This window comes from Falco cherrug, chromosome 5, assembly GCF_023634085.1.
Source record: "Falco cherrug isolate bFalChe1 chromosome 5, bFalChe1.pri, whole genome shotgun sequence".
Classification (NCBI taxonomy): Eukaryota; Metazoa; Chordata; class Aves; order Falconiformes; family Falconidae; genus Falco; species Falco cherrug.
This window is the reverse complement of record NC_073701.1, coordinates 79,820,970-79,893,058: the sequence shown is the minus strand read 5'-3', so window position 1 is coordinate 79,893,058 and position 72,089 is coordinate 79,820,970. Positions and strand designations below refer to the sequence as shown.

The 72,089-nt window shown below is 37.9% G+C and overlaps 1 protein-coding gene across 2 annotated transcripts; it reads left to right on the top strand.

Annotated features, from left to right (window-relative positions):
• The first annotated feature begins 24,681 nt into the window (after nucleotides 1-24,681).
• TFEC (transcription factor EC) lies at nucleotides 24,682-64,331 on the top strand. Of its 2 annotated transcripts, none has more exons than XM_014282042.3 (7): nucleotides 24,682-24,814; nucleotides 27,080-27,175; nucleotides 45,147-45,261; nucleotides 46,136-46,189; nucleotides 50,569-50,644; nucleotides 58,983-59,130; nucleotides 60,014-64,331. In XM_014282042.3, the coding sequence occupies exons 1-7, from the start codon at nucleotides 24,734-24,736 to the stop codon at nucleotides 60,392-60,394; spliced, it is 951 nt and encodes a 316-aa protein (XP_014137517.3). In that variant the 5' UTR covers nucleotides 24,682-24,733; the 3' UTR covers nucleotides 60,395-64,331. The 2 variants fall into 2 exon arrangements, with proteins under 2 accessions (XP_014137517.3, XP_014137515.2); XM_014282040.3 differs by having other exon boundaries at nucleotides 46,133-46,189.
• The last annotated feature ends 7,758 nt before the right edge of the window (nucleotides 64,332-72,089 follow it).

The following is a 72,089-nucleotide window of genomic DNA, read 5'->3' as shown; positions in this document are numbered from 1 at the left end:
CTCTTAAAAGAATCCTTGAGAAAAAAGCAGAACCTAAAAAAGCAGACTGGCTGTCTCCCCTGAGGAGTAAATCATTCTGGAAGTGCTAGTGGCTTCTACAGGTAAAGGGAGCAAATGTGTTACCTTAGTGCCTACAGATGTTTGATCAGGTCTGCAGCTTCTTGTGCTTCATAGTGAAGTCCTTGAAAAAAGGTCTGACCAAGTATAAACACCAACAGGAATTTTAGTTTACCTTTATCAAAATACTCCTAATTTGTAATGAAACTGAATTAAGCAAATTCATCTTTTTCTTTGATGTGCATGACTTCTGTTCATTCAGCAAAATGCTCAAAGGGTTAAATTAGAGCTGAAATAGAACACAGTAACATGCAGGAGAGCTTCCCCCTCCTTCAAATCATATTTAAATGATAAAAAGTGTTTCTAAAAGCTTAGATCCAAACTGTAGATTTCCTGTAACATTTAATAATGTAACCTCATACATAATGATAAAACTTAATTCTTGTAAATTCAATTTTTAAAATTACTGTAATTATTTGTCAGAAAATAATTGAAACAATTTATTTTCTGTTTGTTTGAATATTGTTTAAAGTTGCCTACTCCTATGCACAAACATTTTTCTATCTTTTTTTCCCCCAGGATTTTAATTTTGAAGATCTTCTTTCATGATAATTCTATTGAGTTCATTATTTTTCTCCACATTGCTATTTCTTAATTCCTACCATTGCAATTAGATTTTATTTTAAATTTTAGCTGGGGAGAAATTATATTAAATTTGTATGTTAGGGAGCTGTGCCAAGAGTGTGTGACAATGAGGACAATAATGATTTTATATTTGGAAAATGTCAACAACTTTATTAAATGAAATTAAATAAGATGGCTTCAAAGACATAGCAGCTAGTGAAAGTCTGGGAGTACTGTTGCTTTTTTACTCCTTTTTGTCAAGCAGGTGCAAGGAAAACTATCCAGGCAATCAAAAATATAATATAAATGTTGTTATTTAAGATTTTTGAACATAGCTTTATATGCCTGTGGAATTCATCACTACACATGTGCAGACTTTGTGCAAGTAAGCAACATTCATAACTGAATGTTATGGAATATTAAAGTAAAACATCTTCAGAGAGCTTCTATTTAGAAATCCCTATTTCACCATCACTGATTTTCATCTGAAAGTTGCCAGTCACTAACTTTCAGCTCAGTGAAACCCATTATTATTTGGATTGGTTGTTACAGTTGTTCTTATGATCTTATAATTTCCCCTTCTTTTTCCTGAATATCTGAAAATGAACACCGTTTGAGACAAGTAGATTAGTTAGACTGCGTTTTCTCATTGTTACATTAGCTTAAGCTGCCTAAACTAAGCCAAATTTGTCCAAAAACTGTAGGAACTCAAGGTTGAGTGACCAAACCAATCTCTGATTATATATATATGTACACACACACATATACACACACATATACATATACATATACATATACATATACACACATATACATGTATCTATCTATCTATATATATTATATACAGCCGGGGCATGAAATAGAACTCTTGTGTTCTGACGCTGGGGCGTGACAAACACACTGCTCTTCAAATTACGATAGTGCCTCTAGGAAACATAATTACAATTGGTGGCGGTGACATTTCAACTGCTCCTACAAAGACCAGAATAATATAATGTGATAAGAACTAATAAATTGCCAGACTATTGCAATCCTCATGAAATCTAACAGTGGGATTGAGAGTATGCACAAGATCTCAGCACAGTCGAGTAGTCACAGTACGTAGTATCTAAAGGGTTTCTCATCAGTCTGCATCAAGCAGTCATGTTTATCTTTGTGTGGTAAATATCAACACCCCAATCTTTTTTCTGCTGTGTCTCACATTTCCTTAAAGTACTTGTGTCTGTACAGAACACAAAGCTTCTACTTGCATTCAGGACAAAAGAGATTCAGAAATTGATCCTAACTTTGTTCTCCTATAATGGCCTTTGTCATGTTTTGCCATTTTTTTTAAATTGTGCATATTTTCAGGTTTAGCAGGATTCAAGCAACCCAAAATCTAAAGAACGCTACCATGCAATTCATGTTATGGGTCACTTGAATCTATGAGAGTTAGTATGCTAATTAATTTGACTAAGAAATTCAAAGCACACTTACTGCCAGGTCTATGAACAGATGTCTAGGGTAGCAGTAGCATGTATTTAATCCTAGCTTTGTGTGCCATGTTTGCACATGGTCTTTAAAGTCTGAGCTAAGATTGCCTTATATCCAGGCTTCCACCTCTCAGTACACATTTAGAAACCTAGATAGAAGTGTTCCTGGAAGTGGCCACTGTGTACAGGTATTTGTACCCCGTAGAGCTTCCCATGGTGGAGGTTTTCCGTACTTGTAAGCAGCCGTTCATTTGCACTGAATGTGCTAAAGAAAAAGTAAATCTTAACTCTCAAAGAACATGCGTTTGAGTATTTTGCTTCATCACATGTCAAGTGCATTGACCCACAACTTCAGAAGTGGATGAAAAGGTGGACATGAGCCAGCAACGTGTGCTTGCAGCCCACAAAGCCGACTGTATCCTAGACTGCATCAAAAGAAGTGGGAGGTGATTCTGCTCCTCTACTCTGCTCTCTTCAGACCCTACCTAAACTAATGTGTTCAGCTCTGGAGTCCTTGGTACAGGAAAGTCATGGACGTGTTGAAGCAGGTCCAGAGGAGGGTCACAAAAACAATCAGAGGGACAGAACATGTCTCCTAGTAAGAACGGCTGAGAGACCTGGGGTTGTTCATCCTGGAGAAGAGACGGCTCCAGGGAGACCTTATTGTGACTTTTCAATATTTAAAGGGGGCTTACAAGATAAATGAGGATGGATTTTTTTTTTTAGTAGGGCCTGTAGCAATAGGACAAGGAGTGATGGTTTTAAACTATCAGATTAGATTCAGGTTAGATATAAGGAAGAATTTTTTTATGATGAGGGTGGTGAAACACTGGAAGAGGTTGCCCAGAGATGTTGTGGATACTTCATGCTTGGAAATGTTCAGGGTCAGTTTGGACGGGGCTCTGAGCAACTTGATCGAGTTGAAGATGTCCCTGCTCATTGGAGTGGGGGTTGGACTGTATGGCCTTTACAGGCCCCTTCCAATCCAAACCATTCCGTGATTCTATGAAGTGATGTCAGGACTGTTATTTCCATGTGTCCTGCCCTGTGTATAACACACGCTGAAGAACAGGGTGCTTGTATCCTGTGAAATTCCACAATGGAGAAGAAAATCTCATTCCCTCTGGGATCTGTTCAGGCTGTTCATTGGGGTTGTCAAAGTAGCCCTTGACGTTTTTGTGTCTTGTTTTCACTGGTAAGAATTTAAATAGTGTTTGACTTGCCTCAAAATTTTGACTGCATGAGGAGTTAGCAGCTCTATGTACTTCAAGTATTTGGGTGTGGTTTATTTAGATATGCCTTACGCTCATTAAAGCTGGTTTTGCAGTTTTCTTAGTTGTGATCATGGACTGATTAATAGAGCTGACTCTTCCTGCCCCACTCTGAGAGAACTTTTGTTGTCCACAGAGTCCTACTGATGAAAAACTGGTGCAAATGATAGGGAACCAAGCTCATAACTTGAAACACAAAAAGAAGGCAGACTTCTGCCTCAGTTTGAGGGGAAAACTAATTTAGAAATATCAGTAATCATAATAGACCTCACTTTTTCATTTCAGGATATAAAAAATACATGTTGAAGGCAGCAGATTAATTAATATAATAACATAAGAACCTCAAATGCATGGAAAGTTTCGAGATAAATGCACTCTCTGTGTGTTTATCCATCTATATATAGCAAGGCATATATGAGAAACAGAGAGAAATCCGTATATATGTATTTGTATATTTTTTTGTATATATATATATATCTGGGCTATTATAAATTACCATTTAAGGGTATAATTTCAGTTACTTATTGTTAACTGAACAGAAAGATGGGAAGATTTTCTTTTACAGTTGAGTAAAGGCCAACTGTGTTGATCTGCCCTGCCACTTGGTCATCTCCCGCTGGGGGATGTCACCAGTACCATGGTGCAGCTGGAACGGAAAAGAGGGCCTGTACAGGAAGAATATTTGTGGAAAAGGTCAGAACAAGAGACAAACCCACCAATAATAATAGACACTTGGATTTATAGAGAATTGTTTGTTGTATTTTTTTAGTATAAATAGAATATTACATAATTATGTAATTGAAATTTAATTCAGTTCACTCAGTCATGAGGAGGAATTGAGGTAATTGTGGAAGATCTAATAAAAAAATTAAATTAATCTTCTGAATGCTCTAAACATCTGCCTGCCTTTGCTTTGTGCTCAGGGACAGAGCTCTCATTTGGAAGAGGGCATGGAGGGGGAAAGGAGTAACAGATGTCTTCAAGTTAGGCACTGCCTGCTCAGCTGTAATGTTATCTATACCCCTTTATATATCTGGTTTCAGAATTCCCTCATCTAAAAATGAAAACCACACTTTGCAGGGCAAGTAAGACTACCAGAGACGGCCTTTTTCGTAACAGCAACTTATGCGCTCTGGTTTCTCTAGAACAGGAGCCATGCTTAAGTAGGAGTCACTGTGCCTTTGTATGTTTACAATACCTTTTAGATACATTTAGAAACCATATCCCTCTTGATATACTGGTGGTAGGAATGTAAACCTTTATATAACATTTTGCATCTAAACTAGCCCATAAATAGACACTTTTTTGGGTCTCAGTCTTACCGAGTGCCATTTTTAACAGAATCCCTACATTGAAAGATGCCGATCTACAAATGTGCTATAGTTCTGAAAAACTGTCTACATATATTAACTAGTCCTTAGCCATGTAGTTGTATTGTGTGCTTGAGTAAATGGTGTTCCAGGTGGAGCCTTAGGTGGGATGCGAGTGTTTATGGTGTCTGCCTGCCTTCTCCCTACATCTGTCTCACGTTCATGAGCAAAACAATTTGCACACTATTTTTTTCTGTTAGAAAAGTGGAACAGTTGGTGCCAGCCTACATAATGGCTGGCTATTGTAATGCCTTCTTTTTATTAACAAAAGCACTCTGAATATTCGTAAAAAAGTTGACATTATTTCATTAGCTGTTGCAGGTGTATGAGTAAGCTTACTGAAAAGAGTATCATGCTCCCTGCTGGAAATCTCCATGAATGTTTCTCAAATCTGACTTCCCACAAGCACGGAGGACCATGTAGCAAGGCAATTAATTGGCACTGAATGTGTATCCCCAGTCTCTTGTTCTTGCTCTTTTTTATTAGTCCAGAGCTGTATTTATTTTACTTTTTTCATAAATCTCTGAGATTCTAATCAAGCGCTCCGATAGATAGACATAAATAGGTGTTTGTAAAATTTCTCAGCCCTTTTGACTTCCTCAGTTTTAACAAAAAGAGCTTTTATAGATTGGATTTTTGCCAGTGTTACAGAAACAAGACTTTCAGAGTGTATTTCAAAATTAGAGCTGCACTCCAGGAGCTCAGAAATTTCCAGTCATGTTCAAAACGCAGGAAATCTGCCGCGTTGTAAAGCTGGTGGTTAAAATTATCAGCTGATTGTGCCTCCTGAGCAACCTGCAACACGGGGCAGAGCCTGAAATTTTGTTCTGAGATTGTGAAATGTGTAGCGTGAGGAATTTCTGGTGTATCACAGGCTCTTAGGAGTGTTGTGGCCACTGGGCGTGCAGTGCAGCTACATGGATTAAATTGGTTGGAGGTGCTGGGCTGCCAAGGTGGCAGGAGGTAGATAAAAGTGGTGATGATGGGTCTGGAACCCCATTTCATTCCTTGCTTGAGCTCTACCACCACTTTTTCTGTACTGCTATAATGTAATTAATAAATAATAATAATGTTTAATGGACAGCTTTGGCCTGCTGACATTTCGAAGTAGTATAAATGGGTGGAGAGCTTGTGATGAGAGCTAGGATGTGCACAAATCATCTTGTATTGGGCTCACAGAAGAGCTATTAGAAAGAAAGATCCATAAATCTCTACTGTAGTGAGCATTAATCAGTCTGGGGACCTGATGCATATAAGCAAATGTCCTGGTTTTCCCATGAGCTTCAGAGTTATGCTTTCAAGAATAATAACTACTTTCTGAATTTTGGCCTCCTGCCCTAAGAGTCTTCCCCTCTTTAGCAATACAGGCATTGCTGCCAGCCTCAGATACACCCTGACTCTGTCACATTGTGTGCTGAAAAAGAGAGCGCCCATATTCAAAAGCAAGTAAAAATGACACAGTAAAGACAAATAATTAGATTTTTTCCCCTAAATTCTGTGCTTTGCAATAAAACCCCAGCAGCTGAGGTTTGTGATTCTGTCCATTACTTCCAAGTCTCTAATTTTTGTCCTTTGCTTTTCACCTCTACAGTGGATTAGCAGCTGCCTGTGAACTTACAGCCTGCAGATCCACAGAACATGTAAGAGCTGCAAATCGATAGAAAGCAGCTGCTTAGCATCCCTACATCACCCTACACAGAGCAACACACTCATGGCACATCACTGGGGGATGAAGCAGACATTCAGAGGGAGTATAGTGATGCTGAACATTTGTTATCTCTTCCTTATCCTTCTTGACCAGGGCTCAGTGTTTCCAGAAAACACAACTGCTGTAATAATGATCCAGCAAGAATAATTTGCAAGAATTAGACCCGGAACATTTTTTACATGTACTCTTTTCATGAACTATATGGCCAGATCTCTTTTTATGGAAATTAATTATTCCCAAGCCTCCCTGTACCTTGTCTTGCTGCTATGAAGGGCAGTCTTACTTCTAAATTCTCAGTATGACACTGTGGCTGAGACCAGGATATTTATATATATATATATATGTACACACACACAGAGAGGTAAAACAGAACTAGGTTTTAATCCCTGCTCTATATGAACTCCCAGTTATTTCAGTTGTAAAACTGGTGAATAATTATTATCCCCCAATGTATGAAGCCTTTTTCCATATTAATGGAAGTGAGCATTAGTGAAATATTAGGAGCAGTCGGTGGACTTGCTGAGACCACAAGTCGTGGTGCCTGCATCTGGGGCTACTGCTGCAGGGTCTGGGAGAGGAGCCGTGCCTTCCTGGGGTAGATTCGTAATCTGTATTTTTTTTTCCTGTGGCAGGCTGCAAAAGCCATAAATTTGAATGGGCAGCTGTGCTCCACACAGGGGTTGGGGTTGGGGTTGAGGTGAAACTGTGTGTAATTCATTCAGTTGTGTTTTTCGCATGGCGGTGGTTTGGCTAGTTGTATAAACAAAACTTTTTAAATGCAAGTTTTAGGGTTAAATAGGAAACAGTGAATAATATTTTCCTAATAAGTGAAGCCAGCTTAAAGATTCTTGAAATACTTTTGGAAGCCAGGTTGACAGAAAGATGTTTTGTGGACATACTCTGCCATTTGGTAAGAGATGACTTCTGAGCTACTAGAACTACCTACACTTCTTATTCATTAGGCCAGATCCCAGTACTCTGTTCCTCAGCTCTCATATAGGTACAAACGTGGTGAGGAATAAAAAGCCCCAAATGTATATTTTTTCTGTGTTGAAGACACTGACTTTAAAAAATATAAAAGTGTAACTTGTCGTCAGGTGTAAGTGGGCTTGGCTGCCTTCGACTCCACTGCAGCTGCATGCAGCTACACTGATTGACACAACCTAAAGACCTAAGTTTAATTTTTTTTTAATATATATTTCTCTCATAGTTTTGAAAGCAAACCCAGTGTTTGAGTCTTTCTTTTAAAACAAAAAATGCATGTAAGAACGTGTCCTTTATGTTCATTAGACATATTGGTGAATTTGATAGTCCTGTAATTTGTAAGCTACATATATTGTTGCTTTAATGCATTCCCTTACTACTTTGATAAAAGCCTTAAGATGTTGCCACTAGTCCTTTGATGTTTCCTTCTGATGTTACAATACCTCTTTTTTTTCTTCTTTTTCAAAAAATCTGGTTTGCATAAACATGAGCAGGCAAGATATTTCTAGTTAAGAACAGAAATATCGAGTTCTATCAATAAAAGGACAAAACAAGAAGGTATATCCAGACTTTTATATACTCTTGTCAAGCCCTTATAGATCAAAAAATACTCTGCATGAGTGTTTACATTTTAAACATTTTAGAGCAAATATATTTCACTAGTCTTTTTTTTTTTTTTAAAAGCAATGTAGGCTGCAGTGAATTTTCTTGTGATACAGCAATCACTTTTCTAACAAGCTGTTACGGGAACTCTGGGAGAGTAAATGTTATACTGGTAAGAAAATACTTGCATGTCTAGTCTTGTCCATAAATTACTAGTCTACTAACAAGGATTAATTGGTTATCATACAAGAAAAAAGACTGAATTTTTATGTTTAGCTTCTAAGCCGTATGTCTTTTCTTGAAAATAAAATTGCATAGTTGTATAGTCTGTTTTTTTACTGGTACTAAGTAAGGGATGCTGATGCTGATGCTGATGATGAGTATTATTATTATAGGAAGAGATGTTTCAGCTAAAGGTCCCATTGACGAGGTGGTGCCATTGTTCCAATGGGACTGAAATAACCCTTGCAAAATAGATTTTCCAAAATTAAAAAGATGTAATAATAGTGATAAATAAATCTTATTATTCACATTTATCAAGGAAAATAGATTAATTGTGTTGCCTAAGGCCATATAGGGAAAATGTAGCAAGGGCAGGGACTGAATACACTCTACTCCTGAGTGTCAATCCACTGTAATTTAAATTACTGGCAAGTGTTATAGAAAGAGTGATTTTCCTATGAATGGCATGACTGTTTTCCTGTATTCAGGAAGAATCCAGTGTAGTGGAGCCACAACATGGTCTGGTGATTAAAGAATGTTAACTTAAGCCAAGAAATACCAGCTTGCATCTTGCTTCTTCTAAGGCATGTCCTTTGGCTAGTCAAAATGTCATGATCAATTCTCAGTAATGTAAATAGGCATAATATATGACTTTTGTTGCACAACCAGTGTGGTACACTTCTTATGGACTTTTTTCATAGCTCACTAATGCAGGATGCCCTTGACAATTACTGCTTAAAGCTTCAGTCCTACAAGCAATTGTCCATGTGAGTATTTCCCTGGAATCAGTGAAAGCCCTTCGTAAGATAAAATGGGAAAAATGTAGGCAGTTGCAGGATCAGGGCCTAGAAAGGTATTAACAAGGATAAAGACATTCTTGTACCAATAAGAAGCGATTAAACAAACAAACAATCCCCCCGCTTTTACCTCCTCCCCCCCCTCCCGAGATGGAAGTAAGTAGAGACAAAGTAAGCTCCTACTTAGCTAAGGGGAAATTTTGAAATTGGAAATAAGTAGGTTAAATGAAAACCACTTAACTAGAATCAAAAACTGTGCAACTAGAAACAGTTCTAGAGGAACAGAAAAATGAAAGGAGCCAAGTGATTCTTGAGAATTAAAAGTCATTAAGTACATCTGTTTCTTCACCTTACCTCAAATCAACTACTGCTTTTGTGTCCACCTTTTGTCCGCACTGTGTTGTTAAAGCTACTGAGTTTGGATGTGGGACAATGGAGACATGTTCTTCAGCTTCCATTTATTACTAGTACATAAGGTCACAACTCTGAAAGGTCCTCCCCCTTTTTTTTTCTAATCTGCAATATTCTATAGTCTCTATTTTAATACTGATTGATTTTACTGTACAGCTGTAAAACAGATTCTGGAATTCATGTCATTGATCAGAGTGTGAATTGTCTCTATGTAGACTTTTATTTCCTACTGCTGTGCAGGCCAGTTGCTGCAATCCTGTTTTCACCTTCCTACCAGCTTTCTCTTTTGCTTACCCTCCACACATTTTCTTCAGTCAGTGTCCAGATCTGAAGCCTACAGTCAAAAGTCAGAATTTTACTGTACAGCAGTCACTGGTGCCGTGAACCATTTCAACTTGTCTTACTTCTATGCAAAGACTTTTTTTCTGTATCTGTCACATCAAGGGAATCCCAGAGTGTCTTATGTCAGACCCCCTAGAGGGTGGGCTGTGAAGGTAGGTTTAGGAATCTGATATCTATGTTCACCTCTCTTGTAACACACACTTATTATTGAAGTCTAAATCCTAGGACTACTAGGAAGTCTAAATCCTGGACACCCTGTACACTGAAAGTGAGATCTTTATGCTGGCATTGAGAGAAGAAATGTTTACTATGGAGTTTTTTGTGGCTTTTACTGAATCCTCAGCCAAAAAAATGTCCCAGGACCCTCAGTTCCCAGTATCTGAAGTATGGTTAATAACCAAATTACCTGTTGCCCAGAGCTGTTGCTCTTCCATGAGACACCTTTCCCCTGCCATCCATGGCAGTTTTTACACATGCATATTTGTGTTAATGAACCAATGAAAGCTTTAAATTATTTGTCTGCCTATTCACTACCTGGTTCAACATTTGCCACCTTGAAGAAAACCATAGCAACAAAACAAACAGATCTACTTTGGATCCATAAGATGATCAAAAACCCTGCTGGGAGTATCGCTTTCTTGTTTTTTGGCAGTTTTTGTATGACCCCTAGCCCTGCTGGCAAAGGGCGTTCTGGCTGATGTACTCCTGTGGTCTCCAGCTTCGGGTCTAACATCAAGACTCTGCTCTGTGCAAATACAGAAAGCGAGCTAATCAGGATTTTCTGCATCCAAGCTTGCTTTTATGTTGAACATGTTCTATTTCTTTGGGGTTTTTAATAGTTAAACAGTTCTTCTACATAACCACCCAGGACATCTTGTACCAAACTGGGAACTCCAATCCTTTATGTTTATTATGGCAGCACTGCTTTGGGCTGCTTACTGCCAGGGCCAGTTTCAGACTTGGCACCTAAGTAAGTTATCCATTTGAAAACTGGCGTAGGGTCTACATTTCTTATCACTATGTTCCAGCATTCTCTGGTTTTTATTGTTTTCTTTAATTCCCAGCTTGTGTAATTGCCTCATCTTGGTTTTCCTTTTCTTCTTTTAAGGTTGTTTAGTTTTTATTATGATGACAGACTCATCTGTCTTTTCCTTCACAGTTTTATTCTGCCTATTTTCTTTGTGAAGGGCTTTAGTTTTGCTTTCAAGTATTCTGGCTAGGAATAGGTGGATACTCAAACTACCTTCTAAGTAAAAACAACTTAATGTTCTTTCCATTGCTTAGTCTTCTGACAGTTTTTTATCGAGCCCTGATTTTTTCTACTTACATTATCGGTCTAATCTAGCCAGTGGGTCTAACTTTTCTAATTTTTTCTTAGTCATAGTGTTTTCCTCTTTCATAACCACATTAAACCCAGTTCTTCTTTTGCATCTATTCATTCTAAGTCAGCATTTCCTCCTCTTCCCACTACTCTGAACATTGCCTCAAAGCTTTCCAGCAAATATGAGGATAATGCCACCTTGCAGATCTCCGGTGATTTGAGTGTTCTCCATTGATACTGTTACGCTTAGTTTCTCATTCAAGGTTTATGGAGACCTTCGTGCAGGAGAAAAGGGGGCTGGTGATATAACTGAAAGGACCTTTTCACTTACATTGTCAAATGTAAATTTCAACTCAACTGTACTATAAATGTTTTTGAAGAGAGAAGATCTATTGTAAAGTGTACCTTTGGAAGTGAAAAATGAAACTTTAAGTAGTCGACATGAAAATCTTGCTTCAGGAACTGAAAATGTGGGTTAAGTTTAGGTGAGCTGGAGACTCATGGATTAATGTGACTAGCTAAATTCTTCTGCTGGAGATCCAGTCATGGGGAGGGACAGTATGAATTCTGTACTTCAAATAGTGGGATTTTGTAATCTTTAGGGAAGGATGCTCTTGCCCGTTATAGAGGCCATCATGACTGTAACAGTGAGGTGTGCACTCATGCAGCTGTGGTCAAAGAAGGAGGGACAAGGCAAACAAAACAGCTCAGAGACCAGCACCGCTACAGTCTAAGGCCACATTTACCTATGCTGTCCTTTCCGCCAGTTTTCTGCAAGAAAGCCTTCCCCACTCCAGCAAGCATTTATGCATCTGTTAATTCAGTGGGACAGTCCTGAGGGTCACCATCATAAGGATAAAACCTGGACTTGACTGAGGAAAATAAGGGTGTTACCAAAATGTAACCATCTTACATATATGCTCTGCGTACATCTAAGAAAAAGGTGATGAGCACAAACAAATCTCAGTGAGTTGTGTTGTTAAACTTTGAAACAGTGCCGAGTAAACTGGGACTGTGACCTGGCTTGACAATAACCCTAGTATTTGATGTTGAAGATTATTAGCTCATTCTAGATTATAATAATAAAAGACTGTAATAGGAAATGTTCTGCCTCTGTGTTTAGGTTTTGTGGCCTTTTGAACGGTTGCAGTGATGACAGACTGACAAAAGAATTGAAAGAAACCGCTAACATGGCCATACTATTATGCCATTGATTTTTTTCACATAAATTCTTCAGTTAATAATGCATTTAAGACGTAGGTAGGAAGTTTCTTTCCTTAAAAGTGCTGTATCATTTCTTCTTCTTTAACTGAAATTCCAACCAGAGTTAAGGAAATACCCTTATGAACCACTTCTCGTTTCTCTCCCTCCAACCAACTGGATATGCACAAACAGTGACATGACTTAGTCATGGAGAGATTTGCACTAGTCTTTTCTTGTTTGCCCTGCTGTGTTCGGGTACCTGGGCTCTGGGGCAACGCTGTTGTGTAGAGGTGACAAAACTGATAGAAATCCAGCCACTGCCGGTAGGTAACTACGGTGGCAAACCAATGTTTCTTCACTTTAACTGTGGGGTGAAAATCAGGCTAATTGGGTCTTGCTTTATTTTGTACGTGTGACGGAATCCGTTTATCTGCCATCTTCTCTAAGGCAGACCAAAGAGAGTATTGTTTACCTTCTTCCCATAATTTGGCCTACTAATTTTGTTGCTAAATGCTAATTAACCCACTTGATAATTACATAAATGTGTTAATACTAATAAATTCACTTACTAAATCCTAGTGTTAACATTTGTAACATGCCACGTTGTTGCTGTACAAATACTTTGACATGTTTTCCTGCTGAAAGTTCTGTGGCAACATACTGAAGACTCTTTAAAATACTTTTCTCATTATTAAATGTTGTTACTTTAAACTAAGAATAATGATCTTGGGGCATAAAGATTTGACACATATAGCTATGACTATTTTTTCTAGGTAATTCTAACTTAACTTATTTTTAACTTGTACATTCCTTTCCACATTAGGACCATTGCATTTGAAAGACTTGTTCTCTGCAATGCAACTTATAATTAATGCTCTTAATAATGACTTACCAGTAGTAATCTTTAATTCCGTGTTCACAGAACTCTCATTTAAACTAAGTGCGAGTTTCTCTTGATTAATCCCAGTAAAATCAATCATCTTTTGTTAATTAATATGTTTTTATTTAGTGGATACTGGCTGCAAACTGTCGAGCAGTTTGAGTTTACCCTAATATTACTCCTCCAGCTCCTCCTCTGTAGTGTGTACCAAGTGCACAAATGTTTGTTGTGCTTAAAATGGGAATGCTGTAAATTCCAACTCTAACACCGAAGGACACATACTTGTTTCTGCTAGGCTACCTTTTCATTCTATTTATGGTGGTTTGGAGCAGTTCTTGTTCTAAAGGTTTTTAAAGGTTGATTTCAGAATTTAAATAATTATAAAAGGAACTGAATTTTGATCTGTTGTACATTAGAAATAGTATTAATATCTTCTCTCTTTTTTGGCTAATTGAATTACTGCTAAATGGAACATGTTGTGAACTAAGATTATTTTAAATACACATCAAAAGGCAAGACTGCTTGTTCAGTTCAGTACTGAAAGTACCAATTAGGCTATTTTTGAGAGATTTCCATTCAGCTGTGGAGTACAGCAAAATATAAGTGTTTGGAGCCTTGCACTCTCTAAGTGTTCTCTGAATGAAGTCTCAGCTCCCCTTCATACCAAATATTTGTCAGTGCTAGGCTGGAAAGTATCTTTTCAAAGTCAAACATACAAAACTATAGTTCAGAAAAGACTTCTCAAAATAAATTACACAATTTTAAGTAAAAATTTGTATTCATTATAATTTAGGTGTTTTCTCACTAACAGCTAGGCTCTTTATTTTACTCATTTCTAAGAATAGTGACAAATAGAAATCCTATGAATTTATTAAAATATTTCTAGCACCACACAATTACTGCACTGTAAATCCACTCTTACTACTCTTAGAACATAAGTGGAAGTGTATTGCCCAAAGAATATACTGATTTGTAGCTGGTGTTCAAGTACTGAAGGTAACATTTGTTAACCCCATGAACAGCATGCCAACAGCATCCTGAAGCATAAACATGGTCAGACTCATTGCCACTTACAGCCATAAAACATATTGGTATACAAAAGGGACTAGGTGGATTTTTAAAAAAAAAAAAAAATAAAGAAAAAAAAAAAGAAAAAAGCTCTTAACAACTGATATGAAATATTTTTTGTTACTTTTTTCTCATATAGCTATCCTTGATGTGCCATTCCTGTTTTTGACAGAAATATCGCCTACTGCTGTCAACTAATCCAATTTGCTCCCCTTGTATGAAAACACACTTTGTGGCCAGATCCTAAGCTGAGTCAAAATGATGTTGCCTTGATTTCAGAAAAACTGTTTTCTGAAGCTGAACCTAAGATGTCTACTTTGAAAGCTTCCCCCCTTGCCCTCCTTATCATTCTGAGTCTGAGGGAAGCAACAGAAAGTACATTTCTTAGGCTGAAGCTGGTTTTGTCTGTGCCTGCAGAAGCGATAACCCTTCACAGACTTAACTTGTCGACAGATCAGCATCCCTGATGCGACTAATTCACCAGATCACCTTATGCCACCAGCTTTGTTACCTCCATTCTTGCAGTACGTGGGCTGAGGGGTGCATACCTCGGTACAGTCTGTTTTCAAAATGAGGGAGGACTGAAACATGCAAAAAGCAGTTAGTAATAAGCAGTGCTGTCATCTGGTGGTGAAATTGTTTCCACTTTTAACAAACCGATGATGCTTTTCAACCAATGGGTTTCATTTCTTCAAGGAAGTTGGTGTAGTCCCCTTGGCATACAGTCGTGAATCTTTCACATTAGAAATAGGCAAAATCAGTGGTTTTATCCAAAATCACTAAACCTTTTGAACTTTGTTTTTGAAGAAGAATAGCACACCAGAGATAGGCTTAAGGGTTCAGGTTTTGCCTTTTTATTTGGGAAGTGCATTATAGATTTTATTATTTGTGTGCAGACACTACTTGTCCATTGGAATGAAGAAGTAAGGGCAAAAGTATATATACCTCCCTCAGAAATATCAGTATACTCAAATGCCAACCTTTTTGCACGTTGTGTTTGACGTCCATATCCTTACATTCCAGGAAAACACACTTTTTAGATCTAGCTTCTAGGAGTGTTTTGCTGTCTAAGACTGAACAGGAGGGATATTACTGCCATCATTGCATCTCAACTAATATGGTATGTGCTAGCCTGGGAAGCCAGAAAAAATCTGTAGCAAACAATGAGAAACTTGTTACTTCATGCTCCGTCTTCCTGATTTTAAAGGCTGACCTCTCTGAGTTCTCCTAACTTTTAAATAATAGACATAAAATAGACATAAAAAGGAGAAAATGATAGTTTTCACATGAAAACAATTAAAAATCAAGGAACAAACCAGAGACTTTTGAAACCATTCAGAAATTTACTAAAGTAGCCATCACACCAGGGATTTTCTTCTTTTGGTTAATTCATTTTAAAGTTCAATCACCTGACTTTGTCATCCGCACATAAAGGTAGTATACGCAACTACTGGTTCTCTCCAATGTTAGAACATGGGGTGTGTTTGGAACATTTTGTCTCCAGCTGAGTCCAAAAGTCAGCGGTTCCCCATCTCAGCCAAGAAATCAGGTAGAACAACTTTTGTGGTGTCTTTCAGCTGCCTACCGGGGCAGTGTAAGAACTACCAACAGAACTCCTTTCTGGCACCTTCCCCGGAGGAGTTGTGCATGGGGTGTGCCTTGGAACATTTTGTCTCCAGCCAAGTCCAAAAGTCAGCGGTTCCCCATCTCAGCCCAGAAAGCAGGTAGCCCTACTTTTGTGGTGCCTTTCAGCTGCCTACCGGGGCAGTGTGAGAACTACCAACAGAACTCCTTTCTGGCACCTTCCCCGGTGGAGCTGTGCATGGGGTGTGCCTTGGAACTTGTAATGCTATTCTGTTTTTTCTGCTGAACAAATGGCACTGATGGAAGTTCATTACCAGACAGTTTTTAACTAAACCCCAAATGCTTGTATTTTCAATATTCAAAATTGATTTTCCTTGAATATGTTTGTGATACTCTTTTCTCCATTTAATGGCATCTTATCAGATGACTTAATTTGAATAACTTCTGAAGATAGAGATAAGTTTTTAAGTAAAGGGATCAGAACCTAGCTAGCTCTTTAAACATGTCTCGCTGTACAAAAAGTTCCTTTCCATTCTTCAAATGCAAAAGTCACATTCACTGGCCTGTAATAACAGCAACAATAAAGAGGAACAGGAAGAGTAAAGATTTATTATATTCACAGGTCTCACGAATCAATGAGCGCATGGACAGGGTCACTGTGCAGAGTCAAAGTAAGGACATTAGCCAGGGTTTCATAATTTGATTGTGGTCCATTGCGATGCTTGTGTGTTCTATTAACTTTAGTGCCTGGTTTTATTCACAGTTTAGATTTTCAGCTTAAATTCTAACTTAAATCAAAGCAATAGTTTTGTAAAAAATACTTCCTGTAGTTTGCTTTGCTTAACTTTACAGGCTGTTTTTATAGTGCAACGTTGAAAACTTGAGTCTTTTCTGACAGTGAAGACCACAAAGTCATCGAGACTCATTGTTATTGTAAAACATGACAAGCTGGCCTTAAGACCTTAGGGATCCTTTCTTCAGAAGTCAAGCTGGCAATGGATGAGGAGCCATCAGAGCTGTGTGTGTCTTAACTGCAGGAGTTCAATTAAGAAGCCAAGAGTGTCTCAGGTATACCCGCGCAAATGGCAGTGCTTGCTTTGATGACGTCTCTGTAGTTGCTCAGTGCAGGTACTTGGCTTCCCCCAACTCATTTCTGATTGCACAAGGAGGTTAGCACAGAGGAATACCTGAAAGGACTGAGCTCCATCAATGCTCAGTGAGTGCTAGAGAATACCACAGTGGGGAAATGCTAAATGCAAAATCCCTGAGTCTGCAAGGGGATTTGTCAGGAAACAGCAAGCCGTAAGATGTAGCCTCTAACAGCCAACACCCCCAGAGCTCTGCTGCCTTTCTTTCCCTGAAAGAAATGCTGCTCTGCTGCCTATGCTGTGCAGAAAAAAAGTTTCCTTACCCAGCACCGGTTTCTGCAAAATCTATTCTGCAGTTCTTTTGCTCCCACATTCCTCTTGCTTTTCATAATGATTGGCAGTGTGATGGAGAACTTCTTTCCGATTGCTCCCATCCTACCACATATTTATTGTTATTTGCTATTTTTAGGCATTGGGATACCAAAATACAATGAGCAGCAGTCATTGTTGAAGACAAACTTTAAAATGTTTCTTCTACAGTCTCTTCACCCTTGAAGGAACATTCACAAGTTCCTGATGAATATGATGTCAAAGGTTAAATAAGATGAAAAATAGTGCATTAGAGTCACATGAGAATTTTTTCTTAACTTGAAAGCTACAGTAAGTCATCAGCTAAACACAGCTGTGAGTTGCCAGACTGGGTGTCTTCTGCTTTGTATTCTCTCTTCATGCATATTAATGGAGAAGGTCTCATCTAGTCAGATCAAAGTTCCTATAAGAAAAATATTCACATTTAAAAATTAATTACTCTGTTTAGCTTAAGTAATTAATTGAAATAATCATACATGCTTTTATAAACTAAACATTAAAGTGAACGGCTACATTATTTGGTGATAGTTTTTAAGATAGAGCAGAAGTGTATAATTGCTAAGTTAAATTGAAGTTTCATTTTATTATGAAATAATTTCACAAATACGATTCTCTCAAGAAGTTTAATAGAAAGAGTAGGACAAACAAACAACTGATGTTCATTTGTAATAGGAGTTGAAAAGGACTATTTCATCACTAAAAATGCTTTTTTTCCTAACCCTTAAAATCCATTTGAAAGTCCTCAGAAATAAAGCTAAAATAGTCTGTGTTTCTTATCTTAAAATGGAATTAGACTTTTCGGATACTTACAGAACATTTTAATAATTAAGAAGTCCATAATTATGTGCTTATTTTCTGGTACAGTGGCTGAAAAGAACATGAAGCCCCGTAACTCAAACAGTTTCACAGAGGTGTTGTGTTCAGGAGTAATGATAAATGATGTGATCCTATCAGGTTGAGAAATTTCACTTCAAAAGCTGTTAAAAAGTTTGGAACAAATTAACATCCAGCATAAATGGCAAACTGTAATGAAGTCTACTGAGTTCTGTCCAGTATGCTATGACCATTTTAAGCATACTGTTTTGTAGTAGAGATTTAAGCATTTATTAAATTCAGAGTGGATTTTCGTCAAAGAAAAAGTTGCTGTTGTAATAGACAGTTCTCATAGCCAAAAATCATAAAATTTAAACACAGAAAGGCCTATTAGACCACTTATTCTAATTCCTTTAAAATTACAAGCTTTTGTATTCCCTTCAGTTATTATGCAAGTACTCAGCTTTCAGTCCAAGAATGTGTTTGATAAAAGTATGTCTTAGATTTGGCTAATGTATCTCTTCCAGAAAGTCATGGACCCTTCGTTTGAAGAAAACAGCAGTTAGAGCATTTGGAGTATTTCACTGTTTATTCACATAATTTCTAATATGAGCTTGCCTAAGATCAGCTTGTGGCCAGTGGCTCTTGCCATGCTTTTTGTGCTTGCTGAAAGACCCTGTCACAATCAGCATCTCCCACAATTTTGAGATTTCAATTTGACAACAACAATATAGCTGAATTTCTTTAAACTTTCATTGAAACAGCCCTTTCTTGGTCTTCAATGACTTCCACAGTTCTTTTCTGCATCCTTTCAATTTTTTGTGTGTTTTAAAAATGTTTAAGGTAGCAATATTTTTAGGATTCCATTATTGATCTCTCTTTAGCCTAAACAAAAAGGCTCCTATTCACTACTTCCTTTATGACATTTCCCAATTCTTGGGCTGCTGAGTTGCTGGTTGTTTATGATCCCAAATTCTTTACAGAATTGTTGCTTCCAGTCTCTGTTCAGTTTTCTCCACTGTTGCATCCTGTACTTCATCATCTAGCATATGCAAATGTTTATTTGGCTGACTGGAAACACATTTTCTTTCAATAAGATCACTGCTTTAAAAAATGCTTGGTCTTTTTAGTCAGTTTTATTTTTCATTAGTACCAAATCGCTGAAGGAAATGTTGAGTAGTACAAGACTGAAGAGCCCCTCTTTCTGATGCCAAGCCTTTGCTGATTACTTTCTTATGCATGTTCGTTAGCCAATTCTTAATCCATTTAAAACACGCATTATTGATATTGTGTAGTGCTATATTTTTAATTAGAATATTGAACGATACTAAGTCAAAAGGCACACAAAAGTTGAAGTGTATTATACCTACACCGTTACCTTTGGCAACCTAACTTGAAATCTCATCAAAGAGCAGAAGTAGATTTGTTTGACAAGGCTTATTTTGCACAGAACTATGTTGACTAGCATTAATTATATTCATATCTTTTAATAATTTATAATTGAATCTCTTTTCAGTTTTCCTATTATTTCTCTCAGGACTGATGTTGGACTAAGCAGGCAGGGAGTACAGGTATCACCCGCTTGCCCTTATTGGAATGCCAGTACATTATGTAGCACTGCTACTTACTGGAATATCATTGACACTGTTCATGTCTCCCTTAGGTTCCCTAAAAATGCCCTTTTTTCTTATTTTTGGCATGCTAGGTATTCTTTTACTAGTGAAAAAAAAAATCTCATCTGCAAATGTGGAAGTAAAATAGTTTATGTAAACAAACTACTGAAGGCCCAGTTATGCCATTGTGCAATATATTAGAAATGAAAGTAAAATTAGTGTGAATGTGGAAAAAGATATTAGACAACTCTACCGCAGTTTTACAACATGATGGTGTGTGCTCAAATTAGAAAGAGAAATTGAAGAAGTTTGAATATGCATCTGTAATTCTAAAAGGCTGTTACGTTCTTGTTTGCAGAATTACCTTGCCAGTGAGATATAAAATAGAAATAGGTACAGTCAGTTACATGTGCATTCATATCTTTTCTGAATTACAAATTTGATCTCAAAGTGTTCATTTCTAGCTTTGTTCTGGTGGATTTATAAAAATTGAGTTTGGGCTGGACTCTTTAACTTCCTGCATGCTTGATTTTTCTGGTTCTGAGTAGGTTTTAATTTCACCATGATTAGGAAAGCCAGATAATAGGCAAAAGCAGTGCCTAGAAGAAAGTGTATAATCTATTTACTGTTGATATTTATGCTGTCCTTCAGTCCTCAAATAATCTGAAATAATTATCATTTTTGACCACAGCCACTCTAAGGGAACACCTGGGAGGAGAACCAGGATTTCATTTGGGCAAATTCACCACCTTGTTACGCCTTGCATGCATGATAGTCTGAAGAGCCTATATAACTTCAGGAGCACTTGGCAGGAAGGGTCAGGTCACTGACTACACCAAGAGCTGGAGCAGACGTACCTGCAGGACAACACTAAATCCTGGGCTGTGTCTGAGGCTTGTCTGAGTCACGACCTGGATTGTCAGGTGGTGACCGGGTACTATTTCTGCTAGGGCTTCCCCAGAAATCAGGCATGTCAACAAAACCAAGGTCATCCATTTCAGAAAAAAAATTGTAAGGCAGAGAGGCATTTAAGAGAAAACAGTCTGCTGAGAGCTAGAAGATATGCTTTATCAAGTCACCCTGCTTAGTTTGTGTCAGAGAAGAGAACCCAGGTTCCACGGAGCTGCCAGCTTCTTGAATGCTCTACCCCAAAAACCATTCCAGGGTCTTTAAAGCTGTTTTTTGTAAAACATCGCTTTAAAGCTGTTCTGCATTAAACAAATGATCAAATATTCATTGACCTAGGGAAAGGAGAGAAAAGAAGGTAACCCTATATTCAGACTGTTGTGTCAGTGTCAGCATTGTAAGTCCCTGGTCTAAAGAAGGTTTAATGGTTTTATATATGGAAGCACTCCTAGACTGGAGAGATTCAGAGATCCTCACCTTAAAATTTCACATAGTCTCTGACAAAATGTTCTCAGATTATAGGAACTCCTTAAAAGATGAGGAATTAGAAAATTAGTCTCCCAGCACTGCTGGAGAATATCGTACTGGGATTATTGGGCAAAATAAGGATCCTTCTACTCTGAAAAATCTTTTTTTTCCCATTTTTTTTCTGGAAGGATCTTACCTGGTGTATCTACCACATACACAGGATCAAAGCCTCAAAGCAGCTAAGTGCATGTCAGTCTGGGCTGGTTTACTTGTGGGATTACTTATGTGTGGGAGTGTTAAGTCCTTCTGGTTTTTGCATTTATTTCACTGAACCCCTAGTCTGATATCATTTTCTCCCTAGACTTAATAATGATTATCCAGAGTTTCTATAATTACGCTACCAGTTAAATTTTTCCTGGCTTTTTCTAGGTTTTTTTGCTTCCTCAGGCCCTCAGGGCCTTGTACAGTCAAGTTTTGAAAATCTCCAAGGATGAAGATGCCACAACTCCTCTAGGCAACCTGTGCCAGTGCTTAGCCACTCTTTTTACACCTTTTAAAAGAAGCTCAAAATCAAGTCAATGTTTAATGTTTGTAATTATGGTAGTAATCATTTCAAAGAGCTTATGTCATCCAAAATTTTCATAAAACCTAAACTGAAACTTAGTTTAAGACTACTGATACAAGATAAGTCATCCAGCATCCCGGTGGAGAATAAACCCGTCATACTTGGCATTTGACATTGGACTGTCATTGTCATGAAATTGTTAAGTTTTGAGTTTCTACTCCTATTTCATACATGTTGCATGAACAGTTCAAATGGCCATTTCTAATTTTTGAGTGCTTGACTTGCAGTCTCAGTATTCCTTTAGCACAGCATGGCTTTTTCTCCCCATTTATTTTATACTAACAGTACGATTATAAAAACAGCATTCCAGCTGTGCTTTGTCTTTACATAGCAGTTTGATTTTCTAAAGTCCTTTACTACTTCTTATAAGCATTGATTTCTAAGACTTATTTAGATATATAGAGATGATCAGGGATTGAAACTTCAGGTACTTTTTGAAAATCAGGGCACAGATCCATTTTTACCCTCAGTGGTTCTGCTTTGCAACGACTGCAACTGGCACAGCAAAAGGGTGGAGAGGTTTGCAAAACCATAGCAACAGATCTCATCAGCAAGGCTTTAAATTCTTTTCCTGTTTGTGAAAGTTTGGGACAGTACTGACAGGATATAAGCACTTGAAAGCATATCATACGAAATAACCACTCCTGACAAACTTGATTTTTGACTTTGTCAGCAGTTAGCTGTTTGTCTTTTCGCTGATGCTCCCCTTGCCTGGTGGGATGGTCCCATGGTGGTTCACTAGGACATCAGGCTGCATGGAGGTCTCAGTCTGCTGCTAGCAATCTGAAGTCCAGAGAAAGCAAAAAGCAAGCCATTGACTTTTCAGCGGTCTTCTTGTGACAGAACCCACTTCCTTATTAAAATACAATTTTTAAAACAAGGTAGTATAGACTTTGGACACTGCAAATTTCTTACCTTTCTCATTTAATTTGAAGACATGTGATATTCTGGATTTCATGTTTCAGGTAGGTCTGTAGTGGGTGCTTCTGAAACAGCAGCAGAAAACAAGGCTGCACAGCAAGTCCCGGCTCTGGCCATACAACAGGACATATTTTCTTTCCTCCAGCACGTTGCATGTTGCCCAAGATCGATACTCTGGTTAAAGTGGCATGCAAGAGACTTCATGTTTGGATTCTAATTTAAGAAACTGCTTGACTGTCTAACTTTCAATATGAGCTTAAGTATTACTGAAGCTGAAGGAGTAAATAGGTCCATAAGTAGCTGAATGATTTGGGACAGTTTTACATGTATCCTTACATATGACAAATCAGAACTTGAATTAATGGTATGTGATACACTTTCTAAAACTAACACAAAGATCTCTGTTAAGACAAGTAATATCATGATTTAAGTAAATCCCAAATACACATGTAGTTTTTAAAACCTTACATGATGGGATGCATACCTTCCTAACATAAAACAGGGGAAAAACTAAGCAGTGTATTTAAGATTTCACATCAATATATTAATGTAATGTAATGTTATTTAATAACTTTAAAGCTTACATCAAAATAATTAATATTGTATTCATTACTGCGTGGCTTAATCTTTTTTATATGACTAGAAAATTAGTATAAAGAAACATAATTAAAATAATTCTAGACATGCCACTATAACATGATTAAAAATAAAGTAGGACTGCAATATTGTACAAAAATACAGCTAATTTAAATGCAAACCCCTTTTATGGGCTATTTATCTCTGCTTATGTATGTTAGGGGAATTAAAAAGAAGTTTGTTTAAATGACTGAAATTTCTTTTCAGAGAAAAAAGGGCTGCAAAGCAAGTCTTGCTATTATTTAGCAAATATTAATCACGCTTACACAGAGGCCGCTTGAGAAAAATTTATTACAAGAAATTTGTGACCAGTCATGCCATAGGAAAAGGAGAAAGCCACAGGGCTGAAATGACAGTAAGGTTTGTGTATGCAGTGCTCCTCTGGTAGTTAAATTGCAGGAATGTGACATTGATCTGACATGGGAGCTGTTTGAAGTAGCAACTGTCAATCAGTGTAATCAAAGGATGGCCCAAAGTCTTACTCAATTAGCCATTTTGGCATGACCGCTCAATCTATAAAGTCCTACCAACTCCAAAAGTGATCTGTCCTCAAGAGGCACTTCAAGAAGACTGCATGGTTTGCAGATAGTGAACAGTCATCCAGGACTATAGCTTGGACTTTATTTTATTTGGGTTTTGTTTGGTTTTTTTTTGCAAAAGTACAGCAATGCTTCATTTAACTGACTGTACTTACTACAAGGTGAGCCAAATGTGGATTTAGGTAGGAGTGAATGTCTGCTGCTGTTGATATTACTTGAAGTTGGTTGGATTGTTTTTCTTTATACTTTTATTTACTCTTTCAAGTACGAAAAGGTAAATATAATGTGCTACTAATTTTAGAGTACATAATATGCCTGTAGATTTGATTGCTGTGATCGATGATTTCAACAGAGATCATTCTTAAAAGAGAAGAGAAAAATGTGTAGTGTACTTCTGGTCTTTTCTCAGGATCATGTTTACCTTTTCTAATTCTATTTTTCTTTTATTGTTATTCAGAGGGTTTATTCAGCTGTGTTAGGAGAAAACAGTACACAAATGTGTAAGGGTGCAAAACTGAAAAAAAAAAAAGATTTAAGGTTAATAATAATTCTAACCATGTGTTACTAAAACTGAATCTATTGCTTTGAAGTTTTTTAGAGTGAACCTTTGGGCAAATACTGGTACTGGTAACTTGAAACTTCAGCAATTATTTCCATTCCTTCCCAGGTACAAACACACTTGGAAAATCAGTCTAGATACCACATACAGCAAAGCCAGAGGCACCAGGTGAAGCAGTACCTGACCCTTGATACCAAGCTGTCCAGCCAGACGCTTTCCCTCTCCCACTCCCACACAATCCAGCCTGCAGGAGTGAGCTCCATTTTAAGAAACGGACACATGCCTCCAGTCAGCGATATTGGCACACCAGAAAGCCCTGTTACCAAGCTGCTGGCCCTCGGAGGCGAACACGAAAATGCGGTAGGGCAGGGCTGGTGAAAGGAATGGGGAAACGGGCTTTGCATGCTTCTATAAAAATGTTAGAAGACCCACCTCATATTAGTAGTGGGCAAGAGCTGGCTTTCCTTACTTTCATGGGGCCTTTGATGCCAGCACTTGCTCCCTGAATCCTTTTAGATTATGTGGGTGATTCCCTTGAATACCTGTGATTAGCTTATTGCATGATCAGGGTTCTAAATTGCTGCCAGTTAGAAAGTACTGTTGTATCATTTTATCTATGCATCATATAGTGCTGTATGTTTTTTGTATGTGTACATAGCAATGCAAAACTTATTTTTTTTCGGATGAGAGTTATTTTTACCTAACAGTATTATACTAGCTGCATAACAAAGTTAAATACTGATTACCTTAAAGATGTAACTGAATTGCTCATTCATTTTTCAGTTAGCTGATATATTTATATATGGGTTATCTTGGGTAAATTGGCACAGATATGCTAACTTTAGTGACACCATCGATTTTAATAGAGGTACAGCTATTACACAATGTCAGATTCTCAGACAGCGTGAGATGTAGATCATTATGGCCTTTAATACTTCAACAGATTTCAAAAGAGGCTGCTTATTAGGTGAAAGGGGAATTCCTACAGAAATGAGAAATGGAGATGCTGTATCATATCTTGGGCTTTAACAGAACAGAAGAATCTTACAAATACACTGTGGCCCATTTGAGCGTTATGCAGCTAAGCATGAGGGAACCGAAAAAAGTAAACCCGACACCCGCTAGAGACCTCCTCTGGGGCCCCTCCATTCCTTCTGCATCAACAACTGACGTTTCATACCAGGGTTATGGATGACTGGAGCCACCGGTCTGCAAAGATTGTTTTAGATGGCCTTTGTGGAGGGCCTCTGCAGTCACCTCAGTGGTAGCAAGTGAGCGCGCTGCAGCCGTTCTCAGGCACTTTGGGCACCTGACCAGCAGTAACCAGAAAATACCACTCTTTGTGCTGGAAAGAAAGACAGCTGCTTGTAAACCACACTCCTGAACTGTGATTGGTGATGACTAGAAGAAAAAGTTGGCACTGTCCAAAATCCTTGCAGGCATCTTTCCAATGATTTGAATAACCCTGTCCCAGAGCCACGAGGAGGTGACTGTCACGGTGTAATTTCCTAGTATGATGTGCCCTGTGGTTCAGTGTAGGCTGTAGTAATATTAGTAAATAATATAGACCTGACACACAGGTTGGTGCAGTGAACTGTAGTCGCTCATATTGTCTAATCGCTGGCATTTCTTGGCATCCTTTTGTCCCTGACAGCACTTTCCTAGATCAGTCTGGGCACAACTCCTGGGACTGCACATGTCTGGTTTTTAGAGAGGGAGAAGAATGCATGGGTGAGCTGTGCTGGGCCACGTGGCCCCAAAGTCTGCATTGAAAGGTCCCTGGCCTGTGTGATCCTTTCTTTGATTGCATAGGACCTTCTAAATTTCCTTCAGCTACAGCTCTTCAGACAGCTCTCAAGAGCGGCTTGAAAAGCCTCAGAGCATGAATCAGCTGTTCCTGCAGACTAGAGTTAAGGGTGACAGGTTCATCATGGGATCTTTCCTAAAGTTATTTTGTGAATGGTATCAGACCAAAATTATCACTGAAAACTCATGCTGTACCTTATCCAAACCTATATACATCTGGATATCTAAAAAGTATTCACTGCTTCATCCCTAGTCATTAATTAGCTGTTCCATCTGTTTCAGTAGGTTTTGATTCAGATGAGGACAAAAGGGGGACCAGAAGGCTGCCTGGAGATGTAACCAGTGTATGCCAAACACAATGCAAACCTCTGCCGGCTGAAACTTGAGAGCAGTAACACCAAATCTCGAGTGACTCACACTCTTGCGGAACCACCGGTTCCTTTCAGCCTTCCTGCACAAACGCAACAGTACGCCACGGATATAACGCATTTGATGAAGGTGACAGATCACAGTTACAACTTAGTAATGCACTCCTGTCACCTCATCTTGGTGTTGCAGTAACGGGTTAAAAAAGGGGAATGAGCTGGTGTCTGGGAGGGAAGAAGAAACTTGCTAAACCACAAAAACTGTTTTCACAAGAAGTGAAAGATGTGAATATTGTGTAAAGGCGCTTGAGTTATTTGATTTTTAAGATATAAACTTCTGAAATTCAGTTTTATCCCTGTAATAAACACACAAGGTTAATTCCTCTGTATTTTCAGAATAACATTGTTTCCATTATTACTTGTAATGATTGGTCTTAAAATATTATTTTATCAGATGGAAGAGGTGATTGAAGACATAATCAATATGGAATCAAGTTTTAATGATGAAGGGATAGGTTGTTCTGAAACTCCTCTACTAATGCAAAGAACTGTAAGTATTTTGTTGAATTTTGTCCTCCTGTTTATAACAATTTCATTGAGTGATTCAAGCACACGCCAGAATTCAGAGGCTAAAGCAGTACTATCAATGAACTGTTCTCCTTTCTCTTCAGTTGCTTGTCCTTTTGTCAAGAAATATTACAGGAAAGGATCCCAGCGTAGTAGGACGCAGCTGTTTGAAGTGGTCTGAACAGCATTTGGGGTTCTAGTCCAGCACCAGGTGTGGTGCGTAGCACATTAGAATTACTAATTCCTGGGCAGGACTATGGATGAGGGGAGTCTCTGGACACTAGATGGCTTTTTAAAGTCTTGTTTAAAGATCCTTCTACCTCATCTAAAAAAAGTAAAACTTTCCCCATGTAACAGTTTCTATAGTACAGTAGTTTCTTCAGTAAATGCTAAATCAAGGATGGGTTCTATTTCTTGGCTTTTATAAAGCCAAGTTGCACTTAGCTGAATAATTAATTTCAAGGACAAATGAGCGAAATGTAACTTTTCATATGGAATGCTTTATAAGAACAAACGTAGCAAACCATTAAAATTCTGTAATGACTTTTTGTAAAGAAATGACAGGGGATTAAGTAAGGCTACTTACATTTCCACTTACATTATACATTTGCAGAGGAAGGACGGACCTTTTCTGGACACAACACCACATAGTGCATTGTTATTTGTGAAAATAACACCTATCAATAACTGTAAAGCAACATACTTTGTAGAAGGGATGTTCTTTGTCCTCTCAACCCTAATTTATCTTGGGAATTGTTTTCCACAGGGTTTTGCCCTCAGGACCTTAAAATGAGTACTGATAAAGGGAAACTGCACTCTGGTGAGGGCAGAAGGACTTTCACAGGTTTTGACAGTCTACAAAGTTCATTTCAGAATACAAAGTCAGGTGCTTGCTCTTAATCACCCACTGGAGGAGCAACTTTTTCTGACCACAGAACATCACTGGCTACAAAATTACCTTATGAGATAAGATCTCTGTGCCTCTGTGTTGCCCACTCCAGTATCAATGGCAAATGATAGTTCCATGAATACCTGGCATTTGCATGCCAGCTACAGAACTAATACAGTTAGACTGTATCTCAGTACAGAATACAGCAAAGAGATGCTCCCTGGGGAGTGAATTAAAATTTTGGCTCAAATTAACCTGAGGCAGGGGAGGATCCTTTCAGGTGTGGTACTGTGGGATGGTGATGAGAGGCACGAATTCGGGGTTTTGGATTAGAATCATACTCCCTCAACACCTTTTAAAACTGGGTGATGTTAATCTATGCTAATTCCAGCCTCATTAGCCTTTATCTTCAGCCATGAAGGACATCTCTCTCTAAAATGTATTGAATACCCAACCCCTGATGAGCATGGAAATATGCAATAACTTTTAGGTCTAACTGGTATCTTACTTGCAAAGATCTGAAGACTCCTGCAATGCCTGTGGGCCAAGCAATCGTACTTAGATTTTTGTTTGTGCTGAGGAAATCACCAGGCTGCTAGGTAAACCAGGGAATAGCCTGTATTTCCAAATCTCTCTGCAATACTATGGCAAAATACAGCCTGCTTTGAACAGGGCATGCGAGCTGCATCAGTGTGGAAGCAATCAAGCGGTGTCTCTGCCTCTTCTGTTTTCTCTTTTGCTAATGTGTACTCAAAAAATACATGAAATTAACAGGCATATGGAGGTGATTTCAGGCATTTAGCTTAGGACTTATGCTTTTATGGCATCTTTCAGGTAACATCCTAAATCTGCCTGCAAAAATTTTGGTCATAAGCTATGCAATGGAGAATGATAGATAGGCAAGTTTTTCTAATAAGTATTTGAGACAATATTTTTTTCATTTCACATTAAATGTAATGGCATTTTCTTTATCTGAGTTAAAATGTATATAGTACAAGAGTGTTGGCCTAGGAGACTTGAATGGGAGTGCAAGAACATCTAATTCTCCTGAGAAGAGGTTTGTGCTGTACTTAAAGACTTATATTACCTCTCATGTGCTTCTGCCCAAGGTGCTTGGCTATAGTGCCTGCCATCAACACAGAGTAAGTGAGATCACAAGTGAGACTGAGTTGCTCATGTACCTGGCTGATTGCTTGTTTGCTTCCTCTTTACACTTCTCCAGTGCCATGCTTAAGTTTTTTTTAGACAGAATTTCATCTTAGATTTGCACCTCCTTGGCATTGTTTTGAATTTGCCCAAACCGTGCACAGTAATCTCTCTAAAATTCAGAAAAAATCTGACATTCTAAGTTTTCACAATGTCATATAAGGCTCAGGTGGGTTTTTTTGGCAAAATCTTTTCTTGAACAAGCCAAATTCATGAAGCCATTTTCTTTTGTTTTTCTTTTTTCTCAACACTGGCTGAGATTAGGGACTTTGCAGTGCTACCTGTTGTGTGCTGCAGTGAATTAGTGTTTGCTTTGGTTAGATACACCCATGTACCATTTTAGTGGCACATTAAATGAAGACATTGAATTTTGTGAGACCACTCATGAATAACTGCTTAGAGGCTTATTGGCTGACCCTGAATTAATGGATTACAGTCATGTATTAGTAGAGTCAGAGAAATGAAAACAAGAACATTCCTCCATCTCTCATTAAAATAATTACAGTTTCTGAAGAGTGGATTGTCTGGCTTTTGTTGTGTTTGGACCCAAATTCATAGTTTCATGAAACTCTCTGGTTTTGGGTGGCAACTTAAGAATTTCTCAGAGTAGGGACTTCTCTGGCTGCGTTTCTATTGCTCTTAACAGTACCTTAATGGTAGCAACCTACTTTTTATAGTAATGTTTTAGAAGTTCAGTTAAAGTATAAGACTAGGTCCACCCTATGTGCAAGAGGTCTTGATTGTTCTGAAAGTATTTGTAAACCCAGTTCCATCTTTGTCCAGAAAAAATAACTGAAATCAAATCATAGCTATTCTTATGAACTATCGTTTGATAACAACTGTTTGTTCACCACGGAGGAGGTAAGATGTAATACCCTTGAACATGACACCAATTTAAACTCATTTTTCCTTGTCATGATAATTTAGTTTTATGAAACTCTTTACTAACAGACAGCAACATATTTATCTATATTGTAAGGATAGTATTTATTCTTTAAGTATCATATTAGGAACAACAGGTTTCTTCCTGACCTTATAGGAATCTTTAAAAAAATGAAACAAAGAATGTAAGAGTGAGTTTTAGAAGTGAACTAATGTTATGTATGTCAGATATGGTGACAGACATTTGAAAAGCAAACATTTTCCATTTTTACAAGACTTTCTTATTGAAAATCCTCACAATCTATCCAATGTTCTGTAGCGTTTTGTAAAACGCTATGTATGTTATGTAAAAAATAAATTTTAAGTTTATTAACTTTCAAATGTTCAAACCAGGAAATGTAGATGTGCAGGTCTGTTAATGTAAAGCATATATGACATCATCATTAAAAATTTAGGGTCATTTCTATAAAACTGTGGTCTTTATTAATATCTGAAAAAGGGAAGTTTAAGAAACGTGCTGTATTAAGGCAGATGTGGAAAGCATTAGTTCCAGTAAAGAGAGCGAGGGAAAATATGATTTCTGTGCTTTTCAGGGTGTGATTTGACAGCATGTGACCTAGTGAACCTCTACTTGTTACTAAATGTTGTTTTGTTTTGCTAAATGCATGTATACAGCCCTAGGACTCACCAGACAACCCAGTAATTTAGCAAGCACAACAGTGATCTCTATGAAAACATTTGGCATTTTACCAGTACTTTCATTCAGAAATAACTGCTGTAACCCAGATAATCACTGTACAGCTACTGGGATAATGTCCTCTACTTGACACGCAGCCCACTAAAACTTGCATCAAAAGCGTTAGAAAATTTACTGGTTTGGAATGAGAATAAAATGAGAGGATATTAATGTTCTGCAATGGCATGGGCTTATTTTACACCATTCTGGGTGGGATCAGCCAGAAAATAATTTAATTTTATGAAGATTTCCAAGGACCTTCAGTTATTATTTGTTCCGATGCACAAGAAAAGAGCTTTCAGAAGTATTCTTGAAGAAGCCTGGGGGGAGAGAATCTGTAGCAATTAGATGGCTGGTGTTGAGAGTGAAGGAGTAGTGCAGAGTAGTGCTCGGGGCAGAGCACTAACATAAAACTGGCCTTCAAAAAGTTGCCAGCAGTGGCCCGACCAGTGATATGTTGAATCAGTCAGGCTCACTGTTGCTGGAGTAGCAGGTATTGAATGACTAAACAAAGCGGAGCAGTTCCTTTTGGATTGCTTGGGAGAAGATGGAAAGCTTCTCCCTGGAAAACCTTTTCACTGAGTTTTTACCACGTCCAGTACTAAATAGAGCCAAGAAAAAAATATGTTTATATGTTGATTAATTTGTAATATTTAAGAAATGTTTTCTTTAATTATCCCTTGAATGAGTTTGAAAGCAGGAACGTTTCCTGAAAACAATGACTTCTAACCAATAGAAAGCATAGATTTTACTATTATGGATAGATAAATGCACTGTAAGTGTGATCTGAAGAGTTATTCTTACTCAGGGAATAGAGTAGCCATGGTAGTCCTAGATAAGGCTGGAGCAAATATCGGTTTAAACAAGTTATTTTTTTAAAAAATCTCCAAAACAGTTCCCGAAATGGCTCCTTCCTTTAAAGGAAAGAAATACTTAAAGATTTAAAGCAGCATTAATTCTTCCAGCAGCTCCAGCTCTAAGTGCATACTGAAATCATTATGGTGCCATTGGTACTTTGAAGTCCACATCAGCTCAGAGATGTAGAGCTGCCACAAGCAATGAATCTGTTGTTGGGAACTTTGTCTATTTGTCCAGCTAACCAAATTTCTTCAGTTCTCCTTTGGATCTGACTTGGTGTATATGGTATTTATATGCTGAAAAAAGAAAGAATTAAATCACTAACAGAGAAGAGAACAGAATCACCTGGGCATGCTGAAAGGCAGGGGGGTTGCTAGCTGTTAGATGGCAAGGCTGAGCTGGGGGGTCAGCCAGGCATGGGGAACAGTGGCAGAGTGGGGACCACAGTGCTGGGTGAAGGTGTTGCCTTGCAATAGGTCACCTCGGGAAGGATCCTGTGTGGCTTCTGTGTCTCCATTTCATATGCTCAGCTCCCTATTTCACTAAGATTGGGAGCTATGATCTGCTTCCAGTCCACTTTGGAGGCAAGTCAGTTGGAATTACTCCACTTCTGTCACTCTTGCAGGAAAAGAGCTTACAGAGAAAATCCTCAGTTGCCCTGTAGCTCACTTGTATTTGTTGAGCTCCTTTGGCATTTGAAAAAAATCTTGTGTTGGATAGGCATGGAGTAGAGGTTAGATCAGGACAGGACAGGATAGATGTTTTCCTTCTTTAATTTTTATGATTCTGTTAACTACAGATGGTATAAAGTTCTGATTAAATCTGTTAACTATGCATTTGATTTTATGGAGACACTTGATAAAAGCACAGTGCACTCTGTCTGTGAAATCTCACTGCTATTACAAGGTCTTTGAGGTCACAGTTTCTCATCATGGCATTAATAATTTGTATTTGTATTAATTATTTGTCAAATACTGATGGTTACTATCTGGATGGATTGCAAAAACTGCTGTCTGTCCCATCCCAGAAATCATACAGAAGAAAGAAATTCAGGTAGGTACCCTCCAAAGTATTTTATTCAATAATGGCTGTGATTATTCAATCATGAAGTAAAACCAGGTTTGCGTTAGAGGTGCACATAGTATTGCTTATCTAGGCAGCCCCCTGCTGCATAATCATGAGTATTTTTCATTTAGCGAATACTGATGTCATTTGGCAACCTTTGTAAGTTTGTAAAATCTGCTAAAGTTCAAAATCATTTTAAAGAAAGGGCCAGAGTAAACATTAACAACCTCATTTGCTTAGGTTGGGTAACTTGAAAAGGCTGCATAACATCAATGAAAATGCTTTGTCAATCACATTCTACACTAGATTAGTCTTAAAGTCCAGGGAAGAATCAAAGTTCACCTAAGTATATAAACTTCTGTCTAGCACTCCCTGGTATCATTTGCAAGTTTAATAAAAAAGAAAAATGAAGGAGAAGGAACGGTCTGCAGCTATTGGGGAAATAATAGGCTCCTCAAAAATAAGACTGGTGAGCAAATATTTTCTTTGTCTTTCTTCAATAGTATAAAGGTGCTAGATAGGAAATTGTGTCTTTCAGTTGCAGACAGCTAACAATGACATGCATAAGTTGAGAACTCCTCAGGCCTGTTTTTTGCAGCTGGAGGTGTCTTTTGCTATCATTGCCACCGCTGTTTTGAATGTCATACAGATGCCAGAGGAAGGTTTGTTTCCAGTGTTTCACACAATATAGTAGTTTGAGGATGAAATGGGCAGTGTACAGCTCTCTCGTCGGCTCTAAGTACTCCAGATAGATCGAGTATGAGTATTAGCAATTTGCCACATGCTGTAGAAAAAGTTTTCGTAGCATAAAGCATACAATACTTGGGTCAGGAGAAGTGTGGTCCACTTCTGCGTAGCTGCAGCACTCCAAAGCTGTGCAAAATGTCTACATAGCTCAGCTCTGTCTAACACTCTTAACAGCACAATGTCTAATAATTCTCTTTTATTTTGGGAGTAGTCCTCTCTGGCTGAAGGGAGCCAGAAGACTCAAGCTTCAAGCAATTGGAGTAAATTTTTTCATAACTATAAAATGGAGGAAAAGTTCCTTTTTTTCCTCTTCTGGAAATAGACATAAATGGAAGTGTTATTTTAAAATCAACAGTTGTTTGTATGTAAGTACTTCATACAAAAGTCTTCATCTCAGAGCGTAACACACATTACAGAGCATAACATTGAACAGAGGTAAGAGAAAAGGATAGATAAAACAAGTTTTTAACTCTTCTAATATGCACTCCTCACTAATTTTAAGCTCCTGTGCAGCAGGATCTGCAAGCAAATTCCTGCTATTTCGGGCTACCAGGCAGATTCTGTCTTATCCCAAAGCCTTGATTCACACACCCTGCTGCGTGTCTTGTAGTGTTGTATGCATCCAGCAATGCAAGACCTGAAGTCCTTGGTAGATGATGGGTAATAAAGAAGGCTACATTAAGCTCCCTGAGGTCTGTAGCTTATAGGTTATGATTGCTTCTGGGGCTAAATTTTATGAATTACTGTCAATGGCATTTACATAGCTTGAATAAGAGACTTGTGAGCTCAGGTGCAACAACAGTGGCCACTTTGTTCTCCAGGCACAGTCGAGTTCCTTACTGCAAGATAAAGCTAACTTGTGGAAAACAACGATTTCTTGAAGGTCATTTTGAGAAATAACCTCCTGAAAGATGCAACTGCTTCTCCTAGCACCTCCTTCTCCATCAGCCATGGCCTTCTATGACCTTTACTATAGGTGTACAGTAGTTTATGAAGTAGTTACTTAGTAGTACACTTATTTTTATACTAGAAATAAACACTTGTGAACCTATCTGGAATCAACTGCTACAGAAAGGAATTCCAACCAAAGCGAAACTCTACATGGTGCATGTTAATCCATCTGAACACACTAGATCACAGAAATCAGTAAATCCCTTACTGTAATGTATTCAGATACTTAGGTGATATGTGGAATGTAAGAGGACATAATATAGAGCATAGAATATATATATCTGATATAAATACTCATAATAGAGATCTTAGAATCTGTATTTAAGAGAAAATGCCCCGTATTCTAATCCTGCAAAAATAATATCTGGTTTTCACTTGTCCCTTGGCCTCAGTTTTTCACTTTTCTTGTGGTTTTGTGCTGACATTTGTGCATTGCTTTTAGAGGAAGACTTTGAATGATTTGGTATATTCATTTACGTATGGTAGCCAGAGAAATAGAAATCGGATGGAAACAGGCATTAGTTCATTAGCTGGTGTTACTTGTGAAATAATCTTAGTAAAACAGCTAATAGAGCTGTCATTTAATTGCAGTCTGGGTTTCAGAGCCCGGAGGTTAGTTGGGCAGTACTCCTGTAATGTATGAGTTCCAGCTGCAGGTTGGATGATGACAGTATCACAACATCACTTCACTTTTGGTCTGTGTCTGTTATGTTTGTTTTTTAACCAGAAAAGCCAAGAACAGATAAAACCGGCATAAGAGATGATAACTGAAAGAACAGAACTCTCCTGCAAAAGTCTGATTCTCCAGAAAATTCCTTTGCTCGGTCATATTTGATCAGACATTTATCTAGACAATGGACTTCTATGTGTATGATCAGGGCAGGAATGTACTGTAACTGGGAATATGAACAGAGTTCATTTTTCTCTGATGAATAATGAACTAGCATGATGATCATTATTTGAAGATAAAAAATGAACCGGTTTTCATACATAATATATAATATGTAATATAATATATCTGAACATTAAGTCCCTGGTTGAGGAGTGTGTAATTATGAACCATGTTAAAGATAAATATAGAAGGAGTACAATTTGTTCAAAGGAAAACAAGTCTGAAAGGGAAGCATTAGCTTTTCTGCTGTTCTCTTCAGATAATAAAAAGAGGAACTGGAACATTTGGGTATTAGTTATTGCTAAAATCCATCTATTTTCAAATATAAGAATTTTGTATTGCATATATGAAAGGACCTAAACCATTTAGCTGTGAATGGCATCTTCTTGTTCTAGACTCTAAAATCAATATAGTACAACCTTTTTGCACAGTTGACAGTGTAAACACATCCTTAGTAAGAAAAAATGTATCACAGCTTATGTTGTTCAACTTTCTTTAAGAAAAAGAAAAGGCAGAGGTTGAACACCAGTCTTCTGAGTACAGGACTTGTATTGACCCACGAGATTATGCATCCTGTCTCCAGTACCTTTGAATTAGATGAAATGTCACAATTTACTAAAACACACAAGAAATACCCATTTTCTGCTTGGCAAAAATTGGAAACACCTGGTATACCAGATATTGCTATTTAGAAAATGCATTCGCAATGACTGGGTTACTATACATTTATTGATTATTTCATATTTGGCCAAATTAAGTGCACATTTTGAAGTTAATCTGTGAACTTCAAAGATGCAAAAAAGGGGTTTTTTAACTGTCATGAATAAACAAGAAAGAAAGCAGAAGGAATTAAGTATGTAGTTTTTATGTCTCAACACAAATACTGAACAAACTTTTACTGTAAAATGGACTGTGGATGCAGTTCAAAATTTAGATTTCTACATTTGGGGTGCAAAAATGGATAGTAGTACAAAAATTCTGTAAAATCACTGCTTTGATTTTTTAATTAAAATGAATGAGCAAGAACCACTTTGAAATGGATGGGTGCTAATATATTTTTTGTGGCTAAGAAGAAGTAGCCTCATTTTACAAAACTGTTCTTTGAAGTGATGCTATCAATTAGGTTCATGAGAACATGATTTAAGTGGGTTATATTTAGGGTGGGAAAGGATAAAGTATTGTACTAATATTTCACATGTGAACACTTCAGCCTAGATACAGTCAGAGCAAGTACTAGCTCTTAGCAGGCAGCAAAAGAAATTTTCTTGTGCACATACAGTACTCCACCTTTCAGGTTAGGCAGCTACATGGTTTCTTCGTGTGGCAAGTGATGTGTGTTACCTTCCCTGTTACCTGAGTTTGCCAAGTCTGCAGGTGCAGTGCGGGCGATCTGACCATGTGTAACAGGGCCAATGATCCTCAGAACTGTCTGTACTCACAGCTACCCTGGATGTATGCCATATTTCTGTTACTGCAGGAGACATATAGGCATGTAGGCACCTTCAGTGAGTTGCATGTCTGCAGAGATTAACCCTGGAAAAGAGGGCAGCAAAGGAAGTTTTTCCTGCAGCTTGCTTCCGACTTGCCCTCTTTTTCATGGCCTCTTCTGACCTGGGCAGAATGAGGACCTCTGGCAGAGGCAATCTAGTCCTGACCTTCGTATTTCCTGGGGGCATCTTGACCCTTCTGATCACACACTTGGGCTTGTGAATGTGACTGTGAGGAAATAAGACCCCGGGAGAAATGGTAGCTGGAAATAAGCCTCCACTAACAGGACAATCCATCCTGCTGCTTGTTCCCAGGTCCCTCCAGGGACAGCAGGATAGCTGGTGAATTGTTTTGACCTGTCAGGACAGTCCAGATGCCTTTGGTGAAAAGCTCGTGCTATCCTAGGTATTTTAGGCAACTAGAACATGTAAGGTGTCTGCTCGTTAAAAATGTACATACCCTCCATCACTTCCATGATTAGCGACACCCTTTTCGATGCATGGAGAGCTGTTTGCTAGTGGAACTAGTCTTTCTAGCTAGGTTATCCAGGGTTTATTTTATTATAGTCTTCTTTTATGAATGCATATTAGTAAAATGCAATACAGATTATACAGAAAGCAACTGAACAGGATTTTTTTCAGGTTAAGGGTCAAGCTAAAGATGGGATGAAGATTTTGTTAAAAGAGAAGATATTAATGAAGTGTTCCAAGAATCAGTCCTCAGCCTCAGTTTATGTAATATTTTCATTAGTGACCTTGGTACAAAAAATACATTTATGCTGATGAAATTTACTGAGGTAGCAAAAGTAGAAAGTATTGCCAATACAAAGGAGGATGAGGATATCATAGAGGAAGAATTATAGGACTGTGGTGACAGAACAGTATAAATGGAAGGAATGTAATAGTACTGAGTGCAAGGTCATTCATTTAAATACTAATAACAGGAATGTCTGCAGTAAGCTGAGAGCTCATTAACTGGAGATGACAGAGAAAGATCTGGTTACATTAGTTGCTCAGAGGATGACTGTAAGCCATCAAAATGATAGGACTGCAAAAATGAGATAAATATGATCTTAGGATCCATCACAAGAGAGATTTCCAAGAGTCACAAGGAAATATCCACTGTGGAATTCACTGGGTGCAAAACTTTTAGGATGCTGCAGACAAATTAAGGTTTCTACCCTTCAGGAAAACTAACTCAAAGTAGGAAAGGCAGTGAGAGCCCTGTTCGGACATATCATAGTATGAAAAGTCCGGCTAAAGAAGCATGGCCTGTTCAACTTAGCAGACCAAAGCCTTAAGGAGCTATGGTCAGTCACAATAATCCCATGGGAAAGTTAAAACAATGAACTAAATAAGTTAAAGGGATACAAAACCAAGATAAAATTTGTCTAAGAATAGAAATAGAATGAAAGCTTTTCAGCAGTGATTTTTGATTATTCAATTTTTGGAACATATTCCAAATTAAACTATTGGAGATGTGAAACTTAATTGATTTTGGACAGAACATTATTGGTTTATGAAATGGATTATGTGATGATATGTTAAAGGAACCCAATATCCAGGAAATGCCTCTAGTCCACACTGGCATTACTGCATTCAGCAGAATTTTTAATTTAAGGAAAGTCTAGCTGACTTCAGAAGAGGTTGGGCTGTTTTTTTTTTTTAGATGTACAACACTGACAGTGATAGAGCCATGATCCTTATGAACACGAATGTTACTGTAAGACAAACACGTCATGCAAAGTTTAGCCAGAATGGAAAAATATTTCAATGGTATATGATCATGTAAGTGAACACTACTGTGACATAGAGCTGTCTAGGAATTACAGGTAAACAAGCATAGACAACCATATCCATATATTTTATTCCCACATTAAGAATCTTTCTCTTTCATTCCTGGAAGGCAAGGAAATGTTATTTTGTTTAAGTCTTCCTTGAAATTACATAGTTACCATAAGGTACCATGGTATGGGATTTTGAATGCCACGATTTCCCTTAATAAAGCAATGTTTTTCTTGTATTAGTAATGTTTTCCTTTAAAAAAAGCTTAACTTGGCATTAGAGATTGCAAATTGTGATCATAGCTGTCCATTGCTAGACATCCCTGCAGGTAACAAACCCTTAATATTTGCCACACAAACCCACCTGCATAGTTCAGACCTAAGTGTTGGATACAAGAAGTTGCTCTGGACGAGGCCTTTGCAATACTTTTCTTGGACACCTCCAACAAGCATAAGGTCACACTCTTGTGAGGTGCAGCTGAGCTTAAGCCAGGCACTCAATCAGGTACTTCAACTGAAATTTGCTTTTATAATTGGTCTAAGCTTCGAAGTTGAGCATCTTTCAGGATGGAGCCTCATGAATGGAAATTCTCATGTTCCAGTCTTTGCGCACAGGCATTGAAGATCCCATGACACTTTATACAAAAGGAAGAATATTAACCCCAGTGTCCTTGCCAAATGTTAACTTCGTTAATTATGGTCTGCTTTCTTTAATTCTCCTTGCAGTTTTAATTAGATATGGTATTATTCTCTTCCTGTACCACATTGTCATTGGTTATTCCCACATAACCATTTGCTATGTTAAAGGTTGTTAATCTTTTGTCCACAGCTGGCTGTATTTTAGAAATAGGAAAAATGGCTAATTATCTACTCCTGTTTTTAATATGTGTGTGCTCACCCCTTACGGGACACTTGCATCTAAATTCTGAGACACGCATACATAAATTTGTGTATCATGAATGAAAAGGTTGGAAATTATGTGATTTACCAGGACTTCTCAGGACAACACAGGTGTGAACCAATACAGCTTATGACACCTGCAGGATAAATAGATTATTTCCTGGGACTTATGAATTTTCATACCCAAATGTCTGTGTTTCCATATCTCTAAACAGAAAGCAAGAACATGCTTTTGATGCAGTGTAATCAGCCTGACTTTTAAAGTGTTTTGGGATTCATCAGGTTTGATCAGGTTCTATATAAGTGTAAGATCATCGTTGTACATATATCATTGTAATTATGCCATTGTAAATGATTTGTGCTTTTAATATTGTGTTGGATTTTTTAAGATTATGTCAATATATATATTTATCTTGTAATATAGAACTGGAAGCTATTTGAAGCTTCAGTACTGCAAACTCTTTCCCCGCTTACATGACATTGTAAGAAGTAAATTGCATTATGGTTCATGGAGTTTCAGTGCATGTCCAAACAACTAGTTATATTTTGACACACAATTTTTAATATATTGCGCTATATATTTTAATCTTGTAATTTAAAAATCCATTATTTCCCACGTGTCTACTTTTCTTAAAGGACCTCCTGCTTTGACAGACAAAAGCCTTATCTTGCCTCATGTTGTGTCAAAATTGGCCAACTTCTATTTTAAGATTGTTCTCAGCGTTCAGTAACATTAGCAAGGAAATTCCTTGGGATTTTCCATGTTTGATATCAATGCAGGGCAAATTCAGGTAGAGAGTTTCAACAAAATACTTCAATACATTTCTGGCTTTGTATTTTTAAAACTCCCCCATAATCAGAAATGTGAGTATTTGTCAAGAAGATCCAGTCTGATTTTCTTTGTTGTTCTTAATGTGTTTTTAAAATTTTGGAAATTTTCACATTAGGAGCACAGTGAGGTTTCATGAGAAGGTAAATGTAGAAAGCCTGCAACAGTCACCCCAGGCTTTCTTTGGAGTCCAGAAGAAGAAACAGAGGTGAATCAGATCACTCTAAGTGTCCAAGACAGGTCAGATTAATCACCCCTATTTCTTCTCCTGATCCTGAATCCTAACGTTGAGAGTTATTCCTCACACACTAACTCACAGCAGACTTTTGCCATGTGTCACCATTTCTGTAGGAACAAAGGTACTATCAAAGTTAGTCTAATTTACTGGTGCTTTATACCCATGTTACCCTACAGTCAGTGTGAAAATGCTGTGCTGGCTAGCTGAGAATGAAGGCAGTGTGCCAAAGGGAGATCACCAGTGCCTCTGTCCTTCAAGAAGCCACTTATCGATCACAGTGGCCGTTACAATATACTTGGGATTTCTACTAAATGCACAGGAAGGCGGCAGTTAATAGCGTGATTGGCACAACTGCTTTTGTACAGAGCAGAATCACCCAAATGTCGAAGAGAGACAGCAAACCTAAGTCTGGAAGGGATATAGGTATGAAGAAAAGAACCTTTTTTTTTTTTGTATGAACTTTTTATGGCCAGAAGAGTAAGCTGTTTATTCTGTTCCTCAGTCCCTCAGCACACTGACTGAGAATGATAACAGACTTAAGGAGGGTCAAACCTACAATTTTCTGTTCCCCATGGCTATCCTACCTATGGATTATTAAGAATGGTCATGTTTGTCACACCTGTGAATGTTTCAATTGGAATGACAGATTCTGCAGCTCAGAAATTAGTGCTTTCAAGATTGGTAAACGGGTGAGAATTTTGTAAGCTCTGTGTGATGGTGCTGTTGGACTCCTTTTCCCTTCAGGACTGCCTCCCAAGGGACCCCACCAACCAATCTCCTAAACAGGCCAAAGTCTGCCTCTGGAAGTCCAAGGTGGCAGTTCTGCTGACGTCCCTCCTTATTTCTCCAAGAATGGACAACTCTCATTTTGTGATCACTACGCCCAAGACGGCTTCCAGCCATCACATCACCCACAAGTCCTTCTCTGTTCACAAACAGCAGGTCCAGTGGGGCACCTTCCCTAGCTGGCTCCCTCACCAGCTGTGTCAGGACGTTCTCTTCCACACGCTTCAGGAGCCTCCTTGACTGTTTCCTCCCTACTGTGTTATATTTCCAGCAGACATCTGATAGGTTAAAGTCCCTTCTGAGAACAAGGGCTAGTGATTGTGAGACTTCTCCCAGCTGCTTATAGAACAATTAATCTGCCTCTTCATCCTGGCTGGGTGGTCTGTAACAGACTCCCAGCCTTGTTGGCCTTCCCTCTGATTCTTACCCATAAACACTCAACCCTATTGTGTCACCATCTTGAAGCTCTAGACAATCAAAACGCTCCCTAACATACATGGTTAACCCAGTGTCTCTCCTTCCTTGCCTGTCCCTTCTGGATTAACACAGTGAAACATTCTAACTAGTGAAGTTACATCATTGTAGTCATCAGTAGATGAATGACTTTGGTTTGAGTTTCATTTTCATTGTTTCCACACGGAGTCATGACTCTGTTTTCTTGATGACTGATAAAAATTGCCAGATGATGAGGGGAAAAGTGCTGGAGAATGTCTGTGTAAGACAAAGATGATATGGGACATTTGGGAAAATATTTTTTGCCTTTCACTGCTCAGCATTAGCGCAGCCAGACATGGACCATGGACAGGTACTTGCTTGCAGCCGTGGCTCTGTGGGATGACACTGCCCCAGTGGTTCTGCCGATGGAAGGAGGCATGTGAACTCATAACTCCAAACAATGCCGGCTGAGTTAGATGGAAGTACCTTCATCAACAGTGTAATCAAATTCAACTGAAATGTTTAGCTGTGGTTCTAAGTTGAGTATACATACCCTCTTTTGAACCCTCACACACTTCTGAACTTTCAGGTGTGTTGGTATTATTTTTTCACTACCACCTAAGTTGGCCATTCATGACCTTTCCTCTTGGATTTGGGCCTTGTTGTTTGAATTCATAATTCTGTGAATAGACTATGGAAATTTAACTATATTTCAAGGATAAAGGTGAATTACCGCTTGAAAATTGGAAGTAATCACTGAAGTATCTCATGTGTTTGTGTCAAACTGTGGTTTACAATTCTGATTTTTTTCATTCATGGTATTGATAATCTTCTAAAGTTAAAATATTACCACCAGTTTCATGAAGTTGTTGAACTCGTGTACACAGCTGTGTGAAATATGTAATATATAATAGTTATGCATTTCTCATTTGTTAAATTATTTATTACAGAATCACAGGATCACAGAATGGTTTGGGTTGGAAGGGACCTTAAAGATCATCTAGTTCCAATGCCCTGCCATGGACAGGGACACCTTCCACTAGACCAGGCTGATCAAAGCTCTGTTATTTTCAGTGATTACTATTTCCTAGCATTTCACAAAACTGGTAGCCTAAACCATATAACAGCCTTATCCAAAGTCCACTGGAATAAGTGTAGAAGTTGCATTGACTCTCGGTTTTTTATATCAGTCTTTTTTTTTTTTCATATAATTTCAATAAAGCAAATTCATTTACATGAGTGCAGGAAGTAATTAAATATGTGTCTAGAGCTAATATGAATTCACTGTTGCAGTATAGTTAAACTATCCCTGGAACAAAGAAAATACAAAGGTAAAACTGCAGTGAATTCTATAATACTTGTCAGTTTACCACTCTGGAATGAAACAAAGGTGCTTAACGTGCGAATACGCTTAGCGTTCAAATCCTGCATATTAAACATAGCTTGTTCTTGAATAATACTCAACTGAATTCCAAACATTCTTTTAAAAGGTATTTTCACTGAGAGATCAAATATGTAAGCAGATTTTCAAAACTGACTTGGTGTTGTGATTTCTACTGGTATTTAAGAATTGTCAGCTCTCCTAAGTAATAAACCTCTACTTTAAATATGAGCATGTTATTTATGTATTCAAAAAGAATCTTGATTGCTTCATTTCATTGTAGGTTATACAACTGGGGAAATTTAACACAAACTAGGTTCTCAGATAATTTAGTAAAGTTATTGGTTAATTTAGTAAAATCATTATTTAAACACAAAACATTTAAATTTTCATATTTAATATAAAAATATAGCAATCACTGCTGTGGAACAATTTCACACTGACAAGTCACTGGGAAAGTGTCTCCATTGAAAATAACTTGTAATGAAACTCATAGTCTCTACAAGAAAAAAGATTATCAGAATCTAATAAAAGTTTCCCAGCAGACCTATGGTTGTGGCTTAATGACCTCCCTGAAAAATTCCAGGATGTTTCAGGATCCTTGGGTGCAGGGCAGATCTGTAAAAACATGTTTTCTTGTCTATGAAAAACAATTTTCTTAAATAACTCCTGATTTCCTTTCATGTTTTTCTGTCTCAGGTCAGTAGTTTTACCAACAATTTTCCACATTTTTTTCACCTGCTTTTTCATCTTTTCTTTCTTTTTTTTCTTTTTTTTTTTTTTTTTTCCTCTTGGCCAGGTGGACCCAAACTCTACTTTTGAGTTCTTGTGTGTTGGTGGAAAAAATAATTAAAAAAAAGACAGCACAAACTTTATATACATGATAAAATGAAAATAAATGTTGCTTCTATTGCCTTAAAAGTCAGTAAGAATGCAAACCTTTTTTGGGAATCTAGACTTGCACTCCTGTTACACAGTTATTTTCACATGGACGTACAAATATAGATAAGATAATGATCAATGCTGAAAGGTTGGTTATACAGTCATAGAAAGTGAGCAAACCCTGCGCTGTTCTTTACTAATCTTCCATGTATTTTACAGTTATTTCAGATATGTAACATTGTTCAAGTAAAAGTAATATTTGAGTAATTATCTGGAATCCATAGACACATACTTTAGCCTTCTCTGTAAGTGCATTCCATGGGTTTATTTAAAGAATGTTATATTGCATTTTGGAAGGTAATAAGGATAATGGTATACATGATCATAAATGTTATGCGTGTTAAAACCATTAGGGTATCTGGTCTATCCTGACAACAGCACAGTTTCTTTCCTTACAGCGTAGTCTGATGTTCTGTCCACTCTAATTTTAACTATTGCATCTAACTGGGTCTCTCAGTCTTTATACTGCTAAACCAGGCGCAGTATGAATGAAGTACCAATTCGGAGTTCAGTGATGTGGTTAAAAAATCACCGGGGAGTAGGGCAAAACCAGCAAGGTGGTTATTTTTACTTTCAGCCTAATTAATGTTTGAAGTGCGTTTGTGGTAATGCTGTTATTGGAAAATATGGTATAGAAGTAATTGAAGAACAGACACTGGGGGCCATACCGTGCCACCTCTCTGCATCCGAAACCCACACAAGGGGCACTCAGAAAGCTGCTTGTGGAGAAGTGACAGACTGTGACCTTTCACTTTCAGTTTTACTTAATCCTATATAACAGAAGCTTTCCCTATAGACACACATACACAGCTCCTTCTGAAGAACACCAGACTCATATACAAAGATATTTGAAAGATATTTGATCTTCGTATTTATTTTTTTTTTAATCTTTTAAGTCTTTAACTTTTTTTTTTCTTATTGTTCTTTCCTCCCCCTACCCCTCAAGCTATCTAGCAGCATTTTGGATATATATAACAGTGACCAGGGAATGGCACCAGCTAATATGGGTCTCACAAATGCTTCTTGCCCAGCTAACCTACCAGTAAAAAGGGAACTCACAGGTAAAAGAACTCTGATATTTTAGTATTTTGTAATTGCAGAAGTGACGGCGTGTCTCTCAAAAGCTGAAAAAATCTTACCCGTGAAATAGATGTCCATAATTAAATTCCTGTGCATTTTCCAGTTTGTAGTTTTATTTAAGGAAAATAACAAAGACCAAGAAAAATGTTTTATTTCTGTTCTTCTGTTTAGCAATTAAGAAACCATGTTTGCCCCCTGTTTTTTATGAATATCGTGTTTCTAATAAACTTAATTATTTTAGGAAACATAGTAGATTCTTCCCCATGTTGGCTCCTGCTCAACAGCATAAATAAATTATCATCCATTAAATTTGTTCCAGGGTGGAACAAATGGTTCTTTTAAAACCTTACAATAAGGTTATTCAAGGTAAATCTATATTAGTAGATTAACAACTTTAAAAGTTACATACAATTAATCCAAAAAATGCTAACAACCATGTACAATTTATTAGTGTCACTCAGAGGAAACAGTGAGTTTGTTCAATGTCTTACAAATCTGATTAACTCCTGCATTATGGGACATACAAATACATATTCACATTAGTTTATTGTAGGTTTTATCCTCATGTAAAATACAGCAAATTGGAGAAAAACACCCCTCCATGGCATTTCTATGTTCTTAAATAAAAAATGTGCAATAAAAAACCAAATCTTAAGCAACTTGCCAGACTTGCTCAAAATTTAGTACTGGTAGAATATAGATTTGCTTATGATCTTGTTTAATAATAGAAAGAGTAATGAAGTAAAAAGACTAGAAGGCTGCTCTTTGTGACAAGAGGCTATTTTGAAAAAGTGAAAGAAGTACTGGAATTGCAACTTAAGGACTGCTTTAATAAATGTTACTTTCTGTCAGAAGCAGATACACGAGCAATGGCAAAGGAGAGACAAAAAAAGGATAACCACAATCTCAGTAAGTATATCTCATTTAATGGAATATATGGGGAATGCAAAGATAATATACATTAGCTACCATGTCTCTGCTCTTCTTCTAGATCAGCATCTTACCAGGGTAATCAAATTGAACTCAGTCTGCAAACACAGCTAACCACAGAGCTTTCTTCCCTGAAATTAATTTCTGCCTTCCACTTTTGTCTTTCAAAATATTTTGCATATTGTAGTTAATTTCTTTCCATATCACCTCCTGCTACTACGGTTTTATTCTACAGTTGTACAAGTATCCTGCACACTTTACTTGATGTTGTCTTTAAGAATTACAGGGCAAAACAGACAAGAAAGGAGGCAGGTAATGAGAAAAAGCACAGTGAAAATGCAGACTTCACACCTTCCTTCCCGAAGCACCCAAGGGAGAGGCTGTATCTCTCTGTGGGTGATGGGAAGGAAAAAAATATTTACAGAAGATATCAGACAACTTCTAAACACTAGTTAAGCATTTAAAGTTGTAGAAATCGTTGGTCATAAAAGGAGATCAGGGTAGGACTGGGTGACTCAGTGCTCTGACGCTGCTGTGATACCCAGGCCCCCTAACCTCTGCAGGGTGGGATACAGTTCTGCTTCCCTTTGGGGGAACAGTGCAGCCCTGTCCTGACATTAGGCATTTCAGTCCTAGAGGAACAGTTTTCTGTAGTTTAGGCTTAGAACATAACAAAATTCATAGTTCAGTGTCTAAATATGAAACTTATAAAAATAAATAATGTTTTGGTTTATTCAGAATAGAAGAAAAAATTGTTTTATTGCTGAAAGATTACCTATAAAACGAGGCAATTTTTCCCTCTAAAAAGTAATTTGAAATAGAAAACCTGAAGGATTCTTTTTGGAAAGAGTTGAATAAAGCAATTGCATTATCCAGTCCTCCTTTCCACTTTTTCCAGCAGAAATAGTCTGGGAGTTGTAGTCGATGATCCTTATGAGTCCCTTCCAATTTGAGATATTCTATGATTCTATAATTGGTAATTAGTTAATAGCCACTATTTATATCTTTGTTCTCTTATTTATATCTTGGTTCTTTGGCTATTCTGGTAATCTTAGAGGGATTTATGGCTTTACTTCCTTGAAATTATGTACCTGGAATTACACATCCACTGGTACAATGTGCTAGCAACAACTGCGGACAACTTTCTACTACTTAGACTTTCCAGGAGGCATCCTTATTTCTGTCTGTACTTTTTTTGTGGATTACAGACAAACCATGTAGTTTTTTTAGACCTGTTGCTAGTACATCTCTGAGGTGCCAGTGCAGATGCCAGTTGTCTCATTTGGGCAGGAATAGGGAGTTTTTGCTGGACTAGGAAAGGTGGTAAACAGGAGTTGTCAGGAACTGCGAGGGGAAAGGCAGGCACGTGTATATGTTAGGGATGCCAGGCCTTACTTTGCCTCCATTGTTTGTTTTGGCTCTGAGATCATCCTTCCTGACCACAGAAGACATGTCTGAGAACTGTCTCTCACCACTGGCAACTGAACTGAAGGTTATATGCCATGATGATAGCATGCAGACGTGCAGCATCTCTTCTGGTTTGGCTCCAGGTGTATACTTCAGAGCGCAAAGTCTCTCTGAAGATAGCTCTGCTATCTGATGGCTTGGACATATTGATGCATTACATATAAAGGCTGTATTAGTGTGATTTACTCTTCTGTGAGTATGGGGTTTATTTTAGAGATGGTCTGAAAAATCAAGTTTTGGAACTTGACCAGAATTATACAAGCATTCATGTTTCGTGTTGACTTAAGGTCCACATTTTACTGAAATGTTCTTGTACCTTCTCATACCAATGAGGAACAAGGAAAAAAGTTCCTTTTGAAAGGTTAGACCCTCAAAGAAACCATGAAAAGGTATTTAGATTTAAGAAATGGAACCCCTTCTTCATGTAACAGCAAGTTTAAATCATTACTAAATGCGTTTTGTTGGTGCTTTTTTGTTTTGTTTGTTTGTTTGTTTTTCCAGACTAAGAATTATAGTGTAATTTTTGTGTTATATGGTCATCCTGTCCGTGTAGTTTGAAAAATATTTTTCTGGTTTGGCTTTGGTATAATTTAATACTTTATAATTTAATAAATCAATAACACAGGATACCACTGGAACTGTAACAGACATTAATTAGGAAATCTCTATGAAATGTTTCCAAAATTTCCCCCCGAATCCACTAGCAGAACCATTGGAAGTTTCTTATCAGGAAAACTTGCAAAAATACAAAGAGAAAGAATTCTGTAAGTGTCCACTTAGAAAGAAAATTTTTTCTTTGCCTTATTTGTAGCCAATGTTTAGTTGACTACTTTTTGATAAGTATATTGCAGAGCTTTTCCATGTTATAAACATGAATTAAACAACAGCTACTATGCCATATGACTATGTAATTAAGGCACATGCTTTAACTCTGTTTGCCCTGCCGTTGTTTTGCCAACACAACTGAAATGTATCTTTTAAACTGTTCAGTTGCTATGTGCTTTTGTACACTGTGTTCTCCTACAGAGATCCAGCACATTCATGCCACTGGGATGCAAGGGGTCCCTTAACAGTACACTCAGGAGGATTATAACATAAATAAGTGAATCATGAATACAAAACCTGAGATGCTTTAATCTGTTGAGTGAAATTTGTGTTTCTACAGAAAGTAAGATAAGATAGTATGTCTCACCAAGGCAGAGCACCCTGTTAGGGTAAATAATACCACCTAGGGAGTTCCCTGCGCAGGAATCAGCTAGGGAGGAAATAACAGACTGCTGCACAAACCCAAGACCCTCACACAGACAAGAAGAAAAAATACTTTTATGTGTTGGAAAAAGAACTCAACGTGATCTATGTGGTGGGGCTGAGACCAAAAGTGATACGCTCATATGGCTGTGAGAAGGTTGAAGCCAGGCTAGGAAGACCCACCAGGCCGCCCTTGGCTGCACACTTCTAATTTAGCTCTGCCGGGGGTTTTGTGTTTATATTCAAAATTAGGACATCAGACTTTAAATGCATAACTCCATACGTGGAAGAGGGGAACATGTATCCACTCTGCCAATGTTCCAAGCTGTCCAGATGTGGTCTGACAGCAGCATTAGTATATTGAGCCAAAGGTGAGGTCTTCCAAGAAGCAAGGGATAAGAGAAATAGCTCAAAGCAATGCTAGTGCTGGACCAAAGCTGAATCCTGTCCATTCAGTGAGGTTTGGAATGAGTTAAAGTACAACATGGAAGCAGTGGAGGAAAGTGTGAGTTTAAACCAGTAGAACATCACTGCTGGTCTCTGACAGCTAGCACTACCACAGCAGGACTACATTCTCACTGAATATACTTTCTATGCCACAATTATGCACAAGAAATCCCCCAAGGTGATGAGATGTCCTTTGGGCCTATCCACTAAAAAGTGTGACGTTTCTACATGTAAAAGTAGCTGGAGAAAAACATATGAGGAAGCAGAGGAGAATTATCTCCTAATTAGTGAAATGGGAGACAGAAAGGTGACAGACCCTTTGGGCAGGGAAGGGTCACACCCCCAGTCTGGAAACCAATACAATGCTTGATAAAGTGGACTAAAAGCAGAGGGGGGGAATTTTATAATAATTGTAAGAACCTTATTTTCTGGTTTTTTTCCTTTCTAACTAAACTACAAGCAAACCAAGATATGATATGTAGTTTATGTTAGGAGAAGCACAAATTTAAATACAGAAAACATTACTTTATTGTTTAAATTATGTTTTTCTTAATTTCTCAGATGTTTTAGATGTTATTGTAAGCATGCTTCTGCTGTCCATCACTGAAGGAAACAGATGTGCTGTGGCTGCAGTGTTTCTGCGACACAACCTTTCTCAGATTCAGTGAACGGATACAGTTGCAGTTATGTCCTCCCTCCCATATGTCCATATGGAAACATATATCTCCAGTACTGGTACCTGTAGATTAGGGACAGTGAAGCTGTTAGCTGAGATCTGTAGCAGGAGTTCTGCCTAAATCTGGAATGCTTGATGAGTTGTGTTGAAGTCATCAGCAAAACTCCCGTAAACTGAAAAATCAGTTGGGTGGGATCAGGATGGAGAAAAGATACATAAACATCACAAAAAAAAGAAGCGTTAGCTCACATTTTGACAACATGTGACTATTTCATTCTCTAGGAGTCTACTTGTAAATGGGAGAAACCTACAGGTAGGGTAAGATATATAGATAGTGCTAAGCATGGAGTTTCTCCTGACAGTAAATCAGAGACAGGTAAGAGATCGTGTTGGAACACCTATTTGAGGAATGAATTTTCTGTACATTGACTGACTTGTTTTTAACTACTTAAAATGTTTTACGTTTAATTTCTCCAAGAATATTTCACTCTAAAAAGATTAACTGTTTCTTTTTTAACAGTTGAGAGAAGAAGAAGGTATAATATTAATTACCGAATCAAGGAGCTTGGCACACTCATCCCCAAGTCTAATGATCCGTGAGTTCAACATTCTTTCCTATAATAATGTTTATAGTTTAAATAAAGGGGAAAAAACCCCACAGTTGCATATACTAGCTATAGGGTTGAGAAATAGGATACAAAATCTTCCATGCTGGATCATTGGCTCAGATCAGCCTGTAAAAATAACAAACCTTTGACAGATTTTTGGTGCCTGTTGGGAAAATTTATGTGAAAGGATAATAAAATAAAAGCAATTCCAAGGGTTTTAAGCGAGACTACCGCATCGGGAAGGGAGGGGTGGGGGGGAACTGCAACAACAACCAAAACCCAACAAAACCTAAAGGAAGAAAAAAAGTCCAGCTCTCTGTCCCTCGGAGCAATTGTGTGGTGTCTCTGGAGAAGGAAGGAGTGATGCTTTCAGCCCTTGCCACGGGCCCTCTAGTGGGATAAACCAAAACGCATGTTATCACTGTCTGCCCTTTGCCTAAGGAAAAAAATAAATAAATAATAAAAAAATCATCTTGAGTCTATAGACTGAGCAGTTTTCAAAAGTCCTCCATTCAATGCAGGGGAAAAAATCGTCCTAAAATGCAAGGAGAAAAATAACAACTGCTATAATTGCTATAATAATATCATTTTATACTAATGCATATACTTACAGTAATAGAAAAATACATCTTGCTTAAACCATACCTGCAGTCCCTTAAAGCTTGTATTTGTCATCAATAGGAAAAAAGCTGTCTCAGTAGGAAAGCCTATTGTAGGACTAGCAATAAAAATTCAGTGTGATATTTAATGTTGAACTTTAGCCTTAGATTTATCATGTCAATCAAGGAAGCCTTAAGACCATGCACTAGCATGATTGTGACTCGCATAAAATTGATTATACAGATTTTGTCTTTATCATTTTTATGTCAATACAGATCTGCGTGATACTTCAAATGAAAACATCTATTGATATTTCAGCTTTTTTGTTTTCCTTAGGCCTAAGAAATTTTTTATTACATTAAGGATTTCTATAATGACATAAAGCTGAACCTTACATAAGTACAAGGTTGGCATAACAAGCCACTCGGAATGAAATCACTGGAAAGAAAGTTAAAATATTGCATCTTTTGTAGGGAATTCATGGACTCAGCTCTTTCCACAGTATCCACCCAAGATTAGATAAATGGTCGTGTTCTTGCTATGAATATAAAATTAGGTATTACAGCTGATTTTAAATAAGAAGTGCTTTAAGTACCTAAATAAAGTTTTGGCCACATGCGATCTGTTGCAAACACAGACTGGTGGAAGTGTTTTAAGTTTGTTGGTGCTTCTTTCAGTATTTAAGACCATTTTGGCAAATAATTGAAAGATTTCTCAGAAAAACAGTGGATGGCACTGTTGGTTTGCAGCTATAAAGCAATAACAGAAGCAAGTTATACTGTAATTAGAAATGGGCATGAACTACAAATTCCAGTTGCGATTTTTGATTGCCTACAGAGATGTTTCAGTTACATGTTTTGGTCTGGATTCAGGGTTTTTTTATAAACTTACTCAAAACATTATTAATACCTAGAGCAATCACTTAGACTTTTCTTAAAATGAATGATCTGGACCTGTAATTTTGCTCCAGTAAGTGGATAATGGATTTTACCCACAGATTTTGGCATTGTTGCCTGATGAAAAAGTTTCAGGTATAGATACTGAAGACTTTGCCTTTTCTTGTTTTAGTCTGCAAACCCATGACTGAGTCCAACAGTGTGATAGCCCCAGAGTGGCTTATGTTTACAAAAGCATGAGGTGAACCTAAGTGTCTCAGGTTCTGACGACTGGTGTCTTCAAAAGGCTGGCAATCAGTACTCCCTTTGAAAATAGGCCTGTCTAAAAGCTTTCAAGCTGGTGTTAAGCAAAAAGAAGCATCAAAAAGTGCAGGAGGCTTTTGAAAAACTAGGTTATAACATAACTTTGCTATAGCTTGGTGCCAGGTTAAATTAATCTGAGGAAGTGTAAACATTTTTTAATGGTTGTAGGTGGAAATACAGTAATTTGATGACCACGTTGTTCCTTTGGCTGAGCAGACAAATTTATTATTTCTTTATGGTATGGTCCTGTGTTGCCAAATCATAACTCTGTGTCCTTACCCTTTCTTTCAGGTCTTACTTTTTCCTCCATAACACCTTATTGCGCCCCCAATCTGCCCTCTTCTTTGAAAGAAAGAGATGTATCATCTCTTAAAATGTTACAGATAAAGTATTGTATCACACATAGTATTTTCACCTCATATATTGATTTTAGAAGATTCTTCTTATAGTGGGAACTTAGCTGTAAAAGGAGAAACCTTACTGATGCTTGGACTAATGACAGTGAAGGAGATCACCCTCTGCATTGAAGAGCAAATACTACTATAACTAAGCCATTGTGGTTAGCATGCTTGTCCCAGGTGGCTGGCTCCAAGAAGATTACATTCAGACTCAGGAACAGAAAAGAACATTTCGCATGCTATTTGGAAACTTTAAGATTTATATTTCTTAGAAGGGGTGTGTGTGTGTGTGGGTATTTCACTTTTGTTTTGTTAGTTGTGTAGTGAACTTTTTTGGCTCCTGCAGAGGTACCACGGGGACTTTGTTTTGACTGGCTTAAACCCCTATTCTTTTTACATTTTTTTTTTTAAATTATTGATGAAAAGTGTGGATTACATTGCTTAAATGAATGGGTGCTTTAAGTTCACTTCATGAGCATTAGAAAACTGAGATAAATTGCAAACAATTTTGACCCATTTGTATTTTCAATGTCCAAGTGGTAGATGATTCAGATATGCAAAACAATTATGCAGAGTAATCAATAAATAGAGCTTAAAAAAGGCCCAAAACAGTCATATTTTGCTGAAAACCTCATAACCTGCTCCTTTAAACACATACACCTTTCCATTCATGGTACCTTTGTGCTCAGCCTTTCAGAATCCACCTTTTCAGTGGCTAACAAGTGATGGAGTCTAGGAATCCCTACACAAGAACTGTTTTGTGGTAGCTGGACTAGAACTGTCAGAAAGACAAAGAAGAAAAAAATATCATTCCTTCAAGAATTTGAGTCATTTTACAGAACTGGGATGTTAAGAAAACCTCTGAGGGTTTGAGCAGAAGTAGTGGGTTGCTCTCTCCCCTCTCTGCACTCGGCATTTGCCCGTGCCTGACCTTCTCTCTGGTGTCTGTGGACAGACCCGCTAGCGGCCAGCACAGCCACATTTCTTGTAAAGGAAAAGCTTGGGTATACTCACGCTGTTGTAAAATGGAAACTTGCTGCCTCTTTCAGGAGGGCACCCTTTGTAGTTGCACAGGTCATCAAAACAAGTGCAAAGTCTTTCACAGTATTTCTTTGAGCAAGCATAGTTCACAGCTAATTTCTCAGAAATAGGGGAAGAAATGGTCTGCAAACATCGTTTCAGCTTCACAAATATATTTGTTTCTAATAACTGCTCTGTGGCTGGCAAACACTGTGACTATCACCCCCTCCCAAACTCTGTTTTCATTAATTACATCTAATCTTAGATGACCAGATGCTCTCATTCTTCCTACAGGAGTTCAACTTTCATAAACTGGTAGAGCTCCTTCGACTTTAAAGTGACTTTAATGGAAATGAGCTAAAGATCAGTCTCAAGGCTATGTTTCTTTTCTCCTAAAAGAGAAACTCTCCTATATGAGAGTTACATGCTTTGGTCTAGGCATTTGAGATTTGTAGAGAGATTCAGCTGTTAAAGTTAGGAGGAGCTAGGGTTCAAAAGCTAATAAAACAAAGTGCTTTTTTAGTTATTTGCTACTTTTCCATGAAAATAATGTCAAGCATGGTAGACCTCTGTTGATTAAACTAGATAACACATGCATAGGTTGCTAAAAATTTCAAGTTATTGTACCACATGCACAGACAGAGAGACAAGACACAGTCCTCCTTTGCAGAGGTCATTGCTGATGATCAGGCCTGCAAAACCTCCCTGCTCTCAACTGACTTGTTTCACATATAGAGTATCCCATGTGTTTCAGTATTTACAGGATAAAGTCTTACATACACACAATAAAAATAGATAAGGAAAAAAATATAAACAAGGAATTAACAGACAATGAAAGAGTAACATGAAAGAAAGGAATTCCTGCTAGCTCCAAAAACTAGTTGATCTAGACCTGTTGCAGCACAAACTAGTAGGCTGCAACAAGGCTTTTACCATCAATCAGATTCTACTGTCCATGCTGGTTCTCCTTTCTCCAGAGACCAGACCACACTGCTCCTCTTCCATCCAGCCACTCCCCTCCCATACTCCTCAGGGCTATTTAACCACTTAGCAGGAATGAGACACTGCTGCACATCATCCATGTCAATCAACCCACTGCCTTTGAAGCAAGGCCACAGCTGCATGTTATCAATGTTAATTAACCCACTGCCTTCATTCCTCTACATATATCTAACTTTGTAGGTTTAAACCAGTTGTGAGTGCAACTGTTTTGTCTGTTTTTATAAAGCAGTTTCCAATAGAATGACAGTGTCTGCTCACTTTTTAAAGCCTCTCAAATGGGTTTGTAGGCCTTGTTATTTCAAATTTTATCTTTGTTATATACTGAGCAAGCACAATTTATAAACCTCTAAAAAGCAAACCCCACAGTTCCCTAGTGCCACTTTTATCATTTTTCAGATAACTTCATTTGTGCCCAAATTAGGAGTCAGCATTTTCAGAGAAATAACAGAAAACAAATAACTGATCAGAGAATTTCTGAATTCTTCTAATGCACTTGTGCTTGGATTTAATCCATCTTCAAGTGCTGAGGTGTTTTTTTTCTTCCCATCGTAGATGAATCTACTTGCCTGTCTGCTAAGCAGAGCTAGATGCATTGCAGGCTATTGCTGTGTAGGCACCTCCCCCATGCTATTGCCCCTGGTTGCCTTCATCCTTGTTAGTGATATTGCTACTCTTCCAACCCTGCACATCTGCACGGGACCTCTGTTTCTCCCTGGCACTGTCCTATGCTGTATTGTGCTCTGGCTAGAATGAATGGAGAGTGCTTGTGATGCAGAACTAGCACAGACATCTTTGGTATTTTCTTTTGATCCTGGTATAAGTAGAGAGACATGGAGTGAAAGATAAGTTGACTTCTAAGGTCACCAGCTGATCCTTTGCTGTGTTGCCTTCAGACATTGGAAGATTTAACTTCAAAGTTCCTCATTTAATAAGACACAAGTCGGTATATGTATGTATAGACAGCAATGCAAAAGATATGTGGGATACATGCATACACCCAGACAGACACACACACAAAAAATAGCAGAATCTCTTAAACGATAATTTTAACCACAGCATTTTCATCCTAGAGCTCCGTGATAGTTTTGCCTCTCAAATTTGTAAATATTACCACAAGAGGTATCTATCTCTATGTATTTCATACAGAAGCTGACCAGATCCATCTCTCTGGCAGGTTGAATCTAGGAACTAGCCCTCCAGTGAAGATTTATTTCAACCTATAAAAAAAATCACTACCATGTATGTAAAAATTGAACTCTATCAAGACAAAATGAACTAAAAGTAAGCAATATCAGGAAGGTTGTCAATTACATATAACATAAATAAGTTTTATCACAAAAAATTCCAAATACAGTCATGAATACATACACCTTATATGTCAATCAGAAAAATTAACGAAAAAATATTTTGAATTTATGACATTTTATATCCTGACATGGAATTGTTTGTGAAATCACTGCAAAATATTTTCCAAATATGTGATATATGCGGATTTTTCTCCTGCTATTATATGTCTTAATTATTTCCATTTTAACATATATGCCAAAAAACTTCATAGTGCTACATTTTTATGTTCAGACCATCAACCTAAAACTGGCTTAGTTTTGTCTTAATTACATGCTAGGAGGAGCTGACCCCCGCTGCCTAGGAAGGTTGTGTTTCTCCAGAGCTTATGCTATAGGTATTCTTATTACTGTAGCACTTCTCAGGTTGCCATTAAAATGTCCTTAATCAGTTGTTTTCACTTGAAATTAAACAAAACCCTACTGTAATTCGGAGCTATATATAGCACATATAGCTCATATCTGAGATGACAGGGGAGATTCCCAGGCTGAAATGCTGTTGTCCTAACTTTAGCTGCTTTTATTTATTCAGGAGTGCTCTGGTGTAGGCAGAGAGGCACCTTGCTGCCTTTCAAACTCCACTGCAACTCAGGTGTAAATAGGGACCTCTCACTATTTTCCCTAACTTTCTAAAGAGGTCTGAAGCAAACAAGATCACAATGTGCTGATGGAAGGCAAAGATCTGTCCAGAAAATAAGCATCATGTGTACTAAAAGCTTCCTTAACCTTTACAATTTGAGCATCGGTACTCTGCACGCAAGGTGAAAGTCCTCTCCTAGGAGGAAGTTTATGGGAAACTGGCAGGAAAATGTTCTGTCCTCCCACCTGGGCAAGAAGTACAGGGAGAAGCAGGATGAGGCAGAGGGTTGATTCAACTGGGAGGGAGGTGATGATTCAGAGGGAGACAGGTTCTGGTCTTGGCACCTCATCCCACCTCTGCTTTACTTTTTTTTTGACCGTGGAATGTCTAAATGAGAATATGTACACACTTTAGTGCGCAGTCTCTAATGTTTTGGGCAGGATCTGAGACAATAATTATTTTTTTTCTAACCTCCTCACCTTCTAATCCCTAAAGCTGTGCGCTCCTGGCCCACATCACTGAGATGAGGGGAGGTCCCAGGGTGCTGGAGCCCTGAGGTTTGTGTGCTGCCCAAAGAGGACAGCGATGTGAATTCTAGCCCTCTCTGATCAGAAAGCTGGTTCTCCCGAATCATTAGCAAATGATATAAATTCTACAATATGGTCAAATACTGTGATCCTCTATCACAAATAATTTTGCATATTTTTCTGAGCATCTTTAAAGCTATCGGTTCCATAAGTTTTTATCCCCAGGACAGTAAATCAGGAAAGGGCAGGTGGTCTGGGTCCCTAAATCTGGTACCTGCCTGGCTTTTCCCCTATATATTCAGTAGAAAGACAACTGCTTTGGTGGAAGTCTGTAAGGGTGCTTAGCCTTGGGGTAAGGATGCAAGGTTCCTTAAGCACTTATTCTTAAGAGGCTGGATGTAAAGCATAGACACCTCTGAAATAAATCCACTCCAGACCACAGTTTTACACACCCTAGGTGAGCATGTGAGTAGGAGCAAATCTCATTAATTAAAGCAACGAAGGAATAATTTATATTTCTCTTTGACTTTATAAATGCCAGCGTATATGTATTTGGAATAAGTACTAAAAAAAAAATAAATAAATGCACTAAGATGGTTACTTGTCACTCCCAGCCCCAGGTTCCTAATGGTTTAAATAGCTTTTTCCTCCTCAGGGTTGTTTGACAGGACCAGAACCTCTGCCAATCTTCTGCTTGGTCTAAGCCATCTTGTAGTGAAGTGGAGAGTCTGGATAAACCCGTTTTTGTCTGTGTATTTATTTAATGCAGTGGGCCCATCGTGTATCATAAAGTACTGAACTTTATTAGAAATTAAATATTTTCAACACATTTCATTCTTGTTCAAAGGCCTCCAAGGCCTTACAGAAAGGAATACATGAAAAGTTGATAAATGAGTACATGGAAGTCCTTCAACAGCTTCATTTGAACAAGTGTATTGTTAGTAAGACTGCTTGTAAGCTGGAAGTTAAACCATGATTTCCTGAATGATGGGCAGGTTTAATTTTGGTTTTTTGCAAGGCTTTTATTTTGCGTTGTGGTATGCATGTAGCTGTGGATTTAAACTTGGTTTATATTGTTTCAAGATTTTTGAACTGGAATTTTGTCATTTCATAGCCATTATGGTTATGAAAGTGTGATTTCTCTGGTCTATCATCAGTGAGGACTGGCATTCAGCACAGACCATTTTTTTTTTTCTCCACAAGCATAAAAGCAACCTCATTAGTAAGTCAGGTAAAAGGAGTAGTATATTCAAAATGATCTTTAAAAATTTAGGCTTAAGTCCTCAGTAATGTATATTTCCTAGTTCATTAATGCAGAAATACTGCACATAGATTTTAATCTTAGAGTTAATAATAAAAGCAATTTTCACTAAAAATATAAAAACTGTAATGGTAGAATCATGATATTGCATTTAGCTCTCCCACAAAAAGTCACTTTATTACTTTCTTTTGACACTTATTTTCATTCTGGGATTAATTTTACTATATAAGGGCTTCTTAACTATTCTATTAAAATTTCCATTCAGAAGCAATAATATCTAAGAGTGAATAATAGTCATGTAAATCATTATTTCATATTAATGTAAAAGATTTTGTAAGTTCTTATGAATTCTGCTGACATGCACAATTGTGAAAAGGTTATCTCTACATTCTGCAGTGATATGCGCTGGAACAAAGGAACTATTTTAAAAGCATCAGTGGAGTACATCAAGTGGCTACAAAAAGAACAACAGAGAGCCAGAGAATTAGAACACAGGCAGAAGAAATTAGAGCATGCTAACAGAAGACTTCTACTCCGAATTCAGGTTTGTATAAGAGCGTCACCATGAACTACAAAGCTTTCCCAGTACTTATCCCTCATCAAATTTTATTAATCTATATCATTTTCCCCCAAATGGCATTTATTAAAAATGAATTGGCTTTCCCTATTTATTGCTGTGTATATTGGGGAGGGGGTATTTTTTAAGATTCCTAGGAAATTCCTTTGATTATTAGACATTACATAAAGGAATACATGGCAAGTTAAGAAATATGTGTACAAACAGTTTCCTTATGTATGTATTAGGGCCAGAGAAAGCCAAAAAAGGAAGGAAAGTGTATAACCTTGCAGCAAAAAATCAATACTGGACACCAAATTCCCTTCAGTATTTACATTTTCCTATTGTAACCATCTCACATGTTACAGTTCCTTAGGTATAGTGTACCATGTTATATCTGTTTGTGACAGGAAGCAGCAGAATATAGCCCTGTATGGTTTGAAACTTAAGATTTGAATATAGACACATAGGAAGATGAGATGGAGAGACAGACAGACAGAGATAGATTCAATCCTCTTACATATGGCGATTTGCACATATGCCTGTATATAATAAGCATCATCAAGTATCCTCTGTTTCTCTGGATAGGAATGGGCACGTTGCAACGTTTCTGTTCCCTTTATTTGGCTCGGTATGCTATGGATTTAGAGAGGCTGTCCTACCTCTTTTGTTCCTGTAGGACAGTTGCTTAAGGACAGGAGGGGAAATAAAAACACTCGAGTGGCAAATTTTCACAGATTAACAATTTAAAGCGCAGTCTCACAACAGGACAAATTTTGCATGTATGATCTGCATACTTATAGCAATAGTTCTGAAGACACTGGTTTGTCTTTTAAAACATTATCTGATTGTGTTTTCTTTGAAATGTTAGGAACTAGAGATCCAGGCACGTGCACATGGCCTTCCAGTCATGTCTTCACTCAGTGCTGTTGATTTAGCTGCACAGGTCATCAAGCAACAGTCTTACCCAGAGGAGAACGCTGTAGACTACTCTCAACAAATGCCTCTGGCACATGGACCGAATTCTGATGTTTGCGATGGATCTACAGCCTTTTCTGATCCACTTTCACATTTCACGGATTTGTCCTTCAGTGCAGCTTTAAAAGAAGAGCAACGGCTAGAGGAGATTTTACTGGATGACACAGTGTCACCATTTGGAACAGACCCACTCTTGTCCTCCACGTCCCCAGCCGCGTCAAAGGAGAGCAGCAGGAGAAGCAGCTTTAGTACAGATGATGGAGATGATTTATAAAACCAGAAAGGGCCGCTTGCTAAAAGACTGAGTTGAACATAGGCATGATGTTTGTGCTTATTTTAAATATGAAAAAGGAGAGACACCATGAAGATAAGTTACTACATGACAAGGTTTTAAATCAGCTTCACATGGAAATGAGATGGAGATGACCTCATACCACTTCGCCCCAAATTCACACCCTCTGTTCACAGCTGACATTTGCACAAATCTTTCTTCACTGGGAATGTTTTTACTGTTATTCCATGACTTTTTATAGCTCTATGAAAATACTTACCACAAAAGGAATACCCATGTTACAAAAGTGTATTCAAACTCTCTCTTCGTTCTGTGTTCACTTTTCTCTGCTATAAACATGAGTTCTACTGATTTTTTAATTTCTTTTATTTATATATCTACAAATCCTACAAAACAAGAAGCAACAGGGAACTATTTAAGCTGGGAACTGTAGAGATGTTACAGGTTCTAAAATCCGAACAAACAGACGGTAATCCTTTCACACAAGTGAAGTGAGCATGAAATTTAAACTGTGTAGGCTTCTCTTCAAAAGGAGAAAATCCATTAAGCTTTTCATGGAATTCCATTTTTTAAAAAATTTTCATTTGCGAAAAAAAGCAGGCTTTTAATATATATTTTAATGATACAGAAGAAAAATGGAAACTAACGTAGAGGCAGAGACTCAAACGAACTCAGACAGAAAATGGTATGACATTTCAGCAGAAAGACTGTATGGACGTACCAGACTCAACAAAGATGCTCTGTGTTACAATTAGCACAATTTAAAACAAGCACTACCAGTAACAGTGCTGTGTCAGCTGCTTTTCCCAAGAATATTCAAACTGTGTCCTTTTTTTGTGTGCAAGACATCAGAATTCAGAGACACGACAGTGTGCTTTTGGTCAACGCTTTCAGTGTCCTTTGGCAGCACAGTAAGGTTTTTCCAAAGGGACTCTACTTATCCATACGCATGCCTTTGATCCATTTGGAAACAGAAGGAAATGACAAGATCCCCCTTGCATACACTTGAAACAAAGAGAATTTAATTTCAAATTTGGCTTGGGATTCACTACAGAAAAGCAGAAAAGGAAGACTTTTCAAACCGACAGGGGTTTTCAGAAGTGTTGATGTAATGCACTGCTGCTCACAACTAGCTTGCTAGGAGGGGGCATTCAGAAAATGTGTTTTGATGACTCAGTAAAAGCTTGGCAGTTAGAGGACAGGTAGAAGGCATATCATTTCTGTACTTAGTGAAATTCTGGGAAGAGATGTATGTTCCTGGAGGACATTAAGTGCAATCATTCTAATGGTAATATTAATACATGGAAAAATAAGCTGGCACAAGTTCTTCATAGCTTTTCCTCAACCAAAGCCAAAAGACCACACTAGGGAGTTCTTTAACAATTTAAAATATATTTCAAAAGTGTGTCTTACTTTTGCTGTCACTGAGCCTGCCTCATGCCCCACAAGTGTCACAGTACTGGAAATAATAGTAAGAGGTTAAAGTTGATTGTTTATATGAACATTTTACATTTATTTAAACATATTATCCAAAACCAGATTAACTGTTTCTTCTTATTGCATCTTATTGGTACCTGGGTCCTCCTCAGAGTCCTTGCCCATTCCTGACCAACCCAGACAGTGTCACAATAGTTTCTTAATTGGAACGTTAGCAGTGGGATAATAAATTACATCTGAGTGGCTATGAAAGATGATGGAGTATCCAATTTCACAAGACTATTTACGTTTTTAGGAAATTCAAGTCTTTCTATGAGTCTATGCAAACTACTTGGATGTAAGCTGAACAGAGTAGAACTGATTTTCTTGTTGCCTGTGTGGATTCACACACAGCCCAGCACACACCTGACCTGCAGGAGAGGATATGATATGCTTCCACTGCACGGTTAAAAAGAATAACAACAATCAACAGGGTTCTGGGTTGTGGGGTTTTTTTGTTATCGCTTTTTTTATGTTGTTGGTTTGTTGTGGGGTGTGTGTGTGGGTTTTTGGTGGTTTTTTTTTGTAGTAGTAGGAAAGAAATGAGTATTAACTACAGGTAACAACACAGGACTGATCAGCATTTTAATTGGATACATCAGGCTCATTAAAAGAGGAAGCATTTTGTCATAGTTTTGCCAACAATGAGCTAATATTGACATTTGAACACAAGATATGCTAAATTAAAAGTAACATTTATGCCCACATTATGTCTAGTGTGGGATGTGTATTGTCCATTTCAGCTGGTGAAAGGAAGAGGCACTTGGTTGATATCAAATGCCATTTGTCCTCGTACTGCAGTTTCTACTACATTAGTTTTAAATACACCAGTGTGGATTGCTCATAATGGAGAAAAAGAAATTAAATATGAATGTATTACATGACTTTCCCATTGAACTTTTACATGGGAGTTAGACCATACTTCTGAACTATATTGACTTTAAATAACATCCTGAATTTCATCACTTTTATAAGCACTGTTCTAAAAAAACATTATAGTGCATCCATTAAATTTTTTAAAGTTGATTTTCATTCTTCTGACAATTGCTTCGGTCTAAAGCTTAACAGAAGATAGTGAATGCTCCTTTTGCAATGTACCGTATTGCATCTATCATGAAACATATTCAAGCTGTCTTCATTCACACAAAATACCACCCCCCCTTGCCCAAAACACTAAATGTATCCATACCTGTAGGTGTATATTAGGGCAATGTTGTCTCACTACTATCACGTTTTTTCCAGTAGGAAATCATCATAATTTAGTATTTTAGCTAATAACTTTAACCTGTATTACAGCATCACCCTTGAAATGAAATGGTGGCGTAGAGTGCAAGAAACAGTAGGACATTCTGGGGGTGAATAGGTGGTACTGAAGGTATTGGGATGTGTGTGCGCTGGCAACCATGTCCCAGATTTTCTGGAGTAAGCGTGCCCTCTCCCAGCCCAGGTGTGGTGAGGCTGCTGTGGAGCGGAGAGGACCATTAGAGCAGAGCAGAGCATGGTCCTACCGGCTTGCACAGAGGAAAGGGATTTCATGACTACAGGGACAAATCCTGACATCCTCCCTCAGGCAGAATTTCTTTGCTGTCCATGAGAGTTTTATTGCACTGTACCATAGTGCAAGGGAAATACACTTTTTAGCTATTTCCTAAAGAGATCTGTTTAAAGAAATCTCATGAAAGAGATGCATAGTATATCTATGGCTCTGGGCATAGAAAAGAATGTAAAGACTTCCAGAGATTGACTCGAGCAGGGCAGGGGGTGAGGGGAACTGGCTATTTTTGTCAACATGTATTAAACGAGGAGTTCTTGTTTGTTTTCAATAGCAGCTGTTCAAAGCTGGTGGACGTGTTCCCACAGAATACACAAAACAGCAGACTGATAATTACACAAAAGGAAAGGGAGCTGAAATATTAACATCCTGTTTAATTCATGGAATGGATATAGTTACTACAAAAAGAACAGAAAACTAAATTATTTTGTTGCACATAACGTGGCTAGTGTGAAAAGCTACCCTAAGTGCAAACAGTTTTAACAAACAGGAACACAGTCTCTTTACATAGTAAAATAACTAAATATAATTCAGTCATTTAATCTTAATAAGAACATTGTTATTATAATACCTTTTGACTTTAATAGGGCTGTATATATGAATGGAGGATGTAAAATTACTGTAATTTAAAATTATGTTAAGTCTTTTAGATAAGTAAATGCATTTACATTACTATTATGAGACTGTAGAATATTTTTATAATAATTGCTATTTTTCATTGTTAACCATATAGTATCTTGTTTTGTAAGTCAATGTATGCAGACAGAATGTACTTTATTATGCATTGTACATGCAATCTTTAAAAAAATACATTTTATACATGCTGGTATTTTATGTTTATTATATGAATACAATTAAAGGACTGAAATTAAAACATCTTTTTATATGTCCCTTGTGAAACTTCACTATCCGGTCCCTCAAAGAATACCATCACAAGACAATATAATAACATCCACTAAGAACATCTGAGATACCTAGCAGACAAAACACTTCACAACTGCTAAACATTTAGTCCATTATGATACATCATGATCCAGTAGCCTCTCATTAATAAAAATAATTGATACATTCTTTAATATGGTCTCCTGCCATCTGCTTATTCCTGCTGCTAAAGGCTTTGATTTATGGAAAGTGTTTTCAGAATGTTGCGAAATTGCTAGCAGGCATGATGATATCAGTTAAATCACTAAGAAGCTCTACAAAAACCTTTTAATGTACTAGAAGTTCCCCAGACAATCTAGGATAAACAGAATATTGTATTTTAAGATGTAAAACATTTTTTTTAAAGCTGATAATTAGGTAACATTTGGCACTAAAAGATACTCTTATTTAACGAAGGAAGAATTCGGATTGCATTTGGAATTCCTAGTATCAAAAGTGCTGCTTTCTTTAGAAGATATTTGGTGCTTTCTGAGCATAAAATGATGAAAAAAGTTGTTGAGTAGTAATAAATATTTCAGCTATAGTTTTGTAGTAGTTCAGCGTTTCATGTAAAATAGTGTTCATTGTTTGTATACATCAGATAAACATTCTATTTGTAATAAAGATGTTCTCCAGGCTCTTTGTTTCATCAGATCATTAAGACACTCCTATCAGTATTAAAACGGAATATTATTATAAATATTTTTTAAAGTTCAGTGATTAGCTGTGGAAAGAAGCTTTGCTTTTTTACATATTTATTACGTACTTAGGATTTGATCATAAAAGGTACTTCGTTCCTTTGTGAGGGACGAGGAGCCCTCAGTTCACTTTGAAGAAAGGCAATGCTCAGCCTGTTGCAGACTTGGACACTTACCGATTAAATAAACAGTTTCAGAAATTAAAATCAAAAGTTATTTCAGAGCTTGGAAAAGCACTATGTGATACACTGCTTGATTAAAAGTAGTGATATCTGCAATTGACAGACAAACCGATTTAATGTCAGCATCATTTGTACTGACAACCAATAGAAGATTAGAGGAAAATGTATGAAGTTGTGATAACAATCAGACCAAAAGTCTAATTATAAAGGAGGCTGAAACAGTGAAGTAAGCTAAGGCTTACTGGTTAAATCACTGGTACCCATCAAGTTAAATATATATCAGTTTCATTAATTGGCAACCACAAGATAAGTGTTCTATATTCAGGGTGGTGATGATTTTGTTATAATCCACCACATTGTGGTTAAGTATATGATTCATATAATAAGAAAAAGGTGCCTTCAGGCTATTGTTCCTAGCATGGATTAAAATTTACATATTGCTTCTCCTTATGTCAAAACATCTGGTGCCTGCAAATGCTAACATTTCGTTAAAAAGTTTCACAAGATAGGAAAAGTGGATTGGAAACATTGCATGTGAATCATTCAAGCATTATAATGGAATAAGAGGCTGAGTTATGAACAGGCAGATTGAACAATAGTATAGTCAAAGAGATTCATATGCTTATGAGTTTGATAGAAACCACTTTGTATAGGAAGGGGAAATGCCCCAAATCATAAGAAATAACCAGTATTTTTTTCAAATGTCATTGAGCTACATCATCTTGGCTACTATCCAAACCTGCTTTTTTTTTCACCAAATGAGATCCCTGTACCTAAGCATATGTACTAAAGTGCCAAGATTGTGGCTAATGCACTCATTTCATTCATGCGCTTTAGGATGTTGGCATCCCTACCCACCATGTAGTTTCCTCAGAAAAAGTCATTACTCTTTTTTGTTTAGTCCCCTATCTTACAGCAACATATCAGGGTATAACAGGGTAGATCTCAAAAGATTTGGATAGCCAGTTATCCTAATCATCTTACTTCTTTGGAAAACAGCAGTCCTTGCATCAGCACGGAGACCCTGGACTTAAGATCTTTTTCCCTTTGATTTCTAGGTGGGACTTCAGATGTTAATTTTCACTTATTAATAAAAAATACATTTTTTTTATGCTAGGTTATCCAGAAAGCTACATCACAGATGGCTGGATTAGCAGATACATTAATGTTGGAAATGTCCCATTGTGTGAAACAAGGCAATAAACAGTGTTTTCTGTAAGTGCCTTGATTCGAGTGATACTGTATCTATTAATCTTCTGGAATCAAAACATAAACATTCCTAGACGGGCATTGTGTGTACAAAGGAGGAATCGTTCAAAAAGTAATGGCTCCCTCAAAGTGCTTTTGCATTTTAAATACTTACTTCTTGGATAAGAAATTTGCTTCCTCTTTTAGGCCTCTGGAGTTCAAGTATGTAATATTTCTGTGCCCCAAGACACCCCCTGGTGATATCCCAGGGATGTCCCAGGACCGCATGTCTGTGCCACGCAGATGGCAGTGACAGCAATCCTTCTTTTCTGTAATCAGCCCCGCGGCTGGCATTGCCAAACAAAGCAAGCTGCTGGTGATGAGCCCTGTCCACCCGTCTCTCCAGGGAGGGACACCTCTCCCCAGTCTCACTTCCCACCTGGATTTCTTTCTCACAGCTGGCAGGTTTCCTGCCTCAAGTCCAGAGTGGGGTCACCTTCCAACCCTGCTAACACGTAACAGGTTCAAAATCCGTTAACTCCAAACCTGACGTTACACAATCTGGTTGCCCATGATAGCAAGCAGGCATCTGGCAACGTGCTCAAGCTCCTCTGCAGACCTCCCAGGCTTCCTCCCACCAAACTTGAGGGGGTTTGAACAGGAGGATAGCCAAAGCCCAGTACAGGCCAAGAGCTCTCCCTACTACAGACCCCGTGAGAACATTAATTTTGTGAATGGTAGTTAACAGAAGTTTTTTTGTTGTGTTTTTTTTTTTTTTTAAAAGCATTTTACATAAATACGCATTTGTACATTGTGTCTACTTGTAATGGACTTGCCTTCAGTTACCGAATAATTCTAAATTATAAAAAAATTATCTGTTAGTGAAGTACTTTACATACTCTTCCAGGAGCAAGATGAGTTAAAGGAAATGTGTCTTTTTAAAGCAATTTATCAATTTGTTGACCTGTGGTATGGGCACCCTTCCTCATCATTAGCGGGAGGAACCTCACTAAGAAAAAAGCCTGCATTGCTACAGAGTGACTTGGAAAGTAAAGGGAATACCCAAAGTCAGTGCAGAAATACCGTTCCATCATTTCCACTGGAAAACAGTTTCTACTACAGGACAGCTAATATACACAGCCAGCTTGCTATAAAAACAAACTGAGGCAAAGCAATTTAGTCTTACTGCAAAGTAAGCACGGTCAACTGTAGGCATGGACCAGAGAACGAACTTCTGCAAGAAACACTAAAGGGGCATTGTCTCCACTTTGGAATTTACACTCTAAATTACACTAAATTTGACTTGCAGTTTTGCGGTGGGTAGAGCATCCTTTGGGCAAGTGAAAGCAAAGCCTGAGACAACTGAGGTTAAGGAGAATGGGGAAAAAAAGGAGGTCCATTCTTGATCCCAGAATGGCACAAATGGAATCTGGTGCACCTGAAGGAAGATCTCTGCTCAAGGGCAAATGTCAGCCTGAAAAGCAGGCAGCGGAGTACCAGGCTGGGCTCTGGCAGAGCCCGTCCCTTCCTGCAGGGAAAGAAAGGAGCTTATTTCAGGGTATTTGCAGCTTCCAGTGAGCTAAGTTATGAGTACCCCTCGTTACCCACCTCTCTCACGTTATTCTCTCCCTTTTCAAATTGTGCCAGATTCTGGGGGATAAACCACAAATATTCTTCCCTCCCTTCCTTACTGCTCTTCCTTCTCCAGAGGCTGGTGCAAGTGTGAGGAGCATCAGCTCCTCCTGCATGTCAGAGACCAGCTGCAGCCGCAGCTGAGCCTGGCAGATCGGTCAGTGGTTTAACAGGTTGGTAGCTGTGAAACAATACCAATGCACTACTGGTGACAAGTAATAATGTGATTATTTACAAGGCCAGAAATGGTTTTCTATATATCTTGATCCTCAATGTTACCAAGCATGGGAATAAAATGAACTTACTTGCCCTTTAAGCCTTGCCGTTTCAGAGAAACTAACTGAGTTTTGATGTTCAGCGTGTTGAAATCAAGTTAGAAATAGATGTTTGGTTCCCTTAGGCCCCTAAAATCCCAGACTGGATGGCTGCTGGCTCCAGGCACTTTCAGGGTTACCAGGAGGCGCAAATGACTTGCTCTTGATAACCTTGCTGGTGGGAGCGGACTTTACATCAAGACCCTGTGGGCTTTACAGAGGACTTTCTTCTAAATAAGGGGATTTATGCTTGAACTTGCAAAGTTTTCTTTTTGATAGGCCAATAAAAATATGGTTATTTTTTTACTGCAGCTATCAGCCTCATGTCCTATTTTACCAGTGTGGCAAGGCAGAGAAGTAAGTAAATTTCACATGAAAATATTTACAAAAACATACCCGTTTGGTCTTTCTCCTTCAAAGCCCATTTCCTGAAGCACTTGTCTGGAGTCTGAATACAGGCTACACATTACCTTGCATTCTTATTTATATATCTCTCTCTATATTTATATATATATATAGTTTTTTATATATATATATATAACTAAATTCTTAAGCAAACTGAGAGCAAGTGATTTGGGACCATTCACAGGCTGTTTCTGCAAAATTATAACTTTCTTATTATTCTTTCTGTCTTTGCTTAACTATATGGTTAAAGTGCTTGTGCTAGATTCCGATACTATACCAGCCAGAGAATTTGAAAGCACAGGGACAGTGATGTGACTGACAGCTATTGCCCAACTCAGATTTATATATGTACTCTGAAATATGGACACAAGATTCTGTGTACCTAAAGAATCCTCAGTGGCCGCATCAGTTCAGTCTGCTGGTATGTGGAGCTAAGATGTTTACTCAGGGAGTGGCACAAGGAACTGATCTCGTAGAAAGCTTGGCAGTAATATCATGCTTTCCCAGGCTTCGAGATCTGGATTTCTTTCCTCCTTTATTAAGTAACTTCATAAACACTACTTTTCTATTCCATTATTGAAACACACCTGCTGGCAAAAGGCTGTAGAAGTCCTATTCCTGTTTAACACAAGGTCCTATGGTATCTTACTTGTCTATAAAATAGAGGTATACTTAGGTCTGTATTATAAATAATAATATATGTATGTGGTGCATGATTCTAATGATGTAATTCAGTTTCAGGTTTTTACTGCCATTCATAAACTGCTTCAGCAAGCTTCTTGTAATTTATGATATCAATAGAACCCCTTAAATTACATCCTAGATTCTGCCACGTGTCGCCCTATGAAAGAAAATGGCTTTGTATTCAGTATCACTGTAAGAGGAGTGCTAAAGGGAGAATGAACCAAAAGTCAAGTGCCCTTTATTGAGTGCGAATATTGCCTTCACACTGTGCAATATGTGAGAACTGAACACTTGAAAACAACTACTGTAATCCTCAGCTTAATTGTTTGCTTTGAAACTATGTAGAGTTTCCTAGCACCGGTTTGAAATAAGCTTGCCAGGGTCACGAGAAAGGTGAGGCCATCTATCGCTGTGCTGTGCCTGCTGGACCAAGAGCTTCTAACTCTGAGAACATCAGGGCCAGAAGAGCTGCTGCAAAATTTTGGCATTGTCCAGTCTGTCTCAGGAGCTTCTTTCTCTTGCTGGGGGCTGGCTACCACGCCAGGACCTCCTGGAGGAGAGCAGAGCTCGACGACTGAATAGGTTAGTCCTTTATTTTAGCCCGTGTTGCCCAGGGCAGTGATGGCATTCTTGCAGGAGCCAAATACTCTTGGCTATAGCATGAATCTCCACCAACAGTTTTGAATATTTCTACTCCTGAACCAGGTAGAAGTTCTCTCTTCTGCCTTCATTAGGCAAGGGGATAAATCCCAATGCACACATTAGGAAGTGGATCACAGCATGATAGACTGTTGCCTCCACAGCTTTTTTTTGCCTTTATTCGGCTTCCTCCTACAAAACCCTCTAAGGAGGTCAAGAACTGCAGGTGGTGAGGGGGTAGAAAGGGGACTCTTCAAAACTGTGCTAAGAAAACTGGCCAATTTAGCATTGAGTTATTTTAATTCAGGTGCTTTCTTCTTCTGCGATGTGTAAACCTTCCTTGAGCAGAGGAGTCCTGGGGGCAGTGGCTGGAGGGGATCCATCACTGCCTTGGCTCCATCAAAGCCCTTCTGGGGAGAAGGAGGCAGCATGGAGGCACTGAACTTCACTGGGGGATAGCTGGTGTAGTTTCCCATCACAGAATGCTTTTCTTCTTGCCTAAGGAATGTTCTACTACTGCTAAAATCAACAGAAAACGAAGTTGTATAGAAGCTGTACTTGCAGAACCAGCCAAACTTCTGATTTCACAACAGCATGCACATCCCATTGTTTGCTATGCTTCAGCAGCAAAAGCCATTTGTATTAGATATTACAGTTGGATTCAGAGGAAACACTACAACCAGTATACCAGCAAAATATTTGAAATATTAATATGGTTTTAGTTGGTTATTTTTAAGACTTGCAGGTACCTCTGATTTCTCAAAGTATTTAAATGGAGTTTGACCTCGGTTGTTAACTCTGATAAAAGGTGGCTTTAGAGCTGTTCTCTTGCAGAAGGTGCAGAAAACAGCCTTAGCTGCTTTTATATATGTAGGGAAACTCTTTGTTGTTTTCAAAGCAGTTCAGCTGATGATAGGGGAGCATAATCAGATTTATTTTGTCTAAACAACAGAGAAGACCTGAAGAAAATAATTGTTCTAAGGAACCCACAAGTTTAAAAATACTTGGTCTTGGACTTAGCTTTGAGTATTAAATGTGCTGATACCTGAAGAGCAGGAAGTGTGGTGGAGATAAGTAAGACATAGCATGTGAAAATTTCTTGGATTTTTAGATAGTCCCCTAACCTTATTGTAGCTGTACCTAACTATTTCTGTAGGACAACATAACAACTCATAGGAATATTATCTAAACTACTTTTTATCACATTTACTGTTCTATTTTATTTCTTTTCTTTTCCTTTTTTCTTTTTCTTTTTCTTTTTCTTTTTCTTTTTTTTCTTTTTCTTTTTCTTTTTCTTTTTCTTTTTCTTTTTCTTTTTCTTTTTCTTTTTCTTTTTCTTTTTCTTTTTCTTTTTCTTTTCTTTTTTTTGGTGCAGTTTAATTCTAGTGGCATCGTGTAATTTCCATCAACAAAAGAAACAAAATGTATACAGTAGAAAATGGATCCTGTTTTAAAATGCTCAGACCTGTCAGGTGTCCGTTAATTTATATATATTCCATGTAGGAAGTACAAAGCAATATGAGTTTTCACATCCTTTGTATTTAATATTTACCTGTGGGCATGTATAAAAAAATTCTAATAAATCCACAGCTACTTACAATTTACAGAACGGGACTAATGCTGGTAGTTGATCCTAAACTGACACAAACCAGATATTCTCTTAATGTTACTCCAAGGAATTTTAAACTGACTCTGTTAAAGCCAAGGTTATTTGCCTTGGGGATGCCTAATGGAAGGGTTATTATAACACTGTCCACAAATAGGTGTCTTGAGAGAGCCAGGGCCATAATACTTCATTGACAGCTAATAGATTGCGCTATTGCTGTATCATAGTCATCTTTGAGGCCAAAGGTCGCACCTCTTCCTTAATATTTAAATAAAGATACTTGACTCTAGCAGAAAACAGCTTATTGCCAGTGATGGCTGCTGCTCAATTTACAAGAACCTTTACAAAGTCATGCTAATTCCCGGCCTCCTTAGAATGCA

Excerpts from the sequence above, each read along its gene's own strand:
- TFEC (XM_014282040.3), top strand. The coding sequence starts at position 24,734 with ATGCCTCCAGTCAGCGATATTGGCACACCAGAAAGCCCTGTTACCAAG. Across the intron at positions 27,176-45,146 it reads CTCTACTAATGCAAAGAACT|CTATCTAGCAGCATTTTGGA; the intron begins GTAAGTATTTTG and ends CTACCCCTCAAG. Across the intron at positions 59,131-60,013 it reads GACTTCTACTCCGAATTCAG|GAACTAGAGATCCAGGCACG; the intron begins GTTTGTATAAGA and ends TTGAAATGTTAG.